This window comes from Paramormyrops kingsleyae, chromosome 19 (genome assembly GCF_048594095.1).
Source record: "Paramormyrops kingsleyae isolate MSU_618 chromosome 19, PKINGS_0.4, whole genome shotgun sequence".
In the NCBI taxonomy this organism is placed as follows: domain Eukaryota; kingdom Metazoa; phylum Chordata; class Actinopteri; order Osteoglossiformes; family Mormyridae; genus Paramormyrops; species Paramormyrops kingsleyae.
Window position 1 is genome coordinate 7,496,819 of NC_132815.1, and position 72,089 is coordinate 7,568,907.

At 40.4% G+C, this 72,089-nt stretch overlaps 1 long non-coding RNA gene across 1 annotated transcript; it reads left to right on the forward strand.

Moving 5' to 3' along the window:
* Window positions 1-8,188: 8,188 nt before the first annotated feature.
* LOC140581171 (uncharacterized) lies at window positions 8,189-37,932 on the forward strand. The gene is made up of 5 exons (XR_011984238.1): window positions 8,189-8,326; window positions 35,177-35,478; window positions 36,118-36,338; window positions 36,850-37,207; window positions 37,611-37,932. It is a non-coding gene; the product is annotated as an uncharacterized lncRNA (long non-coding RNA).
* The last annotated feature ends 34,157 nt before the right edge of the window (window positions 37,933-72,089 follow it).

Genomic DNA, 72,089 nt, shown 5'->3' on the forward strand with positions numbered 1-72,089 from the left:
AAATCATTAGACTGAATAAAGGAACCTTATACGATTATCATATTCTGTTAATATTGAAGAAGAAATATTGTTAAAATAAATGAAAGGTTGATGGGAAATTGGATGAAACGCTACAGATCCCCCCCAAAAATGTAGCCATCCATCTGTCATGTCATTTACAGTGAGGGTCTTAGGGAACCTGCAGCCTATCCCAGGAGAGGCCGGCCCCCCCTGGGTGTGACGCCAGGCCAGTGAAGCACAGAGCACACACTTGCACCGAATCTCCAACGACCAAGTGCCCTTGACCTGTAGGAGGCTTGCAAAAAACACAGACAAGGCTGTGGGAGGCAATCAAACCCACAATCAGTGCTGGTCGAAGCCCATGCGGCACCCTAGCCACGCACGCTGGGGGCAGCGCCCCCTGAGATGACGGTGCCCTAGGCAAGCGCCTATGTCACCTATAGGATCGGCCAGTGGTGACCACAGAGCTGAAAACATGACTGCAGCACTAGCTAGTGAGCCACAGTGCCTCCTGGATTAATGTCAAAGATAAATATAGATTTCATTGGAGTTTATGAATCACTGGAGTAAAGCTGATTTTTCCCAAAAGGACGAAAGGGTGCTGACATTGCTTGACTGTTGCTGATTTGTACCCCACTTATTTCTGTTATGATGAGTAATTTATTTGGAGAAATTCTTGATGCGCTGCTATGTAAATATATTTAGTTTTGCAGTTCCTCGAATGTTTTTTTAAAAAAAAAACACATATGCAGCCATGCATAGAAATGCATTCAATATGACTACAAGGATGTATAAAACTTTGTGACAAATATGTAACAAAGATCTTTTTATTTCTACAAACTTTGTTTAGAATAAAGGTTAAAAAAGAATGAACAAAGCAGACTTTTGTTCTATTTGATTTTCTTTTACTACTGTGGTAAAGGAGAGATTGGTGTTTTGTGTTTATGTAATATGAGCACAAGAAAATCAAATAGGGCACGACAGTGTACAGTTATTTGTCTTTTTATACAGTTCTTGCAAATACTTGGGTGTTGTACAAGTTAATATTAATAAAAAATTAATTGAAATGATCATAATGTAGAACACAGAGAAGGGATTGAGGAACGACGGCACAGTGCAGGTGGGGAGACATATTGTCTGCAAACCTGCACTTCATTGTCACGATTGTGTCAGAAGGCCACAAAAATGCTTTCCTGGGCAGCAAATAAATGACGGCAGAGCCTGAAGGTTGCAAAGGAAAAAGTCAGCCGTCACTTTTGGTTGGCGGGTGTTGAAATCCAGCTCAGCTAATGATTGGCGCGGGAAAGCGGCCAATGGGGCAAGAATGCTGGTGGGTCCGCCTCCTTCTAGTGTGTAGCAGTGACATCACCATTCAGTCTGACCTCGGTTCAGCGTGTCCAAAAGTTTAACTGAAGCTTAAGGTTAAGCTGCTTCTGCTATGTTCACTGTGGTTGATAACACAAATAAGGGTTACAAAAGAAATACTGGTGGGGGACATTCTAGGATTTTAAGGTGGGGGGCATAAAAGGGGCTATAACTCATAGAGAGGGGTCAACCATAATATGTTTTGAATCGGTGAGTGACAGAGGAGGAGGCACTCGGGCGGCCAATCAGTTTTCAGCTGAGTCCAGTGCCCCTGTGACTCCACCCCGGTGTACTGGTCTCTAAATATCCATCTACCCTAACTGCTTATCCAGTAGGGTGTCATGGTGAGCCTTGCATCTACCTAAGAAGCAGACCAGAGGCAGACACCAGTTCACCTAATTTTTATTTTTTGGACTGAAAAAAAAAAATGCTGAACAAACACAGGGAGAAGGTACAAATTTGGATGTGGAACCGCCAAGCCTCCAGCCCGACGGCGTATAGCTACAGTGAGAACCACAAATCCACAGTCTCACCCCTTTAAATATGTCAAAGCCTAATTAAAACATTAATAGATAACGCCCTTGAACGAAGAGCAAAAACACTCACGGCTAGCGAGGAAATGAACAAATCCAGCTGAATAGCATCTCCGGGCTGGAACGTCGGGTACGTGACCTAATCCTGCTGACGCCGTCGCCAGCGGCTCGCTATGACACAGCTATACCCCATGTCTATTTATGTAAGGACTCATCAGCAAAACACAAGCCGCCATAATGACCGAACACTTGGGAGGACTAGCAGGGGGCCACAGAAGCAGCGTTTCTACTCGCCGGATGTTTAGCAGAGTGTTTCCCGTCCGATTCGGGCGCCTTGGCACTCCTGCGGTTTCAAAGCCCCCTTGATCTGCATTCTTTTTCAAGCCGCATGACAGGGTGTTGGTGCCCTTTGAATGTCAAAGAACGGCTGTGAAGACCGGGCTGCCCCTGCCTTCTCAAAGGCTTTCCACTCCGTGTTTCACTCTCTTTTCGCACCCGGGAGAGGATTCTGTGCCCTCCGTGAGCCCGCTGATACGCGAAACACGGCACGCCTTTACGTGTCGGCTCTTCAGCCAGCGCCGAATCAAGCGTTTCGGGGAGACGGTGCACCGTTCGCTGTGTGGCCATGATATTTCTATCCTATGAGGCTGGTATTTGAGATCCGGGATTCCTTATTGCCACATAACTAAGCTAATGGAATTTCCATTTGGTCTAGATGGGGGCCAAATGATATGAGACACTCACATTTAATGTATATGTGGGCAACAATATAAGATGATATATTATGTGTATTATGTACAAATACACGTCCTATGATGGGATGGCCCCCCATCCAGGGTTGTTCCCTGCCTTGTGCCCATAGCCTCAGGGTAAGTTCTGGATCCCCTCTACCCTGAATACGACAAGTGGTTAGAGAAAATGGATGGATGGATGGATGGATGGATGTACTAATACAGCAAAGTGCTCCATCCAACCAGCCACAGTGCTCTACACTACAGCCTCCACATGTCTTGAGAGGGAGACCTCTAGTTACCTCCAGTGGGAAGAGGGACACAGTCATTTATGTTGCATGTCTGCACACAGCAACAGCAGCTTCTCTAGATATTTACTCTCCAGCCTGGAAACTGAACTGCCAGAAGGATGATTACTGATCTTTTTGCTTTTTTTACTTTGTGTTGTGTTGTATGACGCAGCTATATGATTCATTTGAGAGGTGGTTTATTGGGAAGAAACGTGATCGGCTACAAATTGGATAAAATGAATCTTACATAAAGAGCATTAGCGTTCATTAAATTGAAATGCTTTATTTTAGTGTTGCATATACAGTAACTACATCTAAAGATTATAATGTCATCTGTAGGGTAACACAGTAATTTCAAATTGATGTCATCATCCATCAACGATTTTCACTTTGGATGAAGATAATTAATTGATCTAATTCCAGAGACAAAGTAATACACAGTCTAAGGTCATAACTGAGTCATTATAAATATGTATTTCATCATTTTATCAGCATTATTAGCATATCGGAACTGATATATTATGAACATAGTAAGTTTGTTGCAGATATGTAATTTGTATTCAAAATTTTAAAAATACATTTATTTCGTGAAGTGTGGTATCATGTTCAGCAAAAATTACAACACAATACATACAGACAGCATAAATGTCATTTTAGCAGAACAGAGAGCATAATAAATTATCTAGTGTCACTTCCAATGCGCAAGTAGTCTGAGATCATGAAACATTACAGCATTCCGACATGAAGCCTTACAACATCTACAGAGAATTTTGTGCAGTTAACAAAACTACGTGGATTAATTGACGAGCACGAGTGAAGGTGTGTCTGTGAATACCCTGCAATGCCCCGGTATCACGCCTCTCTGTGCTGTGCATCTCCTGAACCCATTTCCATTCAGCACTCGCTGGAAACGGAAGGACAAAAACAGCCAGGAATAAAGTCTCCATACATCACTCTGAAGTTCACATCAATATACTTCTTAACAGGAAGAACTACTGTAAGAGCCAAGTCTAGAGCTTTAATTGTACTACTCAGTACTTTTGGGGATAAGCCAGCTGGTATAAAAATGAAAAAATTAAATGACTGTTTATTAAATCCATATATTAAGCTATATATGTAATAATAGCAAGTGAAGGTAGAAAATACACAACCCATACCAGAGGTTATGTGTCATGCAAAATTTGTAGATGTTTTGTAGAGAGCTCTGGATACTATATATTTCAGTTTTAATATATGCCGTTTACCTTTTGCCGTGTAAAACTGAGTGAATAATTGAAAAGAATTAATACTGGAAGTCTTAAAACCGTCATACCTTCTTTCCTGACCATAAATAGCTGAATTAGCACTAGCGCTACTTAATTTACCCCCTGTAAATGTGCCTTTTGACAGACCGTATTTCTGGTATCCCTGCAGTTATCACATGTGGCATGAGTTACTTCAGCACTGTAATGCTGGAACACAGGCTGAAACGTAACTGCAGATACTGCATAATCTGCCCACACTCATTTCTACAGGATTTCCATTCTAACAAAATTGGGCTGGTGCTTTAAGCAGCAAAACATCCACTCCACCCAGACCCTGCGTTCGCATTTCCAGTCGGAGATGACCTTCCATACGGATCAAACAGTAAACCCACGTTTGATCCAGTGCTGATGTGGAACTTCTGAATGCAAACTGCAATTGACCCCTAATGGTTATTTCAGAGGCAAAATTTAATCTGAGCTTCTGGAAACTCTGCTCCTGTTCTATATTTGAACTCCATAATTGACCAGTAATGAAATTTGCAAAGGGAGGCAGGGACAGTGAATCAGGCCCGTCACAAATTCCACGGATCAGCTAGGTGCCTTTCTATTTTTAATTTACCTTTCTCCATCCTGTACATTTTATCTCACAGTAAAACCAAATGATGTGTGTAGGACCGGGAGTTCTTAGAAAAACATATTACATTATTGCCAATAGTATTTGGTTCTGTAGATGTTTGGTTGTCCTGTCATTTTTGTTGAACTCCCAGAATGTTTGGATCTAAGTCACTCAGCAATGCTGAAAGGGATCTTATGTTTTTATATTTTTCAATCAGACAATATATGTACATTATAAATGTACAACTCTGGAAAAAATTAAGAGACCACAGCAAAATTTCCATTTCTCAATTCATGGGTATGCGTCTGTGTAAAATCGTTTTGCATACTCTAGTCTGGCTCTTCCCTGCTTCTCATTAATGAGATGCTTCTTCCTTGCTTTATGGGTCTTCAGTCCTGCTTCTAGGATCCTCTTATGAACTGTCCTAGCAGTGCATTACACACCACTTAATGTTTCCCCTTTCATTTTGAAGGTCATTTGAGGTCATCCTCCGATTTATGAGGCACTGTCGGATAAATTGACGGTCATTTCTGGCATTAGAAAGTTGCTTCTGCCCTCTACTTAGCTGGTTTATGGTCATTCCCAGTGTCTCCTGCTTCACCTTGTTCTTGTGTACTGCTGTCTTAGAAACTTTGAGCCTGGAAGCAGCCTGCCTCTCAGTGTACCCATCTGCCAGCAAAAATCTAGAGAGATCTCTTCATTTTTTCCAGAGTTGTATGATTTTTTTGTGCTTATAGGATATTTTGTATACATTTTGTTCTCTTGGTTATCTGTACTGTATTAAATGTAAAAAAATAAGGATTTAGTGACTAAACAAAGGCTGGAAACATACATCCCTACAATTCACATGAGAAGGTATATAAAAACAGAAAACACCAGCCCTCAGAAAATTAATTGCATAGTTTCATTCACCTACAAGGTGTTCCTCATTAAAAAATCCGTCCCATAGAAAATCGGGGCATTTGGACGTTCCAGTTATGACAGGGGTTAAAGAAGTTCTGGGTGTTTAAAAAACAAATCAGACCTTGGTGCTTATCAAAGATGGGCCAGGGGAAGGGGGGGGGGTAACCAGTGCCATTTGTGACCATTTCATGGTTACTACCCTCACAAGAACTGGCGTCCCGCACAGCTGTGTAGGCAAAGTGTCACAAAGTACGAGCGTTTCCCGTGGAACAGCTAACATCGTATTCCTCTTCTTAAGGTCTTTGGCCGCACCCGCTTGTCTTTTTTTAATTGGAAATGAAAGGACTTCAGTTTAAACTTTCAGCCTTGATGTGCAAAGAGCAGCTTTATTTTCGGTATTACAGGCAAAATGCCAATACCTGGTTGACAGTCTGAATGTATTGCAGATACTAATTGGATCAAAGCACATTTGTTTCCTTCGAGTGGAAAGAGAACTGGCAGATTATTTAGTATGCTTACAAAATTGTCAGTTTTTAGCTTGTGAAGATTTGTTGCTACATCCTGTATATGAGTGTTCTAATATAAATGATCATAACCTCTTAGATAGTAGATTCATCCCTCCATGAGTTTCATAACAGCTTGACACACATTACATTTGTAATACGGGCTTGTGCACCATAGTTATGTGCAGTATGTCACTGGATAAATGTTAGCATTCATATATTCTTTTAACGTGTATGCCGACGCATCTCGAAAATGCCACACGCGCGGTCATGCGTCAGCAGCAACGCATGCCGTTGCATCTCGGCAAACCCCCCCCCCCCCCCCATCAATGGCTGCACTTCCTGCATAAGTGAAAAGCAGCAGCGGAGTAACGTAAGACACAAACGTGTCATTTGTCCTTGGCTAGATAGCGAGGCCCGTTCCCAAAAAGCTTGGGGTGCTTCTGCCTAATGGAAGCCAGACTCGAACGCGGTGGCCCTGTGCTGTCTGGCTGAATTATATGGACGGAGAGACGGGAAGGAGAAGTGGGAAAGGTCAGTCGCCAAATGTCTCCCCGTGTGAAGCGGAAAGAGGGACCCTGGAAAGGTTTCCAACCGGCCTGCCGCATACAGTGGGCAAAGTGTGAAACTGGAAGTCACTTAGGGTAAAAATGTCTGCTAAGTGACTGTAACCGTGTATCCAAACCTTCCCTGCAAAAAACAAAAGCTCCCTCATCACCCCAAAATATCTCTGGGCGCTGTTCCTCCCACACAGACGCACTAATGAGGCGGTACCATTAGGCAGGGTGAAAACTGTGAAATAATCTACATTCAAATTGAGGTCCAAGTCTAGTGTACTGCTAGATGAAATCTGATCCGAATGTAATGGGCCTGCACTGTCTGCCTGCATTACTGGTGAAAGAAATGAAAAGATAACAAAGACATAAATCTTGGCGTTAAATTGTACGACGCATTTCCAAACAGCGCACCGTCTGCCCAGCGCAGTGCACAGCGCTGCCATTATCGGGCTAATGAAGTAATAAAACAAAACATCAAGCTTCAAATATCTTGTACTTGAACCTAGGCAAGGATTTGAAGGTTATATTATTTCAGCGTGAAATTAGGCACAAGTATTCTAAACCACTAAGTTAAATGAATATTGAAACGATATTCCCCAGGGGCTATGGAATTCATAAAATCCAGAGATTTTTTTATTATTATTATTATTTTAATGCAATAACTGAGGCCAGTACCTGTGGAATATAATAATGGAACAAAGCATTTGCTCCATTTTCTGAATCATAAACATTATTTAAATACTACATTTAAATACTATTTACTTCAGCGACTTGAAGGAACCTTGGCATGACGCCAAAGCACCTCCCATCTTCCAGTGTCCTTATCATTATGGTGATTCATAGAAGACATAAATAGAGTGCTGGTGCAGTGAAAATACCATGCATGCAGCTGTGTGTGGGACATGCTTTGACAAGCTGATGCCTCTTCATGTAACAAGCGAATAGCTGATATTCTGACTCATTTGGTTGATATGTGCGTTTAAACGGGAGCAGGAGAGAAGTTCCCAGGAATCCAGGTGCCAGGTCTAGGAGTGCCTCTGCCAAGAGGAGCTAAATAATCCCATTAAATGATATTGTGTGTATCTCACTTAAACTAAGTACACTTTAATGACTGGGACATATTTTCCAGTACCAAACATTGTTGGAACTTCACAGGAAATGAGGAGAATTAACATTGAATGTTGACATTGGTTTAAAGTCTTTCTAGTAAACTCTCTAGAGATATTACATACCAAAAATAAAAAAAAAATAATTATTGTAGAGTGCTGTTAGACATGGCCCTGAAGTACCTGTATATATATATATATATATTTTTTTTTTTTCCATTTTTTAATGAAAACAGCCAACATTTTCCTCAGGAGATGTGAACGAGAAGGGTAGGAGGAGACTTTAAGATTGTCTGGGCATCTGCTTTTGTTGCGTTAATCCTGTTTACATTCGAAGGGGCTGCGTTTCAGCGTTGCGCATGTACCCTGCAGCTGTTGTCAGAGGAATGCAACAGTTTTGTAAATGAGAAGAAACATCCGACATCTCCTGAAAGGCACAAGCTGCGGCAGCTGGACGCAGCTTTGGCACAGATTTAATGTAAGTTGCATCTCATTTCATCAGTGACAACTCAGTCACCTTTAAAGTTTTTAACACCTGCGGCAATAAAAAGGGACATTTATCTTTAGTGAACCTTGTCACGAGTCCTTACCTAATCAGGATACAGTAACTCATCATATAAACTACCAGTAATGTGTAACAAGAACTTAACACTAATTATTATATTTGTTAAACAACAATAATCACAGTGTGTGAGTGCGTTTTATCTGCTGACCCTGACTGGGTTTAACTGCTATGTAAAGAGTCAAGCCACCAATGTTTTGAGCTGTGGTAGAAACAGGAGAGAGAAAGAATTCAGCTGCTGTTAAAACCATCATTTCTCATCATTTAAAAATGATTAGGCCACCCGTCTCTTGGCTATCGAATTTATATAGCTCCACATGTTTAAGAACAACATAGATTTTTGGTGGGATCTTTGGGATTCTAAATTCCCTTTAGCAGCGATATATAAAATGCAAACTCATGCCATCAATCTGATGATGCCAGATGAACACAGCTTAGAAGACTCCAATAAACCGATGCATCTGCACAACTTCTCTATCCGATTTCTAATTAATTTCCAGGTAATTATAAAATGGAGCTGACTATGTATAGATAAGGAGTTTTACTGAATGGTGAAGTGATTGCAGAAACACTCTGAGTGCTTTTTTTGTTAAAGATCTGATGCAACCACTGACAAAATTTACTGTAGCTGACAAGGTTGCATTTGACATTTCATCACCCAGTTTTATTCCAGCGCATCTTAACATACCAGCAGGGCGGCACTTCTCGTAAAACTATAATTAACTCAAAAGAAAAGGTACATAACTAAATAATCCCTTTAGTGACATGAGTTATGAAGGTCTCATAAATAACATGATATAGATGAGAACAGATATGTGCATCGAAGCAGGACATCCTTGCTTATTTTCCACTGTAAACAAAATTAGTTTGACTGTGTTGTTTTACACACAAGAATTACATTATTATTACATTATAATGTACTGGTTTAACTTCATTAACTTACAAATATAACAGACATAGATCGTCTTATGAACTGATAGTTTTAAGAAAAATATTTTTAAAATTTTGCATATATATATATATATATATATATATATATATTAATTGACAGATGGCTAATTACCTGTTTCATTTAACCTTTTCTTTTACTGTAATGCATTTTTTCAGTTTCATTTTCATGATGAAAGTTTTTTTTTAATGTCTATTCTCAGTTCAGTGAGGTCCCTTTGATTGGCCCAAACACTCTCCCAATTAACTGTCCATGTTACACAGTGTAACAGTTTAAATGAAGATCAGTCAAATGAGTGATCGAGAGGACAGCGATCTAAGACACACACAACCCTTTCATATTTCGCTTGCCCCCTTTTTTGAGCAACTTTGCCAGTGTTTTTGTTCACTGGTTAATGATTTGTTTATGGTGGACTGCGAGATCAAACGCACTCACGGCTCAGAGAGCCCACGCTGCCTGCCGCTTTTCTACGCCCGCAGCCAGCTGGCGCTCGAGAGGACCGGTCGTGGGGCGCATTCACCCATGATGTCTGCTCGTCCAGGATCCAGCCGATTTCCAGACCGTACCGCATTTGGAACACGTCCAAGGACGTCTGAAAATGCTGGAGTACTTTCTCTTTGGTAACAATGTAATAAATACTCATTTGCGCTGTTAAGCCAACAGTACCGGAAGCATGTTATTTTATTTTCGCAAGACATGCAATCTTTTAAAAGGGGATGGAATACAACAAATGGTCCATTGATCTGCAGGCTTTTGCCCTATTCGTTTATTTAAAAGGCTGGGAGATTTAGTTTCTTATAAGCAGCTCATAAATGTACACTTTATTTGTTTATAGGGTATTTAAAATATATTTACTGAAGTGATATGATGTAGGTGGACACTTTAAGGTTAAACCAGTAGGTTGCAGGCACTAACTGAAGATGCTACCGGCCACAGTGAACTCCATAAAGATTGCCTGTGTGTCTCGGGTCAGAGGTAACGCGCGATAAGCTATGACATCGGGGTGAGAAGGGGAACCAAGAGCAACATTAACAGCCATCGCGTGTTCACTTGATCCAAACAATGTCTCTGTAACAAATCAAAGTAATGTGCTGGAAGGGCACTGGATGAGGTCCAGGATTGAAGTGGACCCTGTTTTCCGCTGCTGCCAAACACACCAGAGGACTTCGCTCATTGTTAACGCGCCTGGGGAATTTCAGATTACTCATGATTAAGGAGCATCATGGGACGACTTGTAAATATATGTTCGTGGCTTCATATCTGATGAAAAACCATGTTAAGATCACTACGACATCTCCCAGGCGGGAACGGCTTTTAGCATTATGTTTTCGCGTGTGTTCTTTATCTGAATTTTACTGTTTAAGGGTGAATCGCTTTCTTTCGCTTCAATGTCAGCTGTTTGTCTGGTTTCTCTTATGCATGGGACAACACTGGAAACGGCTAACTATGCATTTTCATCCCAAAGTAATTTTAAACAAAACGAGAGACACCGTTAAAATCATTCCCTCAATTGACATATGTACTTCTAATCTGGTCTGTGACTAACTCACTAGAGTTCATATAATTGGTTTGCAACTGTAAACAGAGCACTCAAATCACAAAGAGACTCAGTTAGCATTCCAGGTGATAGCCTGCCTGTTGGAAACCTGAGCACAGCACTTCCTATGAATTGCTTAAAAATCTAGCTGTATAAATGAGTAAAAAGTAAACTAGGTAATTAATCCAGACAATGTTTGGTTTTAAGCACTTGCTGTTAGTCGGTTTACGTAACAAAGTGCTGTTATTCCATTCCATCTGCTTTGAAATTCTGCCATTCGAGTGTGAAAGCTCAAAATAGCAGGTATAAATGATTTCCTGTTGCTTCTGGCAATGTTCATCTCATTTCCAGTGATCTGGAATTATATGTTTTACTCTGCAGGCTTCAGGGCCAAATGCACGCATAACCTTCAGTCTCCGTAGCTTAACTGCAGCAATCGGAAACCTAGCAAGTCTCTCCATTTGTTAACATTAATGCCCCTTCATTGCTTAGCTGTTATCCAGAGTGACCATCTTACACATTAATACTGCTGGAGATTTTACCAGAACACCTACATCGGATTTACCACAGCAGATATGGTCGTGAAGACTTGCATGTGCAGCATTTGGGTCAGAAGTTCATGTTCACAGCCACCATGTTAACTGTCTACTTTCATATTCCCCTTTTTTAACATGTTGCAGAGTGCTACCACTGCAAGCCCTCGCTCTCTCTAGAAGGTTAAATGACAAGAAACCTAATGGATCAAAGGAGAAATGTGACAAGTCTAGACATACCTAGAACAGGGGCCAATCGGCCTCTTTATTTACTTACTTACTTGTCCTCTTTAGAGTTCAGCAGATTGATCGTGACCTTTGAGTGAAGCCTCAAGTTGAAATCAGTGTGTGAGATCTCAGGAGGCAAGAAACCAGCTGTGAGAATCCTTCCAGAACAATCCACCATCAAGACAAGAAACCATGCGAGGGCTTGTTTGTGTGTGTGTGTGTGTTTTTTTTTTCTTCTTTCTTTTGTTAGGACTATAGGACATTTTAAAAGCATCCCATAATACTCCGAGGTAAACTAGCCGGCCTCGGTGCCTTCTGATCTGTTTAGAGTCTCTGTTCCGCCTGACAGAATAAAAGGAACAGTGTTTTAAGTGAAGCTCACTTTAAAATAAAAATGTAAGGATGACTTCACAGAAGTCCAACTGGAAAAGGGAGTCGGATATTTAAAATAAATAAGCAGAAGAATAACAGGCTGTGAGGCCCTGCTGAAGAATGGCGCCCGTCCTCAGGCATCGCCTTTCTGGGGGAAACATCATTCCTTATGCACATTCCTTTATAGCTATAGTGACTTGTGTTGTGCTTCTCCAAGCATTCCACACACACCCCCCCCATCCCCCATCCCAAAACCAACCCCCCCTCTTGCAGCCCTAGCAAAGGCCCAGGATTAGAATTGGAATAACAAATGGCTCCCAAGGAATGTGTTTTTGTTGCAGTTATGGCCGCAGCGCGGTCAGGTGATTCCCTGCTGAGAGTCCCCCGGGGGCCTGCAGTGCCGTCTTCTCCTTTGCAGGAATTTACTGGAGCAATAAATCTAGTGCACTCATGGAGAAAAATTAAAGTGGAGACTCCCATGAGAAGCAGAGAGAGGAGGAGGAGGAGGGAGGGTGGAGAGGAGGGAGGTGGGGGGGGGGGTTAAACAATCTGAAGAAGGAGAAAGCAAGAATTATACAACTATAACCTCTCTGGAGAATGTTCTTTTTCTGCTTACGAACAGAACAGTAGAGGGTGGGGGATCTTGGTGGCTTGAACAGCGAGCCCTTAGGTGCGGGTGTCAAGTTTCCAAGGCCGTGTGAGTTTGTGCCACACTGTGTCGAATGATGGGAAAAAGGCATCTGCACATTTCAGGAGTAATTATCAATCTTACCTAGCAATGACAGGATTAGGCTGCACATGGTGTACCATAATTGTGGCTCCATGGTAACTACAGATAGTTCTACATTGTTTTTTTTTTTTAACAGTTATGGTGGTTTTTATATGGGTATTTGATGAATGCAGAAGGATAGGATGATTTCTTGAGGAGAAAAAAAACTACATCCATTATTAGTCAGTCTGTCACTTCACTCTTATAATTACTAGGTACTAAAATGCTCATTTAATCGCTTGCCAGGCAAGTTTATCTAAATCAATCTACATCGCTTTTAAACTGGAACGAATGTAGCAATTTGAATATACTGCATATGCTTTTTTGTATTTTAGTTGCGCAAAACCTGAACACACTTGTTATTTGGGGATGCATGCCGCATGCCGCATGCCGCGTCCCGCCTCCAGCTGCGGGCGTCAGATCACGCCTCTGCTCTCTGCGTGCGCAGTTTGCATGTCCTCCCCATAACGTGCTGCTTTCTACCAGATACTCGGGTTTCCTCCCGCAGTCCATGTCCATGCAGTTAGGTTAACTGGCATCTCTAAATTGCCCGTACTCTTTGTGTACCCTAAGAAGTACTGGCCTCCCTACCAGGCCGCAGCCCAGCCTTGATCCTTAAACTGCCACAGAAAGGTGGCAATAATCCCATCCAGGATCATGTGGCCAGAGGATCGATGCTTGATGGTCTATTGACTAATTAGTCAATATTTATCAAATGCTTTCAAGTAAATTATGAATGTTGTAAGAATACACAACAAAGGATTCCTATACCCTTGCACCCATAGTCTCTGGGATAGGCTCTGTATAGGATAAGCAGTTGCAGAAAATGGATGGATGGATGGATGGATTTCTATATGACTGAAAAAGACATACTACTACAATTGGGATCTTTCCCATAATCTGAACTATTGCTTGTTTTTCATCATCAAGGATCTGTGGGAAACCAAAGTGCTCCTATTCACCTGTTCACGTTGCGATACAAAGTGACGTTTTCGAAGAGGGTGACATCACACAAAATAAACAGCAGATGGGGAGTCACACTCCCACGGGGATGTGGGGCAAATTTAAATCGCATGTACCATTACTGCAAATATCCACATTTATTTAAAACATTTATTGCTGGTTATGTAGGCTAGCAATAGCTAATTAAGATAGCAATAGAGTTTTAGCTGAGCTGCTAAAATGTCCTCGTTGTTGGAAAGTAAATTTTTATATTCAGTATAGTCTTCTCCAGGTTCATTAATTTGTACATATATACATGTTATACAGTATTAGTTAACTGTAATATATCTTCTCACCTTTATTAGGGAGTGAAGATATCTACATTACACAAAACATGATGAATGAAGTTTTCTGCATGGCCCCTGTCTGTATTAACTGAACAATACAAAAAACAGGACCATGCATAATCTGTTTTAATGAAATTTAATAAAACCGCCTGTGGTCTTTATAGCGTGTTAAAATTCAGGATGTTCTTGACTAAGGGCTCTGTTTTATACGGTATGGCTACGTAGAGGACGTGATTAGTAGGATTCAGCAGGATCTCCAAAAGCACTCCTGTGGGGATCAGCAATAATCGTGTTGCTGCAAAGGTGTTTATTTTACCCCTATGATTATCTTCTTTTTGCAAGGTTTCACCATCGTGACTCGATTCATACATTACTGCTAAAGTGTGCGGGACAAAGGCAGTCACTGTGAGAGCACATTTTTAAATATGTCTCTGACCTTGACCTTGGTTTGTATGCTCCAAGACAAGATATTTGTAAGATATTGGACTGTGCCAAACAGACAGCTTGTGGTTTTTATGAAATGCAGTCAGGACACACAAGGTCTGTTTCTTTTTTTCTGAAAAATAAACCAGAAAGCAACCAAGGTGCATCCCGGATGACAAATTCTCACAAAAAAAACCCACATAGGTAATACTGATGATTTCACACTGAGCTACAGTTAAGATACTGTTACCAGGGCTTGAAGTGGGCCAGAACTCACCGGTACACAGTACCAGCACTTCTTCATTTTCCACTTCAGAGCAGTACTCCTCTCAATAGCTGCTGGTACTGAATAGCAAGTGAAGTAACGACACCTGGTACTGAATACCATGGGGAGTACCGACACCTGGTACTAATTAACTAGGGGAGTACCGATACCTGGTACTGAATAACAACGTGAGTACTGGCACCTGGTACTAAATAACGTGGGGAGTACCGACACCTGGTACTAATTAACTAGAGGAGTACCGGCACCTGGTACTGAATAACGAGGGGAGTACCTGCACCTGGTACTGAATAACAAGGGGAGTACCTGCACCTGGTATTGAATAATGAGGGGAGTACCGGCACCTGGTACTGAATAACGTGGGGAGTACCGACACCTGGTACTAATTAACTAGGGGAGTACCGATACCTGGTACTGAAAAACAACGGGAGTATCGGCACCTGGTACTGAATAACAAGGAGAATACTGGCACCTGGTACTGAATAACAAAGGGAGTACCTGCACCTGGTATTGAATAACGAGGGGAGTACCTGCACCTGGTATTGAATAACGAGGGGAGTACCTGCACCTGGTATTGAATAACGAGGGGAGTACCTGCACCTTCTACTGAATAACAAGGGGAGTACCTGCACCTGGCTCTGAATAACGAGGGGAGCACCGGCACCTGCTACTGAATAACGAGGAGAGCACCGGCACCTGCTACTGAATAACGAGGGGAGCACCGGCACCTGCTACTGAATAACGAGGGGAGCACCGGCACCTGCTACTGAATAACGAGGGGAGTACCTGCACCTGCTACTGAATAACGAGGGGAGCACCGGCACCTGCTACTGAATAACGAGGGGAGCACCGGCACCTGCTACTGAATAACGAGGGGAGTACCTGCACCTGCTACTGAATAACGAGGGGAGCACCGGCACCTGCTACTGAATAACGAGGGGAGCACCGGCACCTGCTACTGAATATCGAGGGGAGCACCGGCACCTGCTAATGAATAACGAGGGGAGCACCGGTACCTGCTACTGAATAACGAGGGGAGCACCGGTACCTGCTAATGAATAACGAGGGGAGCACCGGCACCTGCTACTGAATAACGAGGGGAGCACCGGCACCTGCTACTGAATATCGAGGGGAGCACCGGCACCTGCTACTGAATAACGAGGGGAGCACCGGTACCTGCTACTGAATAACGAGGGGAGCACCGGTACCTGCTAATGAATAACGAGGGGAGCACCGGCACCTGCTACTGAATAACGAGGGGAGCACCGGCACCTGCTACTGAATAACGAGGGGAGCACCGGCACCTGCTACTTTTCCCCACTTCAAGCACTGACTGTTAGATCATATTAGAATTCATAACCAAAGTAAGTAAATAAAATATGCTAAACAAAATTCAATGTATTCTTTACATTGGACTTATTAAGTCATTATGGAAAATTAATATATTAGAAATAAATTTCACTTAAGGAAAATGGTAGCTAAAGCAGACATGCTCTACATACAGTAGAAGGAAACAGCTTTTACCATAATGCATAGAACACATTAAAAGGTGGGTGACAGAGAGCTCCCACAGTCAAACAATCAAAGCTCATTAGGTAACATGCAGATTTCGCTATAGGCAGGAAATCATCATGCGTTATGCCCATATTTAATAGCTCTTAATGAGCTCCTATTGATAGCAAATACAGTGTCAGTATTGCTAGTGCAAAGGACTTGACATTGAGAAATGCATAAGGACATGAAAGCAAAGTGCTGATCCTTTGTGTGTATATATATATATATATATATATATATATATATATATATATATATATATATATATGAAGTAACAAATGGGGGAATATTTAATGTAGGGTTATAATTATTAATAAATATTTAACATGATCATGTTCAGCCCAGCAGTTGTAAATATTTTAACGGACTATAATTGATTCAAAGTGGGACATAAAAGCCTTCAATAAAGTAGAGGCTAGACAAATAGACAATACTGACGTTTCTGACCTTCACCATGGCCTCAAATCAAATGTAATTATTGTTTTTGGCCAGGCTTTATAACCAATAGAAGTATGCATTGTATGCATCTGTCTTTTCTGTTGGAGAATAACCATTATACCTGTTTGCTGGTAGGTTTGACACGGTTTTAGTTATAAGTACTGTGAACGATACACAAAAACAAAGAAAGCAATCAATGATGAAAGAATTTTTCTTTAGTTAGATGGATTTTTAGACAGATTGCTAAATCTATTATTATGGATCAGACTGTGTTTCCCAGAAGACAGACACCAGCATCAAATCAAAGGTTATCAAATGTACAACAGTATGGCAAACAGTGCTATATGTAGGCAGCATTTCTGCTAATGTACTATAACATAGTAATGTAATATTTTACCAGAAATGGAATTTATGAGGCCAGTTAAACGACAGTTGTAACTGCTCACTAAACAGCTTTACAATGAGTCGGTGCTGTTATAGCCTGTCACTTAAAGTTTTAAGTACAGTTATTGTTGTTTTTTTTGCAAATCCGTATCAGAATAAAGACAAGGGATGAGGTGAAATGCACATTTAAGATGCATAAATGAGGCCAATAAACAACAAAAAAAAAGCCAAAGTAGTCAAAGCCAGTGAGGTCACAGATCCAGAACTGCGCTGTCATAATTAATCAACCAATGACATTACTGCCCTTGGCAGCTCACTCCCCCTTTCGTAGGGGTTACTAGCTCATATGATTTACAGAAACCAGCGGTGAAGAAAATATGCATGACAGAGAGCAAGTAGCTGTAGCAGGGGGACGAGGTACGCGGCCGCCACTCGAAACAGGAACTGGCTCAGTGGGCAGACTTCCTGTGCAATATTCATAGATGCCAGTCTGGAAGCACATGTTTATGCAGTCTTCTGTACCTTTCCAAAAACTGCACTTCAGCTGTCCTCGTTTTGGTCTGTCAGGTCCAACTAAATGTGATTTGTGATGTTTATGCCAGCAGTTGGGGAGGGGGGAGTGGCGGTCTGGAGTGGGGGACAAGAGTAAACAGACAAGAGGATATAAAAGGATCAAATCAGTTCATAGAGACGAGAGAAAACACAAAGCGGACACAAGCGCCCCTCTTGAAGACACAGGAGCATGTTGGGTGCTTGTGGGAAACAAAATATTTTCAATGCACTAAAATAGCAAGTAAAACAAGCAGATGATTCATTCATTAGAACACAGAAGATAATTATCAAACTGTTTTTGCACAGCACCCATATAAATCATATAAACCGAACAAAAAATATGTAGCCTAATGTTACCCCAGCAAGGTAAGTTTTCGCTTTCGAAAGTTTAGTAAGATACAATTTATAAGCAATATCCTGTGAGCATTGAGTGGATTGAATAGATGGAATTAGCCCTTTGGACAGGGACCGGTGTGGTACTGGAAGCAGGGGATAATTGAAGCAAGTCTTTGTTGGAAAAGAAAACCAATGCGTATCTAGGCTACTATCTATCACAGCACTGTGGACATGTCACAGTTTAAATATCTACGAGAGCCGTGTTTATAGATTATCATCCAGGCGATTCAGGAGTGATGCGATGAGAAATGACATTCTGTAGCCTGCGGGTTAGCTTCCCTGGGCTGCAAAGAACAGGTAGAACAAAAGCAAGCCTTCAGCTTGGCGACTCCTCTGAGGAACAACACTCCACTCCGTCAGCTGCTTAATTTACGCCTATCGGACAATGTTGGTATTTTACAACAGTACATTTTTATCCTTTTTTTCATCCATTCTCCATTCTTTTCATCCAGTCAAGGGTCATTCCTTGTTGTCCTTTTTGCATAATTGCGTTAGTGTTGCATTGAATAAAAAGGACGTGTGCTTCCCTGGGCCAATTCAAGCCCACAGATACATTGCTCTGACCCACGCCACTGTTTAAATACAGTGTAATTTGCATGGGACTGTTCTATTCCATCAGGAAAGGTTATATAACATATATATAACAACTATAATATATAACAAGTTCCTTTGGCATCCACTCAGTCTCGACCGAGCTAGATGCTCTGGAATGACGGTAACCTTCCGATGTCTCCCATCACTAATGAAATCCAAAGCAAACAATGCTACCTGCAGTCATTCATCAATCAATCACCAACTGTACGGCAGAACCCCCCCGCCCGTCCCCCCCATCACACCCACTGTCGACTACCACAGCAGAAAGACAAGTAAATTGTGCTGCACTTCACAATGCCTATGAAACGGTTAGCTGGATTCCAATTGATCGCTGTGATTACACAGCTCTTTCACCGCAGTAAGGGTGAAGGAATGCTTCCATGGGTTGTATTACAAGCCCAGTGCTTCACTGCCGTAAGGGAGGAGAAAAGCTTCCGTGGGCTGTACTACAAGCCCAGTGCTTCACTGCCGTAAGGGAGGAGAAAAGCTTCCGTGGGTTGAAATACAAGCCCAGTGCTTCACTGCTGTAAAGGAGGAGAAAAGCTTCCGTAGGTTGAAATACAAGCTCAGTGCTTCACTGCCGTAAGGGAGGAGAAAAGCTTCCGTAGGCAGTACTACAAGCCCAGTGCTTCACTGTCCTGGTACTCATACTGTTTATTTCATTATTTCATTCATTCATTAATTTTTCCATATAAGTTTTAATTCAATATGTTATTTTGATTATTTAATTCAGACATATATTAGGCAAATTACTGATTACATTAATATTATCATAGTAAAATACATTTAAGGACATCACAACATACATTCCTACCATTTTCTAATGTATAGTACGCATATTCAGTCTTAAGCCTTAGAAAATACACAATACTCTCAAAACTAACGTCAAAAGGCGATTATGTAAAGGTTAGCTAACAGCATACTTTTGCGAGATCTGCCTGGGTAATTAATAATAAAAAAAAAGAATGCATGAATATAAAACAGTATTGAATCAGTGTAGGGTCCCAAACCTCACACCTTGAGTAAATGTAGTATTGTGTTTGCTTATATGTGACCTTGCATATATGGGTTATATTGTAGGTTTCACCTCATCAAACACTCTCCGTATCTATGGTTGGAACTTGCCCTTTTCCCACAGCTGGGGTATTTTTGCCCAACTGTTTCTCTGCCTTTTCTCAGAAAATGCTATGCATTGAATTACGATTTGTGTGTTTTTTTTTTGTTTTGTTTTCATTGGAAGCAATGAATAGAACTTCTGTCTTTTAGGGTCTTTGGCATGATCGCCAGCCATCCAGTTTGATGTGTACTTGTGTAGGAACACTCCAGCAATCTCTAGGAGCAGTTGACTCCCTAACTTTAGTTTACGGTGCCATTTTTTCTCCAACTGTGCCAAGCAAATACGTGGCGTTGACTGGCATTGATTGTAAGGTGGAGATCAAACACAAAAAACACATAGTCAAAGGGATGGCCAAGTTTAAAAAACGGTCCCAGTAACCACTAACCAGTCACGAAGCATCGCATCCATGCATGCAGCAGCAGTAAACACAAGAAAACGCATGTGTATGTGCAACGTTTGCCTGCGACGCTGGGAAAAAGCAGTGGATTTATTTGCGTTGCTGTTTAATGCCGAACACTTTGAGAAATAGCTTTCAATATCTCCTCTTCAGTTTTACACAGTACATCCCTGTGGTCCTTTTTCTACTGGATGCTGTTGATACATCATTTTAAATACATATGGGAGCGCCTGCATATTATCACAGCTATTGGTTTATGCCTTAATGTTGACAGCCTGGAAAAAGTCCGACCCAATTTTTGGGCTTTGTGGGTGGCTTAGACGAGAGGTCCGGCAACATCTCTGGTTTATTATTTAATCTTGTACTGAAAGTTATTTTTCGTATGTGTTTAAGTGTACCAGTGAGCCATCGTTGCTGCAGTTACAGGTCTGGACTGCCGATCAACTGTGTGTCAGCGCGGCTCGAGAGAGGGAGATGATGGTTTCATGCGGCCGGTGCCGAAAGGCCAAACATATGTTAGCAGCCAAACCACAGTGTACATCAGAACAAGGCGTAGCAGGCAGACGGTACCGAGAGGCAGAAATGTGGGGGGGGGGGCATTTATTTTCAAAGGGTGAGTCAGCTGGCCGCTCCTGTTTTCTGGGATTTACTTCCTCGTTCCCATTTCTGATTCTTGTATGTCTATGTACACGACTTTACATTTACTTCTCAGTAACCTCCGATCTGGGTCTCATTTATGCCAGTCATCTCTCGTCTGTTGATTTTTCCATTTCACACAAAATCTATATGTAAAATATCACATCTTCCGGCTGGTAAAGCCAGGGGAGACACGGATGGGAGAGGGGAGCAGAGTGATTTTGATTTGTCATTCTCGGAATGTAACATACAGGCAAGACAGGGAGCGTCAGAGCTTGACGGTTGTTTCTGGTCACTCTCTTGATTAACATGCAGCAACTTTTCTTTATATACCCAAATAATGAATCACAGTTGAGTTGTATGGCTTGTCCGCAGACTTTGCTCCTCCCCCTAGACATCCACGCTATCCCTCTCGTATGCTACAATTCCCCTGTACCTCCTGAGCAAGGAGAATTACCCAAATTAGGCTCTGGTGCGTATCCACACTCCACCTTGCTACATGGTTCAGTCCACAATCTTTCCCACACTTGGATAGCGCACTTAAGTACATCTTAGAGATGATTGCGTTTAACGTGGGATTTAATGTTCTTAAACTATTTGTATAATCTAAATCGCTGTGACCAATCTACATACCTACCTTCACTTTAATATCTAGTGAATTGGAGGGATTGTAGTAATTCAAGTTAACTGGAAAATGAGCCACACATTTAAAAACTCATTAGCTCATAAATCCTGGACATTATTGCGTATTTTAGCTCTAGCTACCATGAACACGCAGAAACAATAAGGAAGTCTCAGTTGACATGTAATTGTATTACATGTCAATCCACTATTCATGACATTATTTGTAATAATGTAGTTATTGTTCAATCCTACATTTTTATGTAGACCTTGACTCCTGAAGCTAGTCATGAGCGAATGGAAAGTATTAAATAAAGAATTTTGGTACATGAGCTAAGTACAGAGATACATGTCTGATCCAATGGACACTGGTCAGTACATGCTAACAGCTCTCTGGCCTTCTGGCTATGTACAGTTGGCTGTTGAAATATAACAGTTAATGCTGATGTTATTATGCAAAAAGGGTGATTGGAGTAGGTTACTGAATGCTCATTTATGTGTAGTAGGTCCCTTATGTACGGTGTTGCTGAAACTGAACTGTATGCAAGAATTTGATAAAATGGTATTTTAATCATACTAAGATGTTCTGATATGTCAGTCTTTACTCAGCTACAGTACCTGTTTTTTGTCTCAGTACAGTCGTTAAATATTCATACAGGAATTTCAATATAACAATGATATTTGCCTTTCAGCCATGAATTATTAAAAAACACAAACTGTCTTCTGAATTGCATTGTAATTATCCACCCCCGGCAGAGTTTTGCCAGGAATAGCAGGCGACATCTTGAGCCTGCAAAAGGATTATGGGAAACGCAGCAGGGCCCACGCTCCCTGTACCGCGAGTGCTCTGAGTGTTACGCATCCAGCATCGAACAGGTCGCTGGGAGAGCTGCTGAGAGCTGGCCTCAAAGAGTGCTGATGGTTCTTTAGCTGAAACCAAGGGTCAAACATGTGAACGCATTCATTTCCTGCCTCTGAATTGATTAATTTCCAGCAGCAGGAACTCGAGTCTCCTAATGCAGAAATTATATATCACACGTTCACCAATTTACTCTCGAACGAGCGAGGCGTTACACTGGGTCAGCTTTTCCCCCTCAATTAAAGTTTCAAAACAATTTTTAAAAAGTGCATTAATTCTCCCACATATTGTCAGCAAAATCCTACCAAATTAATCTACTCACTTGAAAGCATAATGCAACTAATTCTTTTAAACAATGTAGCAAATGACCATTTTACTGCTGAAATCAGCTGTATAGCATTACCATTCTTACCCAGATTGCAAATACAATCCATTTATACTGGATGGAATATAGAATAAAAAGTGGTTTTTGTCCTAATTAGAAATATTTTAGGATTACACAAGCTCCCCCATAAAACAGTGACAAATTCTGACTATTTCCCAGTTGGCCAGAAAACCTACCTTTCTTTAAGCAAACATCACAGCTTTAAACATATTGTGTAAAAATTAGTTGTTGTAGATTATTCATGCTTGACAAATTATTAAAGTGTTGTTTTTCAGATCTTCAAACACCATCTGTTTCATCCGATGAGTACTGAGTGAAACGTAGATCCCGAATAATAAATAAATAAGCAAAAAATGAAGCAGTGCTGTCAAGAAAGACCATGCCATCCAGTGGCACAAGAGTCTCAGGTTAATCATCAGGAGCACGTGAGAGCGATTCATACCACGAGACACTTCTTTCTGTTTGTATCAAAAGAATGAATGGTCCCTGCTGAAATTTAAAAGTCCGTGAAGCGGACTAAGCGACTCGCCGTCTCTGCAGCCTGATAGTCCTCATATTGTTGTGATAATGTCTGAATCGTAATGGGAGGTAATCAGCCTAATATGTTGCAGAGGTGGTGAAGTGGAGCTAATGAAATAAAATCCCTGGGTTAGCGTCTGTTCGAGCATTTTACCATTCCCCCCCCCCACCTATATTAGCCCTGACAAGTATGGTTATTAGGCCTGCTTATATAACATCATTTACCACAGGAGCCGGGGACTCTGGTGGAACACTCTCCACTTGTCACTCGATTATTCCGAGAAAAATGCCGATCAACTGTAAGGATGCAAGTGTTTGGCCATGAGTGGAATACCTGATATTAAACTGACTTCATCATACTCTTTAGTTAATTCGGGTACCTGTGTCTTTGTTGACTTTGTTGGCAAATCAAAGGCTGAAAGTTGAGGCGGATAATGGTGTCCAGTCGGTCACAGCGATACGTGTATCTGGCTATATTTGTCTTCTGGGCCCACTCATTATTTATCTTGAATCAGGTAGAGTTTGGTCAGAAGTTTGGATCGACTGTGTCAAAGTCCATTAGGCCACAGGTTATGTAACATGTCGGACTGGCGAAATTAACAGCTCTGCTGTGCAGCTGTGTTACAAGATAATATTCTTCCTGTCACATAATTGTATACTAGCCTATCGTTCAGACCACTAATCTCTTGGAAATGAAATGTCTTTCTCCAGGGACTTTGTGTGGATAAATATAGGCAGAAAGGAGAAATTCTACCCAGCTTGTTATGTAAATTTGTTAAGAAAACAAGGACATCTGCTGTTTACTAATAAACATCCTTTCAGTGAGAGGAAACAGCATTAATGGGAAATTCAAATTCACCGTGCTTTTTGACAGTTGTTGAACTAAATCGGCTTTATTAAAAGACTAACTACAGAGGATGTGTTTACTCAAAACCCTGGACAGACTAATGTGAATAATTCAAAGATTTATAGACTGCAGAGTCTCAGCAAGGTAAATTACTTTAATGCAGTAACTGCAAGACACATGCTCAGCCTCTTTATTTTCCAGCATATTTTTGACATTCTGAGGAAATATGGCCTTACAGAAATACTATGTCTCTGTTTGTTTTATTCATTTATCTACTTATTTATTTTTGTTTGGTTGGTTGTCATTTTATTTATTCATCCATCCATCCATCCATTCATTTATTTGCTTATTTTTCTGTCTATCAGTCCGTCCATTCGTCTGTCCATTCATTCATTCATTCGTTTTTGTTTGGTTGGTTGGTTGGTTTGTTTATTTATTTATTTATCCATCCATCCATCCATCCATCCATCCATCCATCCATCCATTTATTTATTTATTTATTAATTTGTTTATTTGTCTGTCAGTCCGTCCATCTGTCTGTCCATTCATTCATTCATTCATTAATTCATTCACTCATTTTATTTTTGATTGTTTTAGATGTTTGTTTATTGTTCTTATATTTATTATTTGCTTGAACTGTTAAAAATTAGATGGCACCCCTAAGTTGTTGGTCTTCAGTGAAAGTGAAACCAGGCACCAATCACCAGATTTGATTGGATGTCATCAAACCATGCAGTAGATTGTAAGTCTCAAAAGGCAGTAAATAATAAAATCGAGTAACATGTATACATAATATTAATAATAAAAAGTTGGGACAGAACATCAAGCAGTAGGAGAGAGGAGTTCTGTCCCTGGAGTGGCTGGTGTAAGACAGCTCTGCCAGAGAGGATTGCTGCTCTATATCAAAAGCTCATCAGTGTGCTTGCCAGTCCACTGCTGATGAGAGCCAGGGGGAATTTAAAGAAGACAGCCCACCTTTAGCAGGCAATTTTCGAGCTGCACTGGGAGACCAGATTGCTTTCAGTTCTCATAAGCACATATTTTTTTTTACATATTGCAGCAAGCAACTCCAACGGAGACGAACGTGGCAATTCACCCTGACTCAACCAGTGATTCATTTTTATGACAATGGGCTGTAACTGAATATCCCAGTTGTACCATTAGACACTGTGAGCTGACTTAGTCGTGCTGGGCAGGGTTGACATATATCCCATAAAGGCTAATGTGCGTATTGTCTTTTAAAAGCACAGTAAACATGTTATAACGTTATGTTATCCACTAAGGCACATTCCAATTCATCACGTCTGCAGTGACAAGTGAGTTTTTTTAGGGTCTGAAAAAAAGCTTCAGATTAAATGACATGTTACATAAGCGTTAAGGTCATTAAACAGCTCGTCTTGAGTGGCTGACTTTCTTTGCTCATCCCTGCGTGTTCGGCCCTTGCGGGCCGACTCCTCAGGATGTTAACAATACGTTATTAAGACGCAGTGGCATTTCTCAAAAAGGGGAGCATTTCAATTCATTTAACAGACACCTGTGATGCTGGGAATGAATTGTCACACATTCCACATTGTTGCCTCCATCCCCCCAGCCTGAAAATAATTACTGGCTCAATGCAGATTAGCAGGTGGGGGAGATTGTAATCTGCCGTCACGTCGTCAGGACGCGCATGTGGAGCAATCGGGGCTTCCCGAGAAATGGGGCTTTCTCTGACTTACAGCCCTTGCTTGAATTTGTTTTTGGGATGAAACATGAGGAGGCATGAAAGGCACTTAGCATATGGGGTACATAAATATTGCAACCTTTATTATGATTTTTTAAAACGTAAATGCACCCACCTCCTCCCTCGCTCCCAGCTTCCCTGCGGGGAGATCCTTTTAAAGGAGAATCCCTGCACATCCCCCCCCAAAAATGCTCTTTCCGCTGGTACTATGAAGGATAAAAATATATGAAGGGCAGGGAAATGAATTTCCAGGGAGAAAATTTTGTTGTTTAATTCATCCATTTTATTTTTTATTTTTTTGCCATTTTAATTTTCTCCGCAAGATAATTATGGTATCACAACATTTCAGTGGATGGAAAATGCAAGGTCCCTGTGAAGTCACCTTCAGCTTAATGAATTTACAGTTGCCTTTATTGTTTTCTGATAGAGGAAATGCTGGATAAATAAATATTTCAAGCTCCATTCAGAAGCAGATCTTTATAAAATGTTAATGAGAGTATTGACTAAGATTCACGTGCAGATTCCTTTCTGATAACAGCCTAATGAGATTATTGATTGAATAATCGATATATCTTTTTTTTACATACCTTGAAGTGGGTAATAAAAATAAAAAGGACAAACCGAATGCATTATACTCAGAATTTCATGTATGGCTTATTTAGCTGAACGATTGGCTGCATTGCACTTAAACCCGCAGCTGAGCTCCCTAACTGTTCTGAGCCAGTCTAGCATAGCATGCATGGGGAATGTAGTTCATTGGTGTCCAAATGTAGCTATTAATCACACAATAAGAACTACATACCCCTTGGCACCCTAGAGAGCATGCATTCCGGGAGGAAATTATGACTAATTTGCAAGAAAAAAGACAAGCTGGAATATGTAATTCTGGCTCATTCGACAATGCATTAATTAGTCTTTTATTATAAAGGAAATATGTTCTTGACAGTACAACATAAATTGGCCTTTGATGAATTTGCTTTGTAGCAATAGCTGAATATTAGTCTGTTTAAGATATTGATCATATAAGCTATATAAAAGACAGACGTCTATCGTCTTTATTATACGTGGATATAATTTATTGTTCTTAAGCTACCGTTTTGAATAACCGCACGAGGTTTCCTCTATGCCTGGCCTCAGTTCTGTCCCTAGGGTTGGGAATTTGATTATATCATTACGGCGTCTTCGATACGTTACACAGTAAATCCAATTGTGCCTCTTAGAACGATTTTTATCTGCCTGGGCCACCTGCCGATTTTAAAATGCGATTGTCTGTTGGTACCCAGTATCAAAAACATTTTGAACGCCAGTGTTGGATATACCAAATTTGTCAGTCAAACAAAGACTTTTCAATTATGCCCGATTTTCTATAGGACTAAACGAACCCTCTTTTCATAGACGACCTGCGTCTTTTTCATGATTCGAGTGACAGGGGGATCTGCAAGTTAGTGGGTCACCTGTCATGTATGTTTTGCAAGCTGTGTATTGTCTCCATGGCCTTAGGGAAGTTTACTTTCGTTCATGGGCTGTTAATGATTTATCAGGAGACCCTGAGAGACAGTGTGTGAGAGAGAGAGAGAGAGAGAAACAGAGAGAGAGAGGAAAAGCTATCAAACCAATACCATCCCATTCAAGGTTGTTCAGGAGCAGCCATAGAATGACACCTAATCTGAGAGAGAGAGACAGCAGTGAGTTCAGTGGCAGAATTAAGGTGTCATCTGCTTGGTGTTTAGGGAAAGCTATACAGTGTTTAAGGCACTGTTCCAGATACACTGGAGATGAACCGTGTATATGAGGGAGGATAAATAGTTGTAAAAACCATGGCTTATATACTCAAATAGGAATAAACTGTTGAGATGAATACAAATAGAATTATCATTCTTCATCTCTTGAATAAATATTTGTGTGTTTTGGCACCTAATACTATTTACATGAACTACTTAGGGCAGATTCACTGAAATTACTCATCAGTAAAATATCATTATGTATAACACAATGCATGTTGATTAATCTTGATTGATTGTTGTGTGGTGTGTTAGCATTAAGCTGCAACCCAGGATCTCCGACGTAGAATGGCAATGATATCATGGGGAAAAAAGACTTATAATGCGACATGTGCAGAGTGTGAAGAGCTGGCTTTGTGTAAAAACGGGATGAATGAAGCGAACAAGAAGTCAGCTGTTTATGTTAGATAACTTGTAGCGCAGATTTGTAATATATCGCTTGATCGCTGCGTTTTCAGCTTATTGGTTTGATATCATAATACTATTAATAATGTTATTAAAATTACACACACATACTTGTGATTCCACACATTTTGTGTTTCTTTGTCTTTGAGATTGTGTTTCTAGCTGTTTTTTTTTTAATAATACATGTAAGCATGAATTAGATGGATAAAACCATTCAATGCAAAACTCAGCATAGCAGTCATAGAATACAGGGCTGGGAAATGTTTCATCTCTCTGCAACATTCTTCTCATTCATGGTACATGGTAGAGATACATGGTAGATATGAAGATCACGTTGATATTAGCCCTGCATTGATCCTGGTGCAGCTCCAAGTTCACAGAGTAGACGCCTTCTACGTAAAGTACACTCGAACTACACAGTGCTTGGCAGCCCTTGGTACATTGACTTGAGTTTCAGCTAAAGCATATTAATGAAACAATTTGTGGTTTGTTAACAATTTAGATACAAAATTGATTAATGAAATATGGATTCATTGAATTCTTAAATAAAAAGGATTTGTAAAGCATGACTAAATGTAGGTCAAGCAATTAAAAGTTCACTTTATTGGCTGAAAACTGAAAATATGATACAAATGAAGGCCATTACAATGCAAAGTTAAGCACGTTTGTAGTTTGGATTCCGACTCTCTCTTGGAAACCGCAGAATATAAGACAGGGACTTGTGACACCTGCATAAGGACGGCTACATGTGGAGGCTAATTGAGCTCCAAGTCTTTTGACTGCAGGGGAAAACTGAAGAGACTCCTGCAGGATTAATAAATCACATCTACGCGTGGGAAGGCTAGACGTGAGGAAACAGGAACATGCAGTGACCTGCTACAATACAACAACATTCTCATGTCATGACTCTTTTCACATGCGGTATTTGATTTTTATATATATATATATATATATATATATATATATATATATATATATATATATATATATATATATATATATAAAAATGTGTGTATATGTGTGTGTGTGTGTGTGTCCATTTGTAAAATAATTTTTATCCACTTATCCCCCCACTGTTTATCCAGTAGAGAATCGGGGGGGGGGGGGCTTCTCTGACACGGTGTCCCACACAAAGCGGGGGATTATCCCAGACAGGATTTCACTCCATCACACGGCACATATACTATGGCCAGTTTAGTGAGACCAATTGACCTGCCTGCATGGTTTGGACTGCAGGATGAAACCCACAAAACACTGAAAACACTCAAACTCCACGCCAGGGGAAGGACTCAAGCGTCCTGGTGCGGAGGTTTGAGGCATCAGTGTGACCCACTAATTATCTTTAAAAAGGGGGAAAAAAATGTAATACTCACAACTTGATATTTAATATTTTATTAAAGTGTTCAGGATTACATCATCCCAAAGCAGAGAACATCCAACTATGGGGCAACCACAGGGTGACACAGTGGTATAGTGGCTAGCATGGTTGCCTCACACCTCAAGGACTGGGGTTCCAGTCTCTACCCTGCCTCCGTGTACAGAATTTCCGTGTCCGCCCTGTGTTGTCATGCAGCTTCTTCCAGTTTTCCCAGCACAGTCAAAAAAACACACTAAGCCCATCTGGATAGATTCCAAATTGCATGAATGTTCACTGTGACAGGTTGGCGCCCCGCCCTGGGTTATTCCCTGCCTTGCCCCCCATAGCTTCCAGGATAGGGTCCAGACCCCACCCCCCCCCACCCCCACAACCTTGCATAGGACAAGCGGGTATAGAGGATGGATGCAGAGAAGAGAACATCTCATCATATTTTCAGTGGCCATTCCTTGTTTGTGAAGGAAGGGTTTACTATTTTAAGTGTATTATACTAGGTAAACATTATCCTTCATCAACATCATTTGACATGATTTTAACATTATTCAAGGGCAGCGCAGTATTTCCTGAAAGGGAAATGACTCATTGCTTAGATTATTTATTTATGTACTAAGACCCATCAGTCCATGCAATTTCAGGAAAATATGATCAAATAAAGGTCCCATTTCTGTTTAGACAGAACGAATGTCATGGTGAAAAAGCACTTTGTTTGGCATAAGGAGTTAGAAAGTAGTTCAAATAAACCTGCAAATTACCCATGCCATGACGACAGAGAATCTAGGACTTAAAAAAATACTAAAAATTCATTCCATTTAGGGTGATTAAAGCCGGCAAATATACGAAATGCAAGCAGCACTAACTGTGAAGCAATGAGGGCAAGGGAACCCACAGTAAGTCATACAAATGCATTTGTACAGCGTACCTCCTGTGGAACCTGTATCCCTGTCTCAGGGCTTTGACGGCGAGCCTTTGAGAGGTATCTATGCTGCCTGCGAGCCTCTGCTGTCTGAAGAAATCTCCTTCCAGGGCCGTTTGTGTAATGCCATTATTTCAGGCTGCATCAGCATCACTTTAAACGGCTTGTTAGCCGGAAAGAGCAGCTAAATCAGGAACACCAGGGAGAGAGGGGGGGGGAGGGGGGGGCGGCGAGCGATACGGCTTTCAAATGTAAGACCAGCCTTAAAGAACCAAGTCAGTCGATGGCACTAAAGACCTCCTCCTTTTTGTGCCAAGCTGTGTTTTGTTCTCTTAATAATGTTTATTAAATCTATCTGAGGCCAATGTTGTTTTTTCAGAAATGGGCAAAGGCGATGACTCAGCCGATTTCATTTAAGATTCTTAAAAAGAATAATTTAGGGCTTACATTCTGTACTTGTGTGCCTTTTTATTGTATTGCTTTTTGAATTCAGAAGAAATCACTTGCACTAAACTCTCCACTGTTATATCTGTGCCTTGCTTCCATCAGACTACATTGTACAGAGTGTATGGAGGAAATGGGTTTTAAGTATTCATGCCTTATATTAAATACATTGCTGTGAGAGACTGCTCTACTTTGGCAGTTCAAAATTGCCAACCGTGAGCAATGTTAAGATTAAATTAGAAGGTTTTTTTTTTTTTTTTTTTGAAACTGGAATTAAAATTCTAAAGTTTCCATGGTGATGGCCCTCACTTTTGGGTGGCCCCACCCCTCAAGGATGAAAGTAACTTGTATTTTTACTCAGCAGCTACAGGCAAGGGGAGAATGATGACACACCGTCCCAAAGGAGCCAGAACTGGTGGATGCAGGGTGGAACTCATTATTGAGAAGTAGCAGATTTATATTCTTGTAAGGTGTCTGGGTGCATGTCATTGGAGCTCAACAACTTTATGCCAACACATCCATGAACATCACCCTTTAGAAGGGCTTTACTTATTAAGTTATTTCTGATCATTATGATGATGGACACATTTGGAATTATTTTGTACAAGCGATTTGACTTTGAACAAGCCGCACTCAGTCATCTACTTTCACTTTACATTGATAAAACACGGATCATAATTGAAATGGATATTATAGGTGCCCTTTAGAGATACAGCCTAGTTTTGAATCTCAAAAGAGACCAATAATACAACCAGGCCTCATTAAAAAGGTGTCGACTGTATTTTTCAAGTCACCATGTTACTCTATGCTCATTCTGTGCTGCAAAATACCCACCAAAACCTGTAAATTCCTCTTGTGTTTCAAAGAACTGTAAAGATTCCTTATTTAATCCCATGACGGTTTGTGTGTGAAAAAGCAAGCGTAATTAAACTCACTCAATTTTAATACGATTTAAAAATGATATTAAGGTTTTAATAATCAATAATTTTAGCCTAACAAAAACCACTGAGGAAAAGGTACTACTTGAAGGGCAATTTGAATTTGTTAATGGCTTAATGGTTTAATCTAGAGTAACTGGTTTCATAACAGGTGCATGAATAGCCTTTACAAGAACAAACAGTATCATTTCATGCATAATGAAATTTATAAAATGAATAAAAATATGAAAATGCAAATTTGGGAAAAACACAAATCTATTGGATTATATGTGGTGTGATGCATTAAATGAAGTTAAAATGGTAAAACATGAAATGAAATAAAATAAAATAAAAATATTAACAATTGGAGATGATCTTCCTAAGCACAATAAAAAAAAAAACCGTAGACCATATTGCTGTATTTGATTCTGTCATATCCTGTTTGTGATGGGGAATTCAATATTGATCAAATCAGTGAAGGAGTGGATTAAATCTTAATTCTCCTGGCTTCTAGCCCCCACCACTTCCTCCTCTTTAAGGAATAACTGTATATAAGCCTTCTGGAATCACAGAAAATACAAGAGTAGATATGATTGATTCAAGTTAATATTTAGCCTTCATATTTTTATTGTTAATAATCATATCATACACAAAATGTTCTACTGTATAGCTCACTTTACTGTTAAAAGTATTACAGGTTTTGTGCAGCGTTGACAACAAACATTGGTTCACTCAACTTGCTACCTGACAACCCCTAACCCACTTCATATTTTTCTACTGGAACAGTCAGTTTCTTAAAAAATAGCAATTTCATGCACAGCGTTTTATATGGAAAACAATAAAACACCAATTGACGTGTCACTGTGCTTTCGAAGACTGCAGTAGGACCTAGCGGCATGCATGTTAAGCAGCACAGAAATCTGGAGTTTGATGTCTGAGAGAGAGAAGCAGATTGCTGATGCCGTGAATCAAGGCCTTCATCATCCTAAATCCAATTTATGTGCATTTAACACCTTTGTTTTGTTTTTTTTTTTGCTTTTCTCTGGAATGAAATTGTATGCTGATGTTGTATTTCTCATTCAAAGGATTGACAAGGGCAGAGCATAGCGTGAAGGAGGGGAAAAGTTGGCAGGCAACCGCAGAAAATTTGAAGGCTATCGGAGGTTTGTCGTAAGGACGGCAAATGTGGTGATATTTGCCTCCAAGGTTGTTGAGACTCGCGCTTGGGACCGGGCGCACAGCCAAGCCCTGTTTAGGTGGAAGTATTCCCTCTAAAAGCTCAGGCTTGATCCTACAGCAGTGAAGTGCAGTGTCTGATTTGCGAAAAAGCACAACCGATGGAGGGAAGACGTGACACGGTGTGCGGTTGGGGACAGAGCGGTACTGAGGGTAGTCATGTGCAGTGACACTTGATGCAAGACCTAATGCTGGATTTCAGACTGGTGATTCTGGTGAGCTTTTTCCTGCTGTAATAAGAGCTGTAATCTGGAGACAAAACCAACATGTTGAGTTGGCGGATAATGGAAATCCATATTACCTGTGGGAATGCAATCTCCATACCTCTCACATATCCAAACAAAGCATACATTACAAAATAACCTGAGCGTTGCCTGTGTGCTATTCACTTCCGGAAGTCAGAAAAAATATCTATTTCAATATTTTTCGGTGTAATGCTGCAGTAAAGCTGCGGTATAAGAAGTATTACCAAAGTTCCTTGTTGGAGGCGGAGCTACGGCTGCTGTAACGGGAGCCCTGCCATGATTGGGTGAGTCAGGTGGCAAGTCACATGGTGTTGTTTGATTGAGGACATTTGGCTTACTCAAAGGAACCTTTTAAAGTCCGATGGCTGAGTGACTCTAAACCCTCGTAAAACACATATGAGCACCTGACAGGCCTTGACTGTTACAATTTAACACCGTAACCAAAACCACACACATTTATATGAGGACAAATTAACAAACACTGAAATGTCGAAAAATTAATTGTTTGTCAGGTATATGTCCATATAAATGAATCTATTAAATAAATATGAATACATATTTATGCAAATATATATTATATCAATAAATACTTAAGTATTTATAAATGATTAGGAGGACCTGGAGGACCAACAAATGAGCCCAAAAACAATAGTTCAATGGAATTCAATGACGTACATTTTCTGAGGTACAGTAGAAACATCAAGGCAAATGAGAAGAGTATGTACTAAACTGCATATCTTACATCAAAATATGAACACATGTTAGATACAAAGAATTTAAAATGCAGCACGGTTAGATCACAATGAAGAATACATGAGGAAAACAGATGGGTAAAGTTTGATTTTACTAATGTAATATAATTACCTTGTTTACCTAATGATTTTCAGCTCATAATTTATTATAATAATTTATCTCCATTTTGCATGTATTTTACATGAGTTTAGCCAACATTGTAGTAAAACACAGCAGCATCCAAGGATAAAACGTGGTTATTTTGGAACAGTTTGAGAAATCAAATTATGCCAAGAATATATACTCAAGGAAGAAAGACAATGTAGAAGAATGAACTGTATCCTTTTTGTGGTTGTGATGGGACAGTCTGGTATTTTCACCCGTGACGAAACATGAGAAACATAATTTGTTGACATACTAGGATCTGAATGTGTCCACCATTTATTCGGGAGGATATTAACACTGGGGCTCCGGCAAGCATTTCTCAACGGTGCTTTGCACAACCGTTTTGCTCATTAGCTTCTCAACATTACTCTGTGGTTTTTCAAGTACAACCAAGTTAATTAACTAAACCCGATGAGCCTAAGGAGATCTTGCTGGATCATCTGTGATACTGCTAGAGAGCCATAGATTTAATTAGAAAATTCACACTGTGTGGCTCATCCAGGCAATAAAAGACTGATGAATAGTTAGCAGAAGTTAGAGAATCAATTTGTTGTGACAGGAAACTCGCGAGATATCATGGTGCTGAGCAAGCAGGTGGTTTTTTTAGGGACCGTGACAAACAGGAGCAGAATCGAGATGCTGAGACGCGGTTGGGGTCGCAGAGCAGAAGGTCGTGTAAGTCAGGGAAGTCAGTCCTACACAGGAGACTATGGAAGGGAGTGTAGAGAACATGGGGATCAGAAAGGAAACAGGAACGGACAGGAACATGGCAGGCAGGTTGGGTCAGGGCTACATGACAGATTAGCATGAACCACTCAGTATGTCGCCACATGGAAGTACAATACCTGAGGCGGCCCAGGCTTTTATAGGGGCTAACAGCATGTGTGGTTAATTCACTGAGCGAGCTGACATTGTCATGAGGGGGGTGTGACAGAACTTGGAGGCTGAGGAAGGCCATGGGGCTGGGGAGCAGATTTGTCTGGGTGGTCATGGTGACAGGCAGAGACCAGGTCTGGGTGAAGGACCAGCACCCAGACCTGTTTCTCAGGGTCATAACCTTCCCAATCCGCTAGATGTTGTGGCTTCGCCTGCTGATGCCTGGAATTAAGGAGAGCACGGATGACGTAGGCCTCATTGTCATCCAACAGCAAGGGTGCAGGTGGACCATCTGAGGAACACAGGGGATGTGCCACCCCGCACTGGATCGCCTTCAGCAGAGAAATGTGAAACAAGGGCGAAAGATGTGGGGAACTGTGGACAGAAGGTTACAGGCCCCACCTGTTGGACTACAGAGAATGGGCTAATGTACCTGGGTGCCAGTTTGCAACCTGGGAGGTGGAGGTTCCAAGTCGATAGCCAAACTCGCTGACCGGGTTGAAGAATGGGCTCCAGGTAGCAATGATGGTTGGCCTGGTGTTTCTGCCTCCCAGGGCCATTCATTCAAGAGCTGGTGAGTCTGTTGCCACACCATACAACTATTTTGGAACCAGCAGTCCACTACCGGGACAGAACTGGGCTAAGAGTCCCAGGGTAACAAGGGTAGTTGATATCCTAAAACAAAGTGGAAAGGGGACAGGTTACTGTCAGGCTGAGGATGTGAGTACCACACATACTCTACTCATGGTAGGTAGTGGGCCCAGTGAGTGGGAAGGTCTGCACACAGCAGCTGGAGTATCTTCATCACTTCTTAGTTGGTCCTCGTCATCATGCCGTTGGTCTGCAGATGGTAGCTGGAGGACAAATTGAATGAAATGTTAAAATGCAAGCAGAAAACCTGCGGCAAACTCTGGCCCCCTATCAGGCACAATGTTTTCTGGAACTCCATAGAACCAAAAGACCCAGGTCAGGAGGGTCTTGGAAAGTTCCAACACATCTTTGATACACCTTCGAAAATCAGTCGACTACAGTATGTATCACAGTCTTTGCCTTGGTTCAAAGTAGTTCGGTGATGAAGTCTAGACCTAAATGGGACCAAGGACTTTGAGGTATAGGAAGAGGCTGCAGGAGACCAGCGGGTCTTCAGGTGTCTGCCTTGTGTTGAGCACAGACTGGGCAAGAGAGCATGAACACCTTCCCCTCCTTCCTCCAGCCAGGCCACCAGTACCGTCGGGCCAGAAGACGCATGGTGCTGGAAACCCCTGGGTGTCCCGAGCTGAGGGAGGAACGTACCCATTGTATGGTAGCCAACCAAAGGGCAGAGGGAACATGACCTTTCCACAAAGTTCTCTGCTGCCCCGGAGTCGAGCAAGGCTCTTACCACCAGTTGCCATTGGGCCCAGGACAAGGAAACAAGAACAGACATCTGTTTAGGTGAGTTGGCAACTGGGCTGAGCACTCCTACTTCGGTTGAGCATGCGGACTCCGGACTGGGACGAGCGTGGCAGGTATAAAGGCTGTGGCCTGTTTCCTGGCATGGTTGCTGCTGGAGGTAGTAGTGGCGCTCTGATGGAGATAGCGGGGCTGGATGCAGCTGCATGGGTTCAGGCTCGGGAGTGGGGAGAGCAGGCAAGTTCTCAGCAGCTTTGGGGTAAGATTGAGGTCATTGGAATCGTATAGAATTTGAGGGCAAAGTCGGTAGTGGTTCAGTTCTCCTGTTGGAGGTTGAGTAGACGATCTCGTAGACTTCGTCCTATTGAGGGGATAATTGAATATGGCACTGAAAGCATGCCTAAAGCCACTGAAGAACTAAGCACAGGGCTCTTCTCGGTCCAGAGGGTAGTCACTCAATTGTGGGTTCTTCCCACAATTCATCTACAAGGAGATGAAAAAGCATGCACGATCAGTGTTACTCAGGAACATTTCTTGATTGTGATTTATGTAGAGCCCACACTGCATGAGGAATGCCCAACACTGGTCTGGGTCACCATTATAGAGCTCAGGCACGGCAATGGGACTCCCAGGAGACGAGGCTGGAGGCAAGCTTGGGAGTGGAAAGGCAGCTGCGATACCTTGTTGGAGCTGGCTAAGGTGGTCAGCGGGTCAACCTGGCAAAGGGCATCTTGCAGCTGATCTTGGAAGTTCACCAGCCCCATCTTGTTCCTGGCGAGGTTTTCTATCGTGACAGAAAACTTGGGAGACATCAAGGTGCTGAGCAAGCAGGTGGTTTTATTAGGACCCGGGCAAATAGAAGCAGAATCGAGATGCTGACACGTGGTCAGGGCCGCGGAGCAGAAGGTCAGGTAAGCTGGGGAAGTCAGTCCTACACTGGAGACAATGGATGGGGGTGGAGAGGAAACGGGGATCCGGGGGAAATAGAAGTGGACCGGAACATGGCAGGCGGGTCGGGTCAGGGCTATACGGGAGACAAGCAAGAACTGCTCAGTATGTTGCCACATGGAAGAACAATACCTGGCACTGAGCGTGAGGTGGCCCAGGCTTTTAAAGGGGCCAGTGCCAGGTGTATTAATTCATTGAGCAAGCTGGCATTCTCACGAGGGGGGTGTGGCACCATTTTAATGATGAAATTAATGGCTTTATTATTTTTACAGATTTGTGATAATTGATTGCAAAACAACTAAACAGAAGAGAATGTATTTCTCGGACAAGCTTTTTATCATTCTTATAATGTTTTTTTTTCCCCAGTAAAAAGGAGACAGAAAAAGAGGAACATTCCCTAAACTTCATCCAAGCACATACTCGAGGATGCTGGGCACCCAATAGAGTTTTAACAGCTGGAGAGATACAAGGTTTCATTCCGTGCAGGAAGATGTACATAAACATGGTAGCATGCTGAGATCAGGCCCAAAGGATATATGCACTTGTCAGAAGTGGGTTAAAGGTACCCTTTGATTCCAGTTCCTGAAATGCGCACACACTTATCAGAGATTAAAGTCAAAGTACAGGGAAAGTTGCATTAAAAATATATTGTCATTGTTAATTTATGTCAAAAGAAAATTCTGTTCTTGGGATGTCAATGAATGTGTCTTTGTCATAGATTTGTAAAAATGTAATATAATATAATGAAATGTAATATAATATAATATAATATAATTACTGGTATGTATTTATGATGGATTTATGTAATAAAAAGTACTTTTTTTTTTAGCCATTTTGAAATAGCTCTTTTGAGTATGCAGGTATGACCTTAAAATAATTTGGCTTGCAACTTCCTGTCTGCCATGTTTCCATGGTAACTGCTCTCCAGAGCAGAAGACAGATGATGTACAACATAGTCTATAGAACACTAGTCTGAGCACTGGGGGCTTTTAGAGCTGTCAGGGCAGACCACATACTTCCCAGATTTTAGAAACCTAGTTTTATGTTCCTTTAGCACATTCTTAAACCAGAGTTGCTGTCCATAAAAAAGCACTTTAACTTCTGTGCATGAAATCTTCTGCTTTTCCTTTTATGGGTACCGTTTTGCCTGTGATACTGTATAGGTGTATTATCTACTATTAAGTTGGCTGGTCTTGAATATTAATTAGTGTATGTAACATTAAAATTAATAATAATAATAATAATAGATTTTATTTGCAACACACTTTACATTTAAAATAAATCTCAAATTATACTATTACAATTGTTATACTGTTAACAAATTGTAATACAATACATTGATGTAACTCACCGAAATTTATTTATGTATGTGTGAAATCAGAGATAATAAATTACCCAATCCCACAAAATAAAGGGGCATTATAAAGAGCTTAAAATAAATAAACTAAAATTGCCCTGCCATTTACAGTATAGTTTAATACATCATTGAGAATAATGCAAACATCTATTACATACCTCAGATACTAAATTGAATGATTTCTGTAAAAAAAAAAAAAATCTATGATTGTATTTTAGGTAGTATTGTAGGATGCCAGTGGACCTAATTTTGCTTTTTAGCTATACACAGCTGGGTTGTAGGCATAGATAACGGATGAAAAAATGAAATTTTATACATTATAATATAAATTTATTTTCTTAGTATCTTTGGAATTATCACTACATTTTATTTGCCATGAATTGTCATGTAAAAAGATAAGAGATGACAATGAAAAACCGTTTTGCATTATAATGACTCTATCAATATCTTCCTGGCCTAGAATAACGTGAAAGTAAACAGAGGAAATTGAACTGAATGAAGATCACTGTACACATAATACTTCTATTTTTATCGTTCATGGTATTGAATTGTATTGAACGACATTAGAACACATATGCTTTGCCTGCTAATGGAAAAAATGCCTTCTGCGTGCTCTACTAATACTTTTATCTCACTTTGCATTTTAATTCAAAATACCATTTGTGCCATCAAAACATCCATTTACTGTGTTTTTCTTTGAAATTGTACTAGTGATGCCTGCATGCTACTGAATAATACCAGCATGGACTTTATTATAAACATTTCTGGACAATATTGCCTAAAAAGTAGTGATTTATAATGATTAAGCTAAATATTTAATTTTACAGCATTTTTCAATCAGTCCTCAGATAATCATCCTGAGACAAATGGGCTCCATATTTAATCAAAAGGCAAAATCAAATTAGCTATAATTAACATGTTATTTGAAAAATAAGTGTCAACCTCCAGGAATTTAAAATGCCAGTAGGGTCACGCAACTGACTCTAATTGAATATGCGTGGGTAAGTGTGTTTGAGGTCCATTATTAGTTATCTTTATACTGAGCTTCTCAGGGTATGTGGTGAATTAAACATTACCTTAGGAGCCCAGTCCCCAAAGGTTTTGGATACAAAGCTTTCCTCATAATGTGCTTGCATTCTATGTTTCAATCTAAAAGGAAAAAAAATAAAATATATATATATATATATATATATATATATATATATATATATATATATATATATATATATATATATATATATATAGAGAGAGAGAGAGAGAGAGAGAGAGAGAGAGAGGTAAATTTGTATTTAATTCTTCAATTGATTAAGGAATTGAACATAAGCAGTCCTTGAATTTGACATGATACAGAGCACAGGCACATGGATGGTGCATTAATAGAGATATACTGTAATCATAATTCATTTATGAACATTTGCTCCATTTGGTTTCTAGAGACTTTTTTAATCATGAATCGTTACCTCGTAGAAACCTGAAAAAGGGTTTGCCGGAATATTTCATTTATGTATACACTGCATAATGTCAGGATACAGAGAGACTGAGAAAAGACACGTTTCCACACAGTTTGAGCTGTTATAGGTTCTCTGACTTTTTTATTGCATAAGGAAAGGATTGTAAAAACAGGATGACAGCAAGTAACAACAAGACCCAGTATTCTCCCCAGCACTTGTTAGTTCAGCTGTCAGTGCCTTGCCAGTATGAATTCACTTTCTTGACCTGATGGAGTCAGGTTCAGATTAAAACCAATGATAGCAACAGTAATTAACTCCAGAGAAAGATTCTCTGCCTTCTTAAGTCTTAAGAATCAGTAAAATAATAAGATTTGTTTTTTTAAGGCGCTCATGCATGCTTTAACAATGATTTTCTTTTGCCACAAATGCTGCGGTGTAGCTTGGCTATGGTGGTTCTGTGAATACAGGCTGATGCTACACCGTGGCATTAATATATATCCTGTCCCGTAGGATGCATTCTTTAGTTGAAGGAGGCTATCAAGCAGTATATCTAGCTGCTATCTGACATCTGTGTTCCATGTCGTGAGTAAAATGCTAAGGCTACAGAAACCGATCGCTAAGCTACTGATGAATGAATTAACCTACCGGGCAAAATCTGCGCAGTAAATCAATTCTAATATGGAGGGAAACAAACGATTAAGGAAACGACTCTAACTGGCTGTGTTCAGCCACCACTTTGAAGGCAAGGAATTAGTATGTGTGCCTTTTTGGAACGTTTCATTAGTCCATTAAGATAAGAATGGGAGCTGCCCTCACTAAAAGGTAAAAGGGTGGAATATCTATACATTTTCTATGCTGTTTAGTAGCTCCTGGGTCACAGTGAGGGCTGAGCTAATTACCAGGAAGAGCAGGACATTTTAGATGGGATGCCACAGCATGGCCGAGACCCTAACCCGATATCGTACGTTATGGAGACACAGTCCAGCTATATAAACACGATGGTCACCCGATCTCCAGAAGCCCACGCTCTCAGAGGAGTGAGGCAACACTCCTACCCCCTGAGTCACTAAAAGGACTGTGAATTTTGTTAAGAACAAGCCATAGGACATCATCCAATAATGTACCTCTAAGGAGGGGTAGAGTCAAGGGGCAGGCGGGTTGGTGGGGGGGGGGCAGGAATGGCAAAGAATTTTGGCACATATTTGGGTCGGCCTGGTTTGGGGGCCCAATAAGAAATGTTTTCATGGGGCCCAAAATCTCTGCAGCTGCCTGCCTGTCTGCAATCACTGTATACTTTAGTCATGTAAGCAAAACTCTACCATCAGTTTTTCAGAATTCTGTCAAATCACCAAAAACATACCGTTGAAAAAGGTCCATAAAAAAACACCCAATTTCACACTTAGCTAATTTGTGTATTTTGCACAACACCTGCAGGATATTATTTCGCGACATTAAAACGCTGGCATTAACGTTGCATCAGAATCTCCGGCAGCCGGGACAGTCTATGAAGAGCAGCTCCTCACTGAGCCCTGGAGTCTTTACCAACAGGCAGAAGCTCAGGTTGGAGAGTCTTCAGCTCGGAAGCGCTTAAGCGGCAGCCGGGTGACACTCGGGGACGACACTCAGCTGGTGGCTCTTTTCACGGTGACATTCGTCCGAATGGTGTAACCGGGGCTGAAGGCCCGGACACCCCGCTAATGACTCCTCTTCCGTCGGCATGACCCAAGCCACTGTACGTCAATAGGAGCGAAGCTGCGCTGTGCCACTCTGTGATTCCCCTTGGGGAGATGGTGCTGGGAGGGGGAGGGGGGGGGTCACCATTTCAATCTACTGCCCTGAGAGAAGCACCTGTCTTCTAAGAAAATAATTACCCAGAGCAAGTGCTCATAGCGCATCAGGTAATATTTACCTAACATTAGCTGTCTGTCACAGAAAGTTCCCCTTGTAATAACATGCATTTTCATTTATTCATTTATAGGATTTGTTTGTTTTGACAGAAACTCGCATTGCAGATTAATATTTTTCACCATGAATTCAGCATGTCCGTCAATTTCCTGCACCCGTGACAGACAGCTACCCTATGCAGGGGCATCGGAGGTCCAGAGCTTATCCCAGAAGCCGAGGATGCAAGGAGGGAAGATCCCAGGACAGGATGCTAACCTGCCACTGGGAACCACACTATTTATGCATGCATACTGGAAATTGCAGAATCTCCAGTTCACCTTAGCATGCTTTTGGACTGTGGGGGGAAACTGCAGGACCCAGGGGAAACCCCACAATGACACGGGGGAGAACACGCAACCACCATGCACATGGAGCTAAGATGGAGACTCGAACCCCAGTTCTAGAGATGCATGGCAACGTTGCTAACCACATCAGCACCGTGCCGCTCAAGTTCTGTTTGTCTTAGTGATAATTAGATGGAAAGTTGCCCATCTGTAGTTATTGCTGACATTATTGAATTCATAAAATTAGCTTTGTGCTGTTTTTTATTCTTTTTTTAAATATATCATATACATAAAAATTCCCTCAAGCCCATTGTGAAACCCATATATCTAAGACTTTCTCCAAATACCTACACTGTGGAAGCGTCTTCCCAGATTTGAGTCCACTCTCATTTAGGAACTTGCAGATAATGTGTATAATCAGCAAGTCAATTTCAATCCCGCAGGAGGAAAGAATTAACTTATTTTCTCTGCGGACATGTGCTGTGAATCCGAACAGAGTTTGCCTGCCAATATGTGGGATCCAGATAAGATTTTTGTGACCAAAATCTTGCGAAAGGTTCAGATTCTGTTGTTCACATTAAAAAATGTTAAGAGAAGTGTAATCTGCAGCAAGATCCACATTTTCTGCCAAGAGATTTGTTTTGTTTTACTAGTGTGTTCCATTATCATTTTTTCAAAGGTAAAATCTATCTAAGATCTATATAATGGAGATTAAGTTCTGGTGCAAAGCCAAAGAGAGAATAGGGCTAGTTTTCTTTCTTGCTGTATTTCCAAGTTTAATTACATGAATTTAAAGTCAAACATCTGTTGTGGGTGGATTTACAAAAAAACAGGCAGAGAACTGGCAAGGGTTAAGGACGCCTTTATTTCTGTTCAACCAGGATACTTTTTTTTGGTAATCTGATTTATTAAGTCTGGCATATAGATGTACAAGGTTGCATGACGTTTACCCTGCCTTTTGGGGGCCCTGAATGATCAAACATGATTGAAAGTTTTGCCAACAGCAACTACAGGCATGTTGAATTCAACACCATTCACTGCCAAAAGAGGGATGATGAACATATTTTCTGAGCACTGTTTTGACAAGGTACCTGAGCAACACAAGTGGTTTTCCAGGCAGACGTACAACGAGGTCACACTGCACCAGACACACTGCTCATAGCGTCCTCCAAAGACCCCAGGTACACTGCTAGCTAAACTATTTCTGTTAAATGCAGCTCGGATAGCGATCAGAACAAATAACGAGGCAACATTCTGATATGCCAGACAACAAAGAGACTGCACTCCAGGGATAATCAAGTTTGACAATAACTGTCAAAAATATGAATAATAATAATATCCAGTTTCATCTGCAGGATATGTGAAGTCGTTATTCTTTCTTAGAGCCTGGTTTGCAAAGGAAAATCAATGATGCATTAAGTGAAATGTGAACGTAGATGAAATAGGTGAGAGAAATGAGGAAAAAATGGTAGGTGCCCTTTTTAAAGATCTTTCTGTCTTAGTCACTATATCTAACAAGGCACACTGAGGCAAATAAGCGAATCTCGATAGGGCTCTTGCGTAGAGACAAGGCGGATTAGCTTGTATATTTACGCTCAGTCATTGACTGTGGTTGTAAAGGCATCCATTGCGGTGCGGTCAGTTTCTCCTGAGGTCTAGGTCCTGGAGAATAGATTTCGGCATGCATGTTTCTGCTGGCGTTGTGCGAGGTCCAAGGTGGTTTCCCAAGCTTCTGAGTCCAGCAGGGAGTCGCCCATGTCTCATTAACTGTAATCCTCCTCGCGCTGTTCCTTCCTTCAAACCTTTCCTGCTGCTGGGTTTGGAAAAGCGCACAGGTTAGCATTTATAGAGCTTGCCAGGCACATTGTGAATGGTCACCACTTAGTGCAGCCCCCACAGAGACCAAGACAGTCTTTTCAGCAAGCCTGAGGTGTTAGGGTAAGCCAACTACAGAGAATGTGCGCCCCCAAAGAGGTTGTGATGTGGCAGAGGAGCTCTGAGGCCCTTACAACCACAAGAAGAATTACTTTGGGCTCTTTCTTACTGCACAGAGCGTGGGGCCCGTGTCAGGTTTCCCGCCCACTGAGAATGAGTGGCCAGCTCCGCTGGAAGGTTGAACCCATTGCATGACTATCTGGTATTTAGTGAAGCGTGGCTTATTCTGCAGAATGATGAAGCACCACCCAGAAATGGCTATCAAGTGCATGAAACGGCTGGTACATCATTCACAAATTCTCCAAACATGGCTCCAGGGGCAGATTCAGAACACGTTTCCTAGGCATTTATTCGTGCACAGAGTATAGGATAGAAGTCATTCTTTTGGATATGAGTGTTGTCCACATGGGATTAGTTTGTTGTTCTTATTGATTTAATACACCCAGTTTTCTTAAAGGGATTTCTTAAAGGGATAGTGTAATTTTTTGTTTTGTCTGTAGCATGCTTTCCTGGTGGTGAAGTCCTACAGTGTATCACCAGGGGTATTTTTTCATATCCAGAAAGTATTGAGAAAAATTACGTAGTTAATTGGATTAATTAATTGATTGATTGTTCAGTTAGGTAGCGGGACTTTTTCGTATAGTATTTTTTGCCTTGATTTTATGTGATGTGGTGTGTGTTTGTGCAGGGCGGGGGGTTACAGTTAAGCTTATTGTGTGACGGTGTCAAAGGGCCTGCCCTTTAGCAATTTTGACACAGGGATATCCATAAACACAGAAGGAAAGCGTACAGCCGGCTTCCTTGGGCAGATACACATCTGCTCACTCTGATACCCACAATGCATCTAAAGATTACTACCAGGTTAATGGTGGAGTCTCATTTCTTGTCTATCTCTGAACCAGACATGGTGAATGTCTTTCCTCGTTTCTTGAAGTGATTATGGTTTTAAGTCATTTCTTTTTGGAGAATGAGCTTTCCCTGTTGGGCTGATATTGTTCTGGGTGGCAGAAGATGTAAGCGAACAGTCGAGAAGGCTTAAGCAGAGGATGACATACTGTATGTGTAGCAGTGCAGGGTGAAAGAGACAAAAGACTATAGAATTGCTTGCATTGGTTTGTATGGCCTGTAAAGTGATGTAGTGGTTAGCAGTTACAAATGGATGTGACACACGGACCTGATTTGACAGGTAAATTATACTACTATGTGTAAGAATTACTTTTAGAAAAAAACTAACATTGAGTAAATATGAATATCCATAGCTGTAGAGAGAAAATGCCCATAGTTGAATGTTAAATTGCTATGCAATTAATGGTTGTGAAGACAGAAAACCACACGCTTCTTAAACAGAAATACTGGTTGTCATACAGAATATGACTGTGAAAGCAATGTTATTGCAAAAGAATTTGTTCCAGAAAACTGAACCTAGTCTACACAAGGTAGGACAAGCCCATTGATCAGGTGCCAGTCCATTACAGGACACATACCTACACGCTCATACACACGATTATACACGATGGGAAACTTATAGATGCTAATGTGGGCTGGAAAATATGGCGAAATATTTTATCATGATTTTACATATAAGCTGATTATCAGTTATATAATTCAAGTCATTATTTCTTTACTTCAAGGCCTAATTTTTGCCTAAAATTATTGGAATTGCCTTTAAACAGATTCAGAACATTAAAAAAAACAGGTGACAAATTGAATGGACTGCAAACTGAAATCTAATTTTAATAAATAAATCATACATATCGTGCAGCATTGAGGTTTATAACTGGTGCAACAACAAGAACACATCACTGTAAGCTATATGAGATGGTGTAGTGGACATCATTACATCTTAGAAGGAAAATGCATTGCCTGGTTTTTATTGCAAAGGCTTTAATGGGCAAATTACCTCGGTACATATGTAGTTTGCTGACATTACGCACTAATACATACAGAACCCGTTCATCAGTTAAACTTCTCCTTCAGCCTCCCACCACACCCACAGAACTGAGGACATCCACCTTCTGTTCTTATGCACCACATGAGTGGAACATATTACAAAATATATTGAATTTAAACTCCTTGCCTTCTCTGAATGTGTTTAAAAATCTCTTGAACTCTGAGCTTAAAGAACAGTGTCATTGTTTCGTATAAATTAAATTTATTTTATGTATAGTATTTGTATGTGTTTTAGTCTGTGTTCAAATTAATCATCTCTGTATGTATGTATATGAAACTTTTGTCTTTTTTCTTATTTGCTTCCAGGATTTCCTGGAAGAAGGGATATTGTATCTCAATGGAACCTTCCTGGTAAAATAAAGGATAAATATACATATATATATATTATTGTAAAGTCCCATATTAGTTATATGATGACAGTACGGTTTGTTGCTAGGCTTTTTGTCTGGCTGCCTCGCTGCTCATTTAAGGGACTGCGTTTGACGTTGCAGGTTCTCCGCCTTCCGGTCATAGATCATCAGATGATGTATCCCCTTCTTATTTCTGAACGTGGACACCCTACTGGTGTTCTACTGCATGGCAGTGTATCTGCACTTTTATTTGGCCCGGCAGAGTTCACAATGCCCAGCACCACTCTGTTGTGTCGGACTTTAAATTGCCAAAGTGCTTCCACGTTCCACGCCACCAATGACAGAGGGATGTCAGGTGGGTCCAAGCAACTAGACCAAGACATCCGATTGGTTGGCCCCACCTTCGCTTGCTGCTTGGACCCACCTCCTCTATCTAATTGGTTATCTCTCTGAACCAATCATTTTTCTTTCTGCCCTCAGAGCATTTTTGTGTACTGTAAGTAAAAGTCCCATGAGCTGCAGTGTTACCCCAAAATGGGAAACCTTACAAAGCAGTGAAATGCCATCAGGTTACAGGCTGGTGAAGACCGAAAAGATTGACTGAAAACATTGTTTTCCAGTTAAAATTATGATCATCTTTCACCCCCACTTAGGTAATATTATATCACAGCAAACCTGATTTATTGGATCCCATGCAGACTGGAATGTCACATTGACTTATCATCCTTCACATAAAAAGTCAGCTGGCATTTGTATAGGTTTTGGACTACATGTGAAAATGTATTCCTTTGAAAATGGCAGGAGCAGCACTGTAAGGCATGATGTGCTCTGCATCCTGCACTGTGCTGAGCTTCAGATAAACATAATGCTTGACATTTAGGCCAGAAACGACTGATTTGGCCTTATTTGAATGCAGATGCCTAACATGACATCTTTTTTTGTCAGTTTTTATCTTTTAGGTGCATTGTTCCACACTCCATGTTTATTCTGAGCAATGGCCTCTCTTCAGTCCTCCATCAAATGTACTTCTGTCTCTTGTTCTGTGTATCACCAGCAGATCTTCTGTGTTATATCTTATTGAACTGTATTACATTCTCGTGTGGATCAATTGTAACAAGTGTCATGCAAACCTAATATTACCAAATATTATTGTGCTGAAATTTGGCACAGGTCTCAGAGCAAACATTTCAGGGGTTGCTGAATTATTTTTTACTTCTCTGGGCCAGGAACTGGTTATTGTTTATCAAGAGCACTGGTTATTGTTTTCTTTTTTTGTTTCCCTTCTTCCAGCTCTTAATAACATTTATAGTAATATAATATATTATTTATAATAATATTCTCTGCCAGAATTGGGGTGGGGCAAAGTCTGAGGACAAGTCCATTAATCACCTGTTAATTGACAGTTAATTGGTTCATTACCATTTGCCTCTGATTATACAGAATGGTGACTGAACTGAATAAAACAGGCTTTTGGTGGTTGTTAAGGATAAAGCATTTCTGGACTTTTCCCCCTCGTTGTAATAAATTGCCATTGTGTCCTTTTAACCCCTGCATCCTGTCCTTATGGAAGTGACTTTTCCCAATCTCTTTTTTAGGTTGTATTGTTTTATTTACAATAACTATGGAACTGCTGCTCTGTTGCTTCAACCATTCTAAACATTCCATCATTCTTTAGATTTACATTGTTATTTTGTGTCACTGCATGCAGTACACTGAATATGGTTGGTGTGACAATAAAGCCCGACTGGACTTGACCAAATTATGTAACTGGATTTTGGATTCCAGTTAGTTATTGAGAACCCAGCACTACTGCATGATACGAACCACTAATCCAACAATCTCACAGCCGCTGTAGCTTCAAATTAATTAATTTAATCTTCATTATACATATAGTGTTAAGCTCTCGTTTTTAAACTATTTTACCTCCATATAAATCAAGGGATCTATGCTTTCAGGCTGTCATATTTAAGAATATTCAGGTTTTCTGTTCCCATTTGGAGTTGTCTGTGTGTTTCTTTAACAGCACTAATGCTTTGTGATCATCATGGAAATCACCTGTGTTACATCAATTGCCACAACTGGTCAGCATTGTATCGGGAGTTTTATGTATCACGATTAGACTACTCAACACTGCTACAGCGTAACTGCATAAAATTTCCACATCTTCAGCTGAAGAGACGGCGGCTGCTTAAAACAGCATCGCTTTATTTTAAGAACTATTAGCGAGATATCCAGCCAGCCATTGATTTTCCAGGACCATTTATCTAAAGCAGGGTTACAGTGAGCCTGGAGCTTTTCCCGGGATGCACTGGACAGTAGGCAGGGAATACCTTGGATGGGATGGCAAAATCTACCGAGAGGGACCAATCGGTGTGGTTGCCGGACACCTCGTGAAATTTATTTCTGGCTGGTTTCTTCACATGCCACACACTTACTCACTATGGACAGTTTAAAGACAACAATTTACCCAAACCGTATGCCTCCAGAGTGTGGGAGGAAACTGGAGAATGTAGCGTGAAAACATAGAACCTCTACCCACACAGAACCAGGGGCAGAAATCAGACCCAAACTCTGTAGGTGTGAAGCCACAATGCTACCCTGTTAGTAAAATATAAAACATGCAATTAGTTTTATTCAGGAATGTGTGTATACTATACCTTGGTCTCTTTAAAGACTTCTTTCAACTGAAATTAGAATCAATGCAGTTAAACCTCTGCATGAACTGCTGAGTATTATTTGCTGACAAGACACTCTTAATTTCTTTTTCTAACAACAGGTCTATAGTTTCTACCCTGTATAATGTTAGCATGCCTGGGGGGGTCGCCAGCCACTGTTTTTAGACCCCCGAGGCTCTCTTCTTCTTTACCTACCATGGGAGTTTTTCTTTTCCACTGCTTTCTGGCATTTCTCCACACTGGCTTTTAATATTGTATAACATTGTCTGCTGCTATGTCTGTGAAGCTGCTCAGGCTTGCTTTGTGAAAAAGGAAAATTATCTGTGTGCTAGCAAGAGCCAGTGGGCTAATGGGGTTATACGGCTTTGCAGAAACATCCCAAGGACCAGCTAGTCACCACCAAAATGTTTTTAGCAATTATGAATAAATTACTGTGCAGGTGCGTAGAATATCCTCAACACAGCACTCAATAACACTGCAGCTGATGGTCACAAATGAAATTTCATTAGCTCTTGTCTCTTATCTATTTATACTGTATCTGCACTTATCGTGTTTGTTTTGTCATATCTTGTTCCAAATCCTAAAACAATACATTGACAGAATAATATATTATACCTAATGTATATTGTGGATATTTTTTACTACTCTATTACTGTCACTAGTTACTACCGCCTTAGTTGTAACTCACCCTGGCCAACCTGCATATTTTGCAGTACTTAACTTAAAAGTTAACAACAGACTAGAAAAGATTAGTGTCCCTATAATATTACACAATGTGATTTGAACCAGCTACATAAATGTTAGCAAGAATTCTACTTAGGAGTAAACATGTCAGAATTAGCTTCTTAAAAATGATTTTGTTTGAATATTTTTTTAAGGTCGTCTACTTTTTTTATTTGCTTTTTTTATGACGGTTTAGATTTTGCCCTGCTGAAGCTCGCCGGCAGTGTTGACCCATGGATGACATCATTAAAAGAAGTAGTTAAGGCCAATCGAAATCCAGTCTAAAACAGTCCTGTTAGCTTCAATGTTTTGGTTGAGAAGTTCCTCTTGTCTTCACAGTGACAGTTTGTAGGCATCTATGCATGCAGCAGTAGCTGGTGCTGGCCACCTTTCATTTCACTGTGACTAAATGTATGGTAATCTTAGGGTTATTCAGTTCAACATATTTTACTACAGTATATTTTTCAGGTCATGCCTGATTTGTACTTTTCCATGGTATTTTATGCCTGACACGCTGTGAATGTTCATTGGTCTTTTTTGTTGCTTAAAAATTTTAAATTGTTTATAACGCTGAAAATAGCTTCAGCAAGGCCATGTATGTCACACACTTGATGGATGGGATAAAAATGGCACAATTGATCTAGTGCGGAACAACTACAGAGATAAGAAAAATCTATCGCATCCTCTATATCTGGAGTGCGTTTGAAGATATATCCATGGACGCTGCGATTATCTCATTGTAGGTGAAAAAAAAAAACTAAATCATATAGATATGGTACACCAATCTCCGAGAAACTCTGACATTTCCAATGCAAGTCATCAATAAACTTGGTTGCCCAATAACTGACAAAACAAGGCAATCTTTGCAGCTCAAGGTTATAAATCAATGGTGGTAATGCTGCCTGTAACACTGTTATTAGCCTGAAATTGAGGGTGCGGTAGATACGTTGTCATCTAGATGATAGAGATATTAAGGTAATCATTGCCATCCCTCAATGTAAAGTTCACTGCTAGCTTCAGTTAGATGAGTGTTTACCAATTCAGTTCTCAGGGATGTGTATACAGTCCACATTTTTGCTCCCTCCTATTGGGAGCTGGGAGGGAGCAAAAATGTAAACTGTCTGGCAAGGAATTGGGAGGGAGCAAAAACATGAACTGACTGTGGGTTCCCAAGGAACGGGTTGGGAAACACTGAGTTAAATGATTAAAATCCATTGTAATAAACACATTATAATAGTAAATGAGCTCTTCAGCTTCTTTAACTGTGAGATGCACTTATTAGTATAAATAATTTGCAAGTGTTGTATTCTAGAATTTGAGGAATGATCATCAGAGTAGCTGGGTCACCTTTGACAATAACAACGTCAAAACCCTCATCAGAACCCTACCAGTACCTATACCCAGAACAGGGACTGTTAAATTATACAACATCATTCCGTTACAGCTTGGAATACTTTGTCATGAGGCTGTATTTGTTTCACTCTCTTTTTTTTTCAACATAATTATTTTAAAACAAATGAAAATGTTCACTTGTAAGTCATTTGAAATCTTGGCTTATTTTCCATTGTCGCTGTTATTCGCTAATTTAGACCTACACTGACTGTGTGCTCATTTCTCCTTGTTCCCCTTCCTTAAGACATTTTTAATGTCAAAATATATTTGCACTAGATGTTGTTAGTTTAACGAAAGGACGAAATCTGCAAAGACATTATTGTCGGTAATTATCAGAGGCTGTGACAAAATAAGCAGTCTATCGCATATTTAAAGTAAAAGAGAAATTAGGGAAGGAATTTCCATTTGTAGCTATCAACTGGAGTGTGGTTAACACCATAGGTCATGGCTAATTGTGGTTTAATGAACAAGTGCTAGTGCTATGCTATTGAGGGCACTTGGAGCTAACCCACTCATTATAAGCAAAATAGAGTTATTTAACATAACAGCGTGGAAACCATCATGTTGGAGTAACGTCGGCAATTTGCACACTGTAGGCCTTTTTTTAACTTCAGTCCGGCCTTCATGGATGCAAGTAAGTAGGTCACACCTTCAGGATGACAAAGTAGGGCTAATGTTTCGGTAGAGAGTCACCACAACCTGATTTTGAAACTGCTTGTCCTTGCTTGAGCAATAGCATGTGGTTAATCAGTAACTCGCAGGATGTTTTGTTTCTATATCTTACAATCCAAGTTAATGATGTTTGTCAAAAAAATGGCTTAGACAATTTTTCACCATGAAAAAGGGAGTGCTTTGGGATTGCACTGTAGAATGCAACAGAAAAGAGTTATTAAACCTGAATATGGATGTGTTTGTGTTGTGTTTTCAATATTAAATGATGTAATTTTAAGCAATACGATTATTTTTGCTGTAGTCACCTATATAGTTACAGTTTGTTAGGAATTAAGAACAGGAGGAGAGGTGTTAAGTAGAAACTCAGCAAAGATTTATACCATTAAAGTACAGCTACCAAGCTTGTTCCTAGCTCACAAAAAAATATACAATCATGACAAATTTTGATACACAATACAATTCCTGCTTTTATCACTCTACACCCAAACCACCAATCACAATGAGAAACTGTCGTTTGTCACTATTTAAACAGTATGTTACGACTGTCAGAGACAGTGCTGTTTGTTTTTAACTCAGATGTATTGCTGTCTGGTTATCACTGTTAGACAGAGTTCCATGCCGCTTCTGTTTTGTCTTCCTTGGTACTGACGCGTGGTTTCGGAGGACATGTTCTCTCCCATGGTGGCTGCTTTGGTGACGATGCTCATTTTCTGAAATGCCACTGATATGTGACCGACATGAAATAATCACTGCTGTGACTGTGCTATATCTCACCTACAAGCAGAGCGAGATGGACAGTTATTGTTTAAACTGTACCATAATGGTGAGAGACAGCTAGAGTTTTACGTACATGTGAGAATGTTAGCGGTAATCCAGTTTGCATGCGCACGGTTGTTGTTCGCTGCTTCTGTATAATCAGGTAGTGCAGTGCCGCAGTGGGCAGTGGCGCAGTGGGCAGTGCTGTTGGCTCATACCTCCGTGGTTGGCGGCTTGAATCCTGCCGTCCTGTGCGTGACGTTTATGTGTTATCCCTGTGTTGCATGCCTCTCCTCTTGGTACTCTGGTTTCCTCTCACGGTCTTAAGACATGTAGTCAGGCAAACTGGCATCTTTAAATTACCCATAGTGTGTGAATGGACACATGTGCAACCTACAGTGGCCTGGAATTCCATCCAGGTTCCACCCTGTTGCTAGGGATGATGACCCCCCCCCCGCTCTATTTTCCACGCCGTTTTCAAAAAGCTTGCTTCTGGTTTCCATAATTTTAATTGCTTATGCTGCATTGAGAAATAAACAATTATAAAACACATTTTAGATATCATCCATAATAATTAAAAGGTACAACTTCAGCTGGGATTCATTTTAATGATAGGGGCTAGGGGCACTGCAGTTATTTTCTCCCAAAAAAAAAAAAACAAAAAAAAAAACTGACAGTTGGCCTTATTTATCTCACGGGTCTTTTCCTTTTCCATTATGACTATAATGGTTCTATTTAAACAACCTTTGATGGGCTTTTTAAATGATCATTTATGGCATGATTGCAAATATGTTATTACAATCTGCCACTAGAGGAAATAAATAAATAAGATTTAATAAATAACACAAATTTCCAAGATAACATCATTTCCAATGCTGACAGTGGCTGATAGGCATAAACCGTAAAATGCCCAGCCGCTCGGTCTTGGTAATTTGGAAGAACAGAAACTACACTGAGAGCAGTATAGTAGGGGTAGGGGAAGATAAAAACCTTCACTGATAAGATGTTCTTTGGAGCATATACGTAATTTACAAAGGGAAATGAATGATTCCTACTACAATTAAATAATTACAGTGAAAAGAAAACATTATGAGTATGTATGGGATAGAGGAGATTCTTTTGTATCTAAATGGAAATTCTGGCGGAATTCCACTAGAATGTCCAAGTATCCTAATATGAGTGCGATATAAAAAATTCATTAGCTGCGGATCTCTGAAATGTGATCAAATTTATGCCTTTGTGAAGAAGCAAATGTTTGAGAAGGCAAAGCAGAGGTGGGCTACGTTTGCAAAAAAAACAGTGCCTCTTCTCCTGTGACTATGTAGGTAGCGGGCATGAGTCGAATCAACAATCCTTAAAAATTCTCCAAAAGTGCAACCGTGCAGACTAAAGCTAAAACAGAGCTGGCCGTACGATGCAAGGGGTGCACAGCAAATTCCCCCATCCATCTTGGGAGCAGTGTCCAGTTGGAACTGTTGTGTTGTCCTCCGTTGTTTTTCAACTCATTTGGAAGGATGAATTGGATGTTGATTGCGCGCTAAATCAGCATTTTCTAACCCATTTTGACTGCATATAGTCCTGCAAACAAGAATTCAATGTTGCATTCATCATTTACATAACATACATATATAAGCCAGGATTTATATATGAGAAGCATTTATTCTTTCCGTTGTCAATTTATCGTCATTGTCAATTGTTGACTTCATAGTGATTCTCTTATACACTGACATTCCTTGTTCAGGAAATGTATACAGTTCAAGACAGAGACAAATAAACCAAGAAATAACATGTGACATTAGGCAGAGACATGAGCACATGGTCAGGATGGCATTCTGGCTTCCATTCATTGTGTCGTCTTTATCAAGTGACCTTGGCATGACTTTCCACTCGTTATTTTATTGCAATTTCCTGAAATTTCCTGCTATACACAGCATCTGTGCATCCATAGACCCTTAATAGTAGATAACAGTGAAATATCGAAATATGTTTTAAAATTTGTGGAGAAAAGCTTGATAATCGGGGTTCGCCGGGTACAGCTAGGGGGCGATGGCACCAACTGGACAGTTCCATTGGAAAGAAATGAGGGGGGGGGGGGGAGTATTGAAATAACAAGCATGTAATTATGTGCCATTTAATGATTTTTTTGTAGAATCCATAGTTAGTGAGGAACAGAAAAGGTCTTTTTTGAAGACATTTTCACTGTTTAAGGAGTCAGTGGCGATCGATTAATTGATGGATAAAATGATTAAACATCTTTTCAGCAGGTGGTGAGTTAAAACGCCAAGCAGACATGACTGCTGGGGAATTATTGATTGGAATTAAACAGTTCCAGCTATCACAGTCCAAGTGCTTGAGTGTAAATTACAGCTCTTCATAAACATATGAGCAGGAAGCAAGCAGTGAGTTTCATTTTCTTACTGGTTACTGGATTTAGGTGTGAATGTGTGGGTCAATTGGGTTTCTATGCCCTGTGATGGGTTGGCACCCCATCCTGGGTTGTTCCCTGCCTTGCACCCGTAGCTTCTGGGTATAGAAAATGGATGAATGGAAGGATGGATTGATGAATGGATTGATGCAATTGTGTAGGAGACAGCTGGTAATTGGGGGGGGGGGGGGTAACTTAATAATTTTAATATAGAGGATGCAACAGATTTTTCTCTCCTTAAGGTCTGTTTACTGGGTGTATGAATGAAGCTACCCCACCAGTTCCTACATTCCTAGATGGATGGTTAGTTACTGGAATATGGTGGGTGCTGGAACTGGGTATTAGCTTGCATGCTAGTGGAAGGTGACAGGCTCATGGCGTCCTCTGAGGTCCTGGTGCAAGGGGACGGAGGAGCAGTGGGTCACGGCTGAGTAAAAGCATAGGGAGCTGGGGCTGCTTAGCGCTACGGTACAGGCTGTTCGAGAGCCTGAGCTCTCGGAATGTGCGTCACTCCGCTCAGCGAGACGGCATTAAAATTCACAGAGGACGCCTGTGCAAATTAAACAGAGAAGCACCACGGCTGAGAATGGAAATGTCCTGACAATGATTGACAAAGTTGAGAAAAGCCAGTCAGAAGAAAACTAAATGTACCCTTGATCTACCAAAAACATGAGGCAAACAAATGATTTGCAGAGAAAGTAGAAATTTGACAAAAAGAGAGTTAAAATTTACGATTTTCCTCTAATAAGGATAAAGCATGCTCGTTTTCACACATCTGTCTGTCTGTTGCTCACTTCTACTCCAAAATGACAGAGTGGATGGGTATTACCCTGTTAGACTGACATCAACATGATTCTGCTGTGAATCCAGCGTGACTCCACCATCACAGTGCCTGTTCTCTGCCTCCCAAACAGCACACAGCAACCCTGGCAATAGCAAGACAAATAAATACACCTATACATACTCTGGCTGTTGTACGTAATAAGTCTAAGTCTAATATAGAATAAGCATCCCATTTTACAGAAGTATCAATCATCTTAAATAAAGATGAAAGCTTTGTTTTTTTGTTTTTTTTTAAGAGACATATTAGTTAAACAATTAGTCAAACAAGGAAGTGATTCATTACCGGTCTTCCAGCCAGTAATATTTATCATATGTCAGGGGCTCTTGTGTAAAAGCAATGTGAAATAATGAAACATTTCCTGATATTAGTGTTTTTTAACAAATGTGCTGTTGTTACTGAAGGCTGTCACTGTGGACTTCTTGCGTCTGACAGGCATGTCTGCAGGCTCTGAATGATTTGATTATCGCGCGGCTGTCTACTCTGCAAGGACTTGCGGTTTTGGACACAGGCTGCTTCCTGCTCCACCTTTCCTCTTAATTACCCATCTGTTTGACCCTGAGACAGTACCTTTTCCTAGCACTTATAACATGTGACATACTAATGCTTTTTTCCCACTCCCTCCTGCCTGCACTTTTGAAACTCCTCAACCTTTTCCAAACATCCGTTGACCTTAGCAGCCATCAACATTACTTTGTACTTTTAAAGTCATTACAACCTTATAGATTGCCTGTATTTCAATTAATATTACTCTCAACAGAGCTAATCCTGGTCCCACCCCTGTAATAAAGCTATATTCTAATCGACATAGCTGTTTTCTTTCTTAAATGAATAGATACTCATTGCATATAGTCATAATTTCACCAAGCGAGATAATACAGAATCCTTAATATTTTGAGATCCATTATGAATGTATTATGAATGGCTGTTGCTATTTTACACAATTATTTTAGGTAGTGCTTTGGTTTATGGACAATGCATGAATTATAAACAGTCTAAGCAAGCATATTAGCTTATTACCCCTGCTTTCATTCCTGAACACCAGCTGCTTTACCCTGCAGCATGATATTATTGCTGCTGATACAGCATCAAATTACTTTGGCACACAGACGACACCAGCATTCCAGGGTCAAACCTTCTGGTTGGTTCCGCTCTCAATTAATAAAAATTTGGATTAACCCTTAATTCCCCTATGCGGAACTTGTGCGGCGGCTTTTAATCACGAGACGGAAAACGCCGCCGCTCTTGGACCGGCGGAGTCTGTGGGCCACACGATTAGCGCTCGTTGGCTGAGATGTCGCCGGATGATCCGGCGGGGAGCCGGTCCAGGCAGGTGCTGCGTCACCCCGAAGCGTCAGCAGTTTGAGACATGTGTCTTGAGATATCTGCTGGGCGAAATAATAATGGAACCTGCACATATTCACAGGCGAGGTGCTCTACCTTCCTCGATGATCAGAGCCGCAGAGTGCTGCCTGGGGGGATGGACAGAGTGTCCTTGATATAGAAAAGTATCAAGGGAAAATAAAGACGTAAGGTTTGGGATTACAATAGCCACAGCAAGTTCAACAGTGGATTAGCTTAAATGTATAGTTGAAATGGTGCTTAATTAAGTCATGGCTTAATATCTTCTCTCTTTTAGAGAGAGCACAAAAAAAAACCATACAGTTTAATACATATTGCTTTTAAAAATTCATAAAACATCTTGGGAGTGTTTCAGAATTAATTGGCGGCAGTTCAGAGTCTGCTGGATCGCTCGTTTCACTAAGTCTCTGTTGCAATGCAAGACCACCTTCGGCCAATGGGCGGAATAAGCAAATCAGGATCCAGCCCTTCAAATGGAATGGAAATTAATCAAGGCAGCAAATTAATTGCAGTAAAGCCAAATTGGCCGCCTGGAGGAAATAGCCTTACATTTTGTCCCTCATGGATAAAGTGTTACATTTTAAAAATCTATAGAAATATGGGCATTTGAGTATAATTTCAGACCATGATGCACCCTGGACTTGGCAACTTGCAGTGATGAGGTACTTTCCAAATACCTGATGCAGGATAAGAATATGTATACAAATGTGAGGTCGTGCTGATTCTTTCCCATTTAAGCCCTGACGTACGAAGTGACTAACAAACAGGAAATAGTTTATGGTTAGAGTAACTGTTACCCCATAATACTGATTGCTTACGTATGTGTTTTATATGTGTTTCAAAATATACCCATATTTTGCTGGCATAGAAAGTAGTACACTTTAAAATCCATGATATTCACACGCCACACTGACAAATAATAATGACACGGACTAATCACAGGTTTACCTTGGAGCCTCTGTGTCACCAGTGCTTCCTAAGGGACGATCCTTGGTGCATTTTATGCCGTTCGAACATGCATACCATTAAAATTCAGGCCAAAGTGTGATAAAACGAAGGGGGGGGGGGGGGGGGGGGGTGGCACGGGTACACGTGCTACACATCGGGGTAGAGGCCTCCCAAAATATGCCACACGTACGTTCCAGCCCGGCACAAGCCGAAGGATTAATGAACGTCGATCTGTGATTGATACTTTCTTTTTCCTGCTTTCAGCAGAAGCTGTTCCTAATGCGGTGGTGCTGGGGGAAGCAGCTGGGGTACCCATCCCCCCACGGAGCCAAAACAGAGAGGCGGCCACATGCTGTTCACGCCAACACTTTTTTCCCCTCTCTCTCCTTCTAAAGGAAGATTGCTTCTCCGTGGTATTTAAAGGGGAAAACATTTTCTTTTTCTTTGGCTATGCTAAACCTCTCTTCTGCTGCAGCGCTATTGATACATTAAGAGTCATACAGTTCTTAGCCTCTAAATGATTGATGGTCCTGCTTAATTTATTTCAGTGTGAGGCGAGCTGAATGGGACTGTCTCGGAAGCAGGCAAGCTGTTGAAAAAGACGGTAAAAATATAAATAAATGAAAAACTGTATTGGTGATCTCCAAGCTAGGGAACCAAAATACCTTAATGAAGCTGCATTTTGATTTTTTCTTCTTTATGATGAATTACATTTATTTGTCTTAGGCTTGTTCTGTTGGTGTTATGGGTTTACCAAGATGTTTACCGTATTTCATGCCCATTTGAGCTCTCACTTGGTCGGTTCCTGAAGAAACAGAATCATTTAATGATATTAATATTACTTGGTGTTGGTCTTCCATAGGAGATACAGTACATTTAGGTTTAGAACCCCAGTCTGAGCCATACATCTGGTCCCATAATTACATGCAGAATTATCAGCCACTAATGATGGAAATGACAATAGGAGGGATGAAAAAAAATGGGCCCTGCTTTCATTCGACAAGAAATTGAGAGCTCTGTTGTCCTCTCAATGTCCGTTACCAGCAGGCTGCTAAGTGAGAGCCTTGGAGACTGCATAAACAATTTAACAATGTGTTTTGCCTACCAATGTTTTCAGGGAAAGGAAGTAGCATATTGCTAGGACCCTTAGGCATGTGTCTGAGGAGAATTGAAAATGTACATTCTTCCCAAAACGAACATGAATAATGCATGCTATAATCTCCCTCCTTTTTTAGTATCTATCAAGAGATGAAAAGGGAAACGAACTTTGCGATCCGGATCCCCCCCTCCAACCCCCATATAAAGGGTGCCCCCCCCCCCGAAATTCACATCAATTACGTCCTATACATCCAGTGAAAGATGAGTGGTGTAATTATATAGCCCAGATGGGTGTGACATTATGGTACAAGCTGTGCATCACTGCGACCATGTGAGAAACAATGTTAACCTGTTATAAACTGTAAAACAAGGCAGAAATAATGGATGTCTTGTGCAGGACCGGCAGTTATGGATGGATTGATCAATGATTTATAAATTTAAAACCCAAACAAACATTTCTCACTATTTGGATGGTTCATTGTAGTTATTATTGTTTGTTTTCAATGGCTATTTTTTTCCCTTTTTATTTATTTGTAAAAATAATTATTTTCACTTATTTCACAATTTGAAAAAAAAGAATAGAGACATGCTGAGCATTGTACATGAACAACATCTAGCTCTCAGAAATATTACTTCATTTTCTTTCCTTAAAGCAGTATTTCCAAGAATGATGTTATTGCTGCATTAAATGTTCTTATTAATTCTAATCAGTAGTGATGGGAGAAGCATCAAAGCACACCGTGGGTGGGATGATCTTTCACTGCTGACCACGGTCGGTTTAACCATCTCTGGTTGCTTTATTTACTCCCTTCAGACTGATCTGGTGAATTGCAGTACTCATTAGTCCAATCAATGAAGCTTGATTTCTCCAATTACAATGAATAAGTTCCAATTAATTCCGGAATATATAAGACGCTTATTCTTATATTTGGGCAGATTGATGTTCATTTCACGGTGCTTTTGTGAAATCTCACATTGGCAGATAAAAACTATATACCTAATTATTAATGATGCACACGTGGTTTCACACGCATTCTTATTTTTAGAAAATTATACTGTTTCAGAATGAAGGGTCACGTAGGTCCCCATGAGAAATCCAGACGCATTCTGTGGCCAATCATGTTATTAATTTCCTCTATAATGTGGTGTGTGGGACAGCACTAGAGCGGCAGGACAACACAATAGACAGTGATGTTTCCAATCAAATGCTCCAGTGGGGTGTTTATTGTTGAGGTTCAGGGCAAAGCAATGCATGGCCCCCCACACAGTGGTTGCCAGCCAGGCCTTGTTATGGGTGAGGGTCTGTCTTCATATGCCTTCCTAGTGTCCACAGTACTGGTGCTGAACTGTTGACAGGCAGCAGCTGTCCATAGTGCCACAGGGTAAATGCTGTGGCCTGTCAGCTGGGTTGGCACGGCGTTGCCCATGAGGAATCCGGAGGCTCTGCTGTGAAACTCCCCCAAAAGTATTGTTTCCGGTAATCTGGGTGAACTTCACCACCATGAGTGCGGAACCCGAGAGACCACCGGCAGATAACTTCACCGGCCTAGAACGAGAAAGAGAAACCAGCAGTTAGAGGTGTCTTTTAGCCTGGCACATCCATTGCAGATGGGTATAATCAGCGCCACCATGTCGTTCCTCCACGGCCCCCCTAATGGCTATGGCCTCCTTTTCTATCACCGCATACTTGCTCTCGATATCATATGATATCATATTCCTGAGCCAGCACAGATCTGGGGCCAGTGTCAGACGCATATATTTGGAGAATGAAAGACCAGTCAAATTCAGGGTTTCTCAGCCCATGGTGTGTAGGCGCAGCATCCTCAATCAACTTTGCTAACGGGAGAGACTTTGATGGAGAAACAAGGAATGAATTTCCTATAATACACTACCAACTCCAACTAAGCTCGAACCTGGGTCTTTCTCTGTGGGGTGGGGGCATTCTAGATGGCAGAAACATTTCTTCTCTTCCTATAGGCCAAATACTGTACTGAGTCCAAGGTGGCATTTTTTTGGGATCAGGTCAGATTATCTAGGACCATCGAACACCCTCATGGATCAATTTCACGTTCATTCTAACCTTCTGAATTTTACAACCACACGTCTAGGTAGACTGAGGCATACCGCATCCATTATGGGATGGAAGGTTGCTGGTGCCCTATGCAGCCCAAAGAGCAGAACCATATACTGCCAGTGTCCATCAGGGGTATTGAAGGCAGGTGTCTTTGAGCCATATGAGTATGTGATACTGCTGGCCCTTAGTGAGGTCCAAGATCGAGATATTCCAAACTTTGCCAAGCCACTCTATCAGCTAACTGAGGGACACAGAAAATGGTATCAAATATGGGAACCATGGTGATTAGACCTACCTGCTGGCTGGTCATGTTTCAATGATCTCCATTTCTAACTTTTCCTCTATTTCTTCTTTAACTGATTCCTACTTTCATAACCATGAGGATGCCTTTCTATACCTACTCAAGTGGCTCAGAGGATATGGCCTTCCTGAGGGCAAAAGCCTCAGGAAATTTGGTGGCATAGTCGACGATGTATAAGATGAGCACATACACCCTGGTGGAATTTGGCAGTGGACCCACTATTTAAAGGCCCCCCTAATAGTGGAGAGGGGGACCAAAGGAACAGGTGGAGGTCGTTGTGAAGACAAGTGGGGCAGTATTAGCTGAAATTCTGGATCTCTGCCACTATTAAAAAAAAAGTCAGAGGAATCAATCTCATATATTTTTCTAGGGTGTTCCAGACTCCCAGGTATCCCTAAAATGGTAGAAGTGGGCCAGGTACATCACAGCATCAGTCTTGGATGCTATATACCACCAAGCGTTCTATAGGTAAACTCTTTCTTGTGGCCAAGTAGTGCAGCAGATTGCTATGAAGTTTGAAGTACTGGTAAGAAGACCATCCTTATCCCCTCTGTTCCCCCTCAATGTTGAGCATCTGCAGCTAACAATTCAGTCAACTTCCTTCTGTGCCTTCAGGAGGGACTATTGTTGCTGAATCTCTTGAAAAGGATTAGAAAGACGTGTGTGTGTGTGGGGGGGGGGGGGTCATGCCTCACTTTCGTGGTCTGCTTCTTCAGCCACTTCTGCTAGGAGGGGAGTTGGCTGAGTTGGGGTTTGGGTTCCCTTCTTGTGTTGGTACCCTCTGTCAATCAATCAATCAATCTATCTATCTATCTATCTGCCTTTCATGGTGGGAGTTTCATCTTCCAAATGCTGCTCCAGTGGTTGAGGACTACCAACTCGACCCATTCTGGTGTGCAGATAGGTGCAGGAGATCCACTACTGACCATCCACTAGACAGTGATGTTTCCCGCCAAGTTCCCAGATTGGTGTTTTCTCTGGGTAGAGGGGAGAGGAGTACAAGGCTTTGGTGGGGGGGTGTAGGCATTCAAAGTCATGAAGAAGGTCAGGGGACCTGAGCACAGGCAGTGGACATCCCAGCTGGCATCTCAGCAGCAGACATTCAGCAACGTCTTATTCTGAGTTCTCAGTGTCTCCGCAGGGGCAAAAAAAAAGTACGTCAATTTAAATGTTTCGCTGACGTTAGCAGGCAGGCCTGCCCTCTAGCCGGTTACTCTCTTTTTTTGTTCTACTATCTCCTTTTCTTTGTCCTCCACACACTGTCCTCAGCTGGCCCCGCAGTGCGGTTGCCAGGCAGGCCTTGTTATGAGTGCGGTCTGTCTCCATGAGCCACTCTGGTGTCTGCAGCACTGCTGCTAACCTGTTGACAGGCAGCAGCTGGCTATAATTCTGAAGGGTGAATGCTGTTGTCTGTCAACTAGTTAGTGTAGGGGGGCCCATGAGGCTCCTGACATCGCTGGCCAATGAAAAACACGTATCTCCAAAATACCACTATTTCGGGAGCAGAAAAAAAATGCATTTTCTCAAAAACTGCTTTACAAAATAAACCCAAAACAACATAATGAGACACCCTTAGCTCCACAGATACTGTAGAAACCTGTCTTTACACAGCTGTCATTGAACGGTTTCATGTTTTAAATGGACTTACATGGGTTGTTGTCAGCGAATGCGTACTTACGTGGTTTTCTTACGTCTTTCCCTTTTATCTGCCTATTAGTGTTAAGTTGTTCAAATTAACAATATGATGTGATGTAATCCATCCAAATGACAATCATGAATACAAGAGTTAACTAGTACAAACATAAATTCTGTTTTCAAGCAAGAAGCTTAGGGTGTAACATTACTTCGACAGCACAAATGTGAGGTAAATTACACAGCTGAGGTAAATAACACACAGGGTAGGAGATACACAGTTTTGACCTCCACCTTTGACATCCAGTGCAGATACTACTTAAACATATGACTTCAAAAAACACGTTTTCATTGGTCAATTGCATGTCAAACACTATCAGTAGATAGAGAACAATGGGTGTATTACATCTATAGTAAAAAGTCACAATCTCGAAGAAGTGGTCAAACGTGGTTTTCATAGTACAGTGACGATGTGGTAATATAGCACAATGGGGCAGGACAGTGTTTCCCATTGAGTGCAGTGGTCATCCTCATTCATTATTCACTGGAATGATGATATTGAGTATGTTAAAACATTGTTATTGACCAATGCATTTTAGAGATTTTATATATTTCTGTTGGTTGTCATCAAAGTGTGTGTAAAAATCTGTACATCTAGAAGGCACAAAGCCATGTTTACACATTATTATTAATCTCATAAACTTTTTAATTCCTCTAATGCAGATTAGTCCAGCACAGCTTTCCAGAATATAATCACCATGTTAGAGAAGCTCAGTGTACCTAATACATGCAGAATTTGCCAGTAATTAGGTACCAGAAGTAATGGAAGCATGTTACTTCCCTTATTAGTTAAATTTAGTGTATTTTCATGGATATTAGGCGCTGTAAGGAAGACAGTATTGATCTGTTGAGTTTCAAATTCAAACCAAAGTGTAAAAAAGACATTACGGTGTTCTGGGAAATAGTCTTCCAGTATCATAACAAAAAATCCATTCAGCCATTCATAAGCCTATCCATCCATCCATCTTCCAAATGCTTATCTAGGAGAGGGTCACAGGGATATATTCAACAATAAATATTCTATGCTATTTTCTGAATTGAATATATATATATATATATATATATATATATATATATATATATATATATATATATATATATATATATATACACTACAAGATACAAAGTACAATAAATGATGTTCTGGTTAACAAAACACATGTTCAATTATTATTTCTAGGTATAGAATGATTCTACTTGAATAACTAACACAAATGAGAAAACAGTAAGGTCACAGACAGGCCACTTATATTTCTATTGCGATACACAAGATCGATATTATGTGTGACAGTTTTAATGAATAGTTATGTCCCGTCCATGTAGGCGGGGCTGACGCTCTGAGAAATCAATACAACGCTGTTCAGGTGTTACTGGTATTCTGTTCAGCTTTCGGCCAATAAAAACACGTAAAAGGGAAAAAAAAATCAGGATGTGGGACCCTGGGAATGTTGTTTGACCAAATACCCAGACCGCAGCGTTTATTTAAAAACTTCCAGGTGTCACGCTGCATCAAACTGCAGTTGGCCATCTCTCCACTTTAATACTCAGTGGTAGTGCCATGCAGGCACATGCAAATAAATGTAACCATCCTCTTTCACAGTCTGAACTTAACTTGAGATTGCTTCAAAGAATAATCAGAGCTATCCTACAAAAATATATATCTTGTGTGTGTTAATGGGTAGGCTTTGTTTTTCACAAACACTTCACAGCTTTGTAATAATTATTCAGCTCATTATGAAAGAATACACTTTCACAGTAAGCTTTTTACTAGATTTGCATAAAATACAAAGGTACAAGCACTGAAATTCCAAATACTGCCTCAGTATTATAAGTTACTATGCATACTTCTTGATAGTAATTCCCAGATTACTGCAGTGCTGGTCCTGGGTTTCCATGCAAGATAATGCCAAGCTGTATTAAGCACTGCATTCACTAATCAGCCTGTCCTTGCTCTGACCTTCCCATAGAGTCCCAGTCCCACAGACGCCTTAAAAAAATGATGATGACACGTTTGCAGTCTGATTTCAGTATCATTTACAGAACATGTAAATATACTGTCTGCAACATAACAGGAAATGGAAATCAGTAAAATTGACTACATAGTACATACTTGTTATATCAATCCCATACTAATTTATTATAGAAAAATGCAGTGTAAACTGTGAAATTATGTGCTAGTAAATATTTGTACAATAACAAGAGTCTTGGGAAACATAGTGTGGTATAGCAGCTTATATGAACTTGTGGAGGTTTTGGAGAATAGCATGTAAACAAAACAATATCCTTTACCAGCTGAGTTCATACCAAAAACTAAACAATTCAGAGGATAATTTTGCCAGTGTTTTGTTTAATGAAAGACCATCTGCTCAGAGCACTGGCGCTTTCAAAATACAAATGATTTTTGCTGCAGCGTGTGATTTCTGCAGCTTTAAGTCTTTGGTCTAGAAGGAAAATGAGATGTTGAAATAATGGCAAATTTAGAAAAAAAGAGATTTGTTTAAATTAATTGTACCTCATCCCTATCTAAAGCAATCTGGAACAAATTTAGAAGGAAAAGGAGATGTCTAGACAAGGTTATTCTAAAACCAATTATAGCATTCATTTTGTGCTTCACTTATTTAAAACGAAATGCATTAATTAGACAATGGAAAATACATCTTGTTATTTCTAGTTTGTAGTGATGGCTTTTCTCTTTAAGCTGCACTCAAAGATTTAGTCCATTTTCCAGTTAGGAACAGCACTGAGAAGTACTGAGAAGTATTTTTGGCAACACTTTACTTAAAGCTCTCATTTATAATGTGCTATTTACCTTCATAATGCATTATAATGGTGAGTATAAGAATTAATAAAGCATTACAGCATCTTTTATGGATAGTCATAAGGCATTATAGTGTTGATTATTAATACTTCATAAACTCCAATGAAGCTCTCATCTGTAATGCACTATATATACCTTCATAATGCATTATGATGATCGGTATAAAAATTAATAAAGTATTACAGCATCTTCTATTGACAGTCATAAGGCACTATAGTGCTGATTATAATACTTCATAAACTCCAATGAAGCTCTCATCTATAATGTACCTTCACAATGCATTATAAGGGTTGAAATAAGAATGAAGGATACTTTGCACTGCATTATGAAGGGGCATTACAGATGAGAGCTTCACAAAGCATTCACAATGCATAATACCCATGACTGTAATGTGTTTTGCCTTTTTATAAATATTTATAGCGACGTTTATAATGCCTTATGAATGCATTTAATGTGTTATGAATGAGTGCATAAATTCTTATGGACAAGGCATTCATAAAGAGTGTTACCAAAAAATCGACATACTTAAGAAAATGTTTGTAGCATGACATCATAGTGGGGATGCGGGTTTGCATGTGATGCCCATTGTCTGTGTGTGGAGGTTTCATGTTCTCTCTGTATTCTCTGGCTAATCCCAAACTCCATTGATTTGCAGTTAAGTGCGACGTAGGGGCTACGGAGAGTAATTGTGCTACAATGCCCGAGCATCCTATCCAGGGTATACCCCTGATAGCGGCCAAATAAAAAGAACAATGCTTTGTCTAAGACAATATGTAGAGATGCTCCTCCACTTACGATGGTGTTACATTCCAATGAACCCATCGTAAGTTGAAAATATTGTAAATCAAAAAACAAAGAGTATTGTATGGCATATGTCTAAACCAGGAAACAGATCAAAATTCAAAGTTTGGTCTGATGACTACTGAGTGTGGATCACTATCGTGAAATTGTAAATGCGAAATATCGTAACCAGCGGGGAGATTCTGCAGTAGCTGATGTCCTGGGTATGTAAGGTCGTCAAAAGGTGCCTGAACACTCACCATGGTATATATTTCACTTAGGCTACAGTTAGTGAGGATGAAGAGCCTGTAAAGAATAGAATTGATGAAAATAGTTAGAGCAGATATAAGATACTTCAAGATATATCATTGAAGAATATTGATAATTTAAAAAAAATAATGCAACTATTATCAAGGCCACCTTCAGAAGCTGCAACAATGGGCTTTGAAACCGGTGAATGGAGTGACAAGGTAATTATGTGGATTATAGGCAGTCAATAACGTGGAAGAGCAACATCATTCACATCAATAGACCTGCAAATGCAAATGCAAGAAATGCAACTATGTCGTGGTTGTCATAATGTTGTAGCTGAATGCATGTTTGTGGTGATGCTGGTATAAATAAATCTACCACGTTGCCAATTCATATAAGTATAGCACATACAATTTTGTACGGTTCACGATACTGATAATAAAAACACGCTATATGTTTGCACAACAACGGAATCACCTAACGATGCATTTCTCAGGATGTTTCCCCGTCGTTAAACGACGCATGACTGCATATCCATCCATCTTCAGTAACTGCTTATTTCAGACACGGTTGTAGTTAGACTGGAACTAATACCAGGATGCACATGGCACTTGGGGGCTGTTCACCTGGATGGGATGCCAGTCCATTATGGAGAAGAAACTCTCAATCAGACACTATGAGCAATTTAGAAACACCAATTAACCTCGCTGAATTGTTTTGAACTGCATGCCAACTGGAGTAACCAGAGGAAACACAGGGAGGATTAGTAAACTACACACACAAGTAGTGGGTTGGAATTTGAATCAAGGGCATAGGTTTGGTTGCAACACTGGTAGGGGCCAAATCAGCCCTAAACCCCCCCCCCCCCCCACACACACACGGTACTCCCACAATATCAGCAGTGACATGCCCCTACCATCCAAACCTAAATCTATACCCTTTATATTAGCGATCTTCAAATCTGAACCTTGATTCCAAATCCAAACCTGGTTTTCAGTTCTCCCATGTACTTAGTTTAATAATTACTGATTCTGATTGGTCAGAGGCTTCAAACCTGACTGACAGGGAAAGGAAGGCTGGAAAACCGGCAGTGCTCAGCCCTTGAGGACCGTGACTTGAGTAGCCCCAGCTTTATGTGAGCCTAGAACGATGGAGATGTGCTGTTACTGTATATGTGCATATTAATAATTACATTTAATTACTGGTATAACTAGATGTTGAGTGTGCATAATGATTTGCAGTTTCCAATTAAAAAAAATGAAAATAAAATAGTGCCTGTCTCCTTTTCTGCGCATCTCAAATCCACCACCCGTAAGATCAGCATTTGCAAGTCAAGCTCTTTTTTTAATACACCAAGGCCCCCGAGAACGTGTGGGACCCAGGGAAATACGTGGAAACACAAAGCAGCACGCAGCAGGAAGGCCTTCTGCTAATATGTTTGGAATTTGGCACGACTGCGTTCAAGGTCAAGAATTTACAAGAGAAGTGCTGTGTGCTGCATTTTTCTCCCTTACTGGTTGATTCTCGCTGATTAGGTACCAGCCACTGCAGCAGAGAAACAAATCCCCATTCAGAATGTCATTCTTTACTCCTTTTAGGATGAAATGTATTTGTTCTAAATGTTTGGCTGGCGTACAACTTAAGCAAAGGTTTTACTCATGCAAGCAGCATGTGTTTTAACTGGATATATACTGTGTTTGCTGTACATTTGAATCTGTTGCCACTCACAGTTTGGCCAAATTCTGAATGCTGGTACCTTGCAGTTGTGATTTATAGGTCTCGGGACGAAAGTATATTTGGAAAGACTCTGCAGAACATACCATAGCAATAAAAGTGAATGCAATAGCTTTATATAAGCACTTCTTAGTCATTAAAATTGTAGGGAAATATACCTGGAAAAAATGATAGATGATGAAAAATGCAAAATACAAAGGTCATAATGCAATTTGATATTCCCACCACTGGACACTGCTCCTATGAGTCTGGGATTTGCACGTCCATCTATTGTGTTCCCCCACCGATTTGGAAATTTACGCTGCCAAATATGGGCTGCTGCATTGCCCAGAGTGCACAAAGACATATTTCCTGAGTTTGGCTCTAGATTCCTGTTTGGATAATGAATACTGACTACAGTTTTGTCTACAGTCTTGTTACTTACTTTATTTAAAAAGTAAATTAAACTATATATATTTCTCTTGTATGCGTTTGGCAAGCTATTATACCTCAGATATTTTAAAATCAGTGTTTAATGATTCTGAGTTACCAGAGGATCCTCTAAAATGTTTTTGGTCCGGCAGGCCTTGGCAAGAGATCAAAATAAAATTCTACTTGGAACAGGACGGGCATCATTAACGAAACCACACATAAAAATTAGTTCCAAAAACAGCAAGCTAATAGTTTCTAATTAAAATTAGCATCTGGTGTAAAGGTCAGCTATTACGTAACACAAGAAGCAAGCCTTTTGTTTCATTTTCTGCATGTAATACTGTAATCTTGTGTTTGAAAATCATGAAGTAGCTGCATTTTAAATTACCACTATGGTTGGACCCCTGTATTAATTTTAAGTGATGTCTATCTTTTGGATATGGTTTACAAAATGTCCTAGCAAAGGGGAACTCAGGTGAATGTGTGTGTCATGAATTCACATCTCTAGGACAACGCTGATGAAAATACATTGTGACAGGTCGTGTCTCACAATGCGAAATCTGCCACCACAAGGGTATTCTAGTCAAAACTCAGGCACTGTCAACAAATGCCCCTGATTGTAGTACTGTAGGTTTGGCCCAGATTATATAACTTTATTTTGTCCAGTTTATACACACACACAAACACACACACTAAAACAAAATGGCAAAAAAAGTGTTTTGCAGCATCTTACATGCAAGTGACTTCATCGCTCTCTCTAACTAAACAAAAAAGTACACAAAACAGAAGTGGGACTTACTACCATGTGATACAAAAGCAAACATGCAACAATACAAACAACAAATGATTTAAAAAGTTTATACAAAAATTACCGCAAGTTTATAAAAAAAAAAAAAAAGATTCAATTATAAAGCTACGGTTAGGGTCATGAACCATCTTAAAGGTACGTTTAGGTTTAGGGTCAACCTTTTGGGTTAGGTTTAGGGTCAACCTTTAGGGTTAGGTTTAGGGTCAACCTTTAGGGTTAGGTTTAAGGTCAGCCTTTAGGGTTAGGTTTAGGGTCAGCCTTTAGGGTTATGCTCTGTTTTAGGGTAGGCAGCTTTTGGTTAAGGTCATTTGGAAAAGGGGAATCCACTTTTATAATCCTTTTCTTTTCTCTTTCTGTCTTTTTCAGTCCAGTTCTGGATGGATTCCACTCCTGTGATCTAAAGAGAAAGTGTCACCAGGTGAATGCATGACTTAAAGTTGTAAGATGTCTTATGCTAATCTGGTTCTAATTTTTGCCCATGTTTCTACAATGCATGTGACCTCACATTTGCATTGTACTGCGTATATGCCGTTGGTTGTGTTTTCTGTTAGCTTTTGAGTGATTATGCATGCTTTTTACTAGATTGTCTTTTAAGTTTTGGTTCTTGTTAAATCTTGATATATGCTACTTTGCTTTGTTATAATGTGTTAGTCCTGTAGTTTTAACCTAAGCCTGACTCTAACCATAACCATAAGTTTTGCCAAAATTAACTTTAGAGTCGTACCTTATCTGTCTTTGTCATATAATTTTGGGTGAACATGACTCAAAATGTTGATTGTCCACTGTATCACCTTTTGTCCTCAGTTATTGAGACAGCTTAGTAGAAACAGGTATGTCAGCTTATGTCAACATTAAAGGTATTATTACATAAAGAATTTAAATGATCATGCTTGCCTGCAAACACTGGAAACGACAAATCTATACAATCACGGTGAGTTTGTGGGGCTGTTTCTTTTTTTTCTTCTTCTCCTCAGTATTGTTCCATAGCTTCAAGGAAGGTTTTTCACTGAAACAACTATCTGTCAGTCCCTGTGCTTCTATCGATATTCTTTATAAATCAGGGAATAGACATTTCTTTACAAGTCTGTGTATGTGATTGAAAATTGCACAATGTTTTAATATATCATTGCATTGTATTGGCATAATGTTCACTCAGTTCAAATAGGATGAAAAATGCCAATAAAATGGCACATTGGCTTCTTTCTACAAACCTTAGTACTCTGAGTAGCTATTTATTTCTGCGTAATAGTCATTGAGCACTTTACTCCCATAAAGATAATAACTGGCTGCATCCCACCCACAGAACTCGATGTTCATCTGAATTCCAGGAAGTCTTCAGGAACTAGAAACAATCAACAAATACAGAGAAAATCCACGAAAACAGAATCATAGAGATGAATAAAAAAATAAAACCTTTCTCCGCTAGTATCAGTATTTCTCCTTTATTCGTCACCAAAACACATTTCAATATTTCCAGAACTATCCTGAACACATAATGATATTTGTTGAAGTCTGAAATTATGGTAAATTCGAAATTGTACTGCAAGCTATCCTGGCCTGAGGAACATTTTGTAAGGGAAAGTATCAGTGATCCTCCCGGAGATGGCATCTGGTTCCACATTGCTAAGCATATCTTCTCTCTGATTTCCCTGAGGTCATCACTTCTGCAGAGAGCGTGCTAGGCACAAAGTCTCTATCTATAATGATGATGTTACAGTAAGTGTCCGTGCTGAGAAGGGTGCTATATAATATACATTAAGTGTAAAGAAAGGAGGGCAAATCAAAGAAACTAAATTCTATTTAAATTTCTGA